This window comes from Gymnogyps californianus, chromosome 1 (assembly GCF_018139145.2).
Source record: "Gymnogyps californianus isolate 813 chromosome 1, ASM1813914v2, whole genome shotgun sequence".
Taxonomy (NCBI): domain Eukaryota; kingdom Metazoa; phylum Chordata; class Aves; order Accipitriformes; family Cathartidae; genus Gymnogyps; species Gymnogyps californianus.
In genome coordinates, this window is record NC_059471.1 from 23927072 (window position 1) to 23997706 (window position 70635).

Below are 70635 nucleotides of genomic sequence, written 5' to 3' on the forward strand. Positions count from 1 at the left end.
AATGCAACACCATGATGCCACAGGAATATAACCTAACTATTAGAAGAATCCTAAGGACACAAGTGCACAACACAGCGACCATGATCATACCAAACATCACCCATCTTTACACAGGTTTCTGAAGCAACATTTTATCATTGATACTTTCCCACCAGAAATATTCCTGAAAATAATTCATTTCTGAAAACACAAAAGCTACTGAGTTTTGGCTATTGTTCCCTACTGGAACGGAGTCAGAAGCCTACAGGCTGTAGGACAGGGAGGTAAAATAACTGAAAGAATAGAATGAAAATTAAGAAAAAGTATTTGAAGGCCAGCTGCAATTCCCAAATGGAAATCTTTGCCGTGATTTCTGAGAACACTGCATCAGGCCTAAAGTGTTCAGTTTCTCTCTTTGCTACAGAGCAAAGAACATGCTCCTGCTAAGGATGACAAAATAAGAACCACTCTTCAGAACCATGAAAAAAAAAGTCTACCTTTAACTCAGAGTAGTGAACTGCTCTGGCAAGGCTACAGACACCATAGTAGGGAAACAATGTAGCATTTGTTTTCAAAAGTATGGGGGGGGGGGAGAAGTCATAAACGTATCTTGTAAGTGGTTTTTACTCCAGAAAAAAGGGTTTAAACAGGTAGTGGTTGACAAAAAACAACCTGGCCTCATGTTTTAGCTACTGATTTTATAACTTCTGTCTCAAAAAAGATCTCCCTTTCGTTAAAATACTACGATGCAATAGCCAAAGGATACTACATGTACACATTAAAATCAGTAATGTTAGTAGACTGTGGACTTAAAAATAATTATGAAATGCAAGAAAGTATACAATCACAGTAATCTTGACTTTATATACACAAAATTATCAAAGTTGAGATTATTGTGACTAAGCTTTCTTGTGGTATATATTTAACAACAGAACATTAATAACGTATTTAAGCATTAAGCAGAGAAAAATAGGTATACATATAACTAATTAGTTACTTTATTCTTCTTACATTTCCCAAATGGCACTTTGCAAGTTTGAATTTTAATGTTCTTGTGTTAGTTTTTGGAAAAAGAAGAAGGAAAGCCAAGCACACATAAAACCTGAGAAACAAAACCTTCAGAGCAAAAGTTTTCAGTTGGTACCTCCCACTCCATATTCAGTTTCTCAGGGACCATCATGCAGCGACAATCTGGTTAGAAGTAAGCAGCCAACGGGTGTGTAATTTGCATGTGAAAATATTTTTAGAAGACACACATGAATAGCATATGTTCTCAGCCTGAGTACAATCTTCTAAATATATGCCTTGAATATTATTTCCCCAACATTTGTAACTATTTTCTAGATAATGATGCCTGGTACAGATATGTTACTCTTTGAAAACAACATATATATCAAGCCTTAAACAACACTCATTTTAGAGTTCACCTTGGGGGCTGGGGGGAGCCTCTTTATGATTAATTTTTCTCCTTCGTATCTGAACATACTAACAGAAAAAGAGTTCTTTTTTCCTATTACACTACATGCTCAAAGTACATGCCAAGAGGCTTCAGTCATGGACAGTGCCCATTCCAGATACGCCTTTTAGAAATATTATAATAAATTAAAATTAATACTTAAACTGTTTTAAAGTCTTTACTGCCAATGCAATCACAAAGTTGGCAAATTATGCTTGAAAACAGAGTGAAACAAGAGGATACTCTGATTCAGAAAGTTAAATCAGATATGTATGTTCACTTGGCTGAACCAAAGCAGCTTTAAAAATTGTATCAGAAAACCCTTCTACTCTTCCTATGTTAAGAAAAAACAGTTTAAAAAGGTAAAGACAGAAGTCAATAAAACCAGAAATAAGCCGTGTGCTCATACATTGTTAGTTAAATCTAAACCAAATCTAGTAAAACTGACACAACATGCTGGAGAAAACAAAGTTTGAGCAAATAGCAGTCTAACTAGATCCCAAAGTCATTACCAGTCCACATCTGGAACACCCAAACCAATTCCTGGTGACTCTGGAGTTCGCATCATGTAGTAATTATTACTTTAGGACTGTTTTGTTCAGGCCAAACAAAGTTCTATTGTATTGTGAGATGAAAAACCTCCGTTTCTTTTCTTTGCCAACATGCAAACTCTCTTCCTCAAGCACATGGAAAAACTCAGGTCTGGATTCTTTCTTTGGCCCAAGCTTTCCTTTATTCAACTTGAATGTCAGGGAGGAAAAAAGGAGGGATACCAGTAAATTATACTGTGATACTTAACAGTATATAAAAAATACCTGAAATCATAGAATGGTTTGGGTTGGAAGGGACCTTTAAAGGTCATGTAGTCCAAGCGCCCTGCAATGAGCAGGGACATCTTCCACTAGATCAGGTTGCTCAGAGCCTCGTCCAACCTGACCTTGAATGTTTCCAGGGACGGGTCATCTACCACCTCTCTGGGCAACCTGTTCCAGTGTTTCACCACCCCCATTGTAAAAAATTTCTTCCTTACATCTATCTGAATCTACCCTCTTTTAGTTTAAAACCATTACCCCTTGTCCTATCGCTACAGGCCCTATTAAAAAGTCTGTCCCCAAATATAAATTAACTTACCGAAAAAGATGGAAGGAGAGGGGGAAGGGGGGAGACAAAAAAAAATGGAGGCATTAGGTAGCTTTAAAAATCTTAACAGCAGCAAGTCATGAATTCTAACTGATCAGAGAACTGCAATCTATACTGGAGCTTTTTCAAAGTCAGACCATGCTAACAAGCAGGAAAAATACCTGCTTAATCATTCTAGAGCACAAACACACACATACAAGCAAACACCTTTTACCACATCATCTGTTAGGCAGTATACACTTGAAACGAAAGCTTATGCTTGGTGGAAGCCCGAATCAAAACAGTGGACCCTAGTCACCCCTCAGAAAAGTAAAAACTTAAACTACAATGAAAACAAGCTAAAAATTTATTATTGAAATTAATAAGCAGAACATATATTAATTTTCATACATCCAAACACTGTATTTTAACCATAAGTAAGTATTACTAGGGCTAAAAACACAATACGCAGAGAGTCGTAAAATGCCATGAGAAAAATCATTGCATACATACAACTACCTAATGAAACTACTTAACAACATTATTCAGTGGATTGCATTATTCGACCAGTTTTAACAGTCAAATAGAGCAACCGAAAAAGAGATGAAATACACACACTGCATTTGATGTGTATGCAGAAACACCAGTCTCAATGGCTGTAGAGCCAATCAGTTCCTTCTCCTACTCAACATACCCAAAAGCGCCTTACACTCCTGATGAAAGTACACAGAAAAAATACATTCTCCACAATGAAAGCACTTATGAATCAAAACGCAAGATCAGTCTAAAAAAAGTACTCCTCACAAAATTATTACCAAGTTTCATTACAATCTTTCTCCAATCAGGCAAACAACTTCCTCCAAAGAGCAAAATCCCCTCAAACATTAATTCAAACTTCAAACATTGCTGTACAAATTAAAGGAATAACTACAGCACAAAGCTAGATTACGGATGTTACAATGGAGCCATCATACTAACAGATTATTTCATGATGTAAATCATACAATGCTAAACGCTTTTTAAAAATGCAACCAAGAGTCAGGCGTCAGCAAAGCAGAGGCAGGCAATAAGAGAGACAGCATTTTTTTGTATTATCACTAGAACAATTTCCTGACTCATTCCATCCTCAAGCCCCGGGGACCAGGCTGGCTCGGTCCACACTGACAGCCTTCTTGACGTAACTGAAGCAGAGCACTGACCTAAATGCCATTGCTGTTGAGCTCCTTGCAGCTCATGCTCGAGGAAAAGGGGCCAATATGGATTCAAAAGCTAGCATCAAATACTCGAGCTATTTCAGCCTGAGACTGCTAGTGCAGAAACGCTCGTTGAGATCGAGAGCCCCACATCACCTCAACCTCTTGAGACTGAAACCTCCAAAAAAGACTGCAAGACAAACTCTAGGCTGCCTAAGAGGAGAGATTTTCAAAAGGGAGCCTGCACATCACCGCAGCACTTCGGTAGAAGCAGAACTGGCAGAACCAGCGTCTCAGTGCTAGGAGAGAAAGGCAAGACCCGAGGTACCGAACCTCGGACAAGGTTAAACCACACCCTGGACGTGATTTTAAGCAGGTGTTCAACGAACTGCAGATTAATCCTCAACTCCCTGCCCCGAGCAACGCGCAAAGGCATTGCCAGGAGCGACGCGGCTGTGAGGCGGCAGCACGGTCCCTCCCGTTACCGGGGCGGGCACTGCGGGGCGCGGAGGCCGCAGGCCTACGGCAGGCAGGGCTGCCGCCTCCCATCAGTGAGCTGCAACGGGCTCGGCCCCCGCGCTTCGCCCCTCCGGCGGGCGGGGGGAGCAGGTGCGGGCCCCCTCCTTGCTCGGGCGCCCGGGGAGGCGGCGGAGGGGAGCGGCGCGCCGCTCGCTCCTCGCAGGGCCGGCCCCCACGGAGGCGGGCGGCCCGCGGCCCGGATCGTCCCCTCCCACCGCTTCGCGTGAGGGAGCGAGGAGGAAGGGCAGGGGGGAGGGGAGAATACCTCAGGCGCTGCTCGCACCGCCGCCGCGCAGCCCCGCTCCCGCCCGCGGCTCCGCCTCCGCTGCCTGCCGGGAGCGGGGCGGGCTGGCATGGCGGCAGGGACGCGCCGGAAACTGCGCAGCAGCCGGGCGGGCGGCGGTGCGGGCCGCGCTTGACGCCGCCGGCCGCCGCTCCGCGGCAACGGCCGGCGAGTAACGGCGGGTGAGTAACGGCCGGCACCCGACGGCCGCGCGGCGCGGGCCGCGCCTGCGCCTGCGCCCGCCGAGCGCACGTGCGGCGGGGGCGGGCCGCGCGGGAAGGCCGCTGAGGGGAGGCGGGCGGCCCCGCCGCCGCGGGAGCTCGGGTCTAGGGCTGCGTGTGCTCCGCAGGGCGCCGGGCAGCGCGACGCCGAGGGCCGGGAGCGGCGGCGCGGGGAGCCGAGGCGCGGCGGCGGCAGCCAGCAGGTGAGAGCGGGGCCGGGGCCGTGCTGCCTGCCCCCGCCGCGGGGCCCGGTAGGCCGGCTGGCTGCCGCCGGGAGGGGCGGTCCCGGCGTGCGCGGCGCTGTGCGGGCGACGCCGAGCCCTTTGGCAGGCTGCGGGGGTGCCCGTTCCGTGGGCTGTGGTGGAGCGGTTGTCTCACGGGTTTCTAAATGCCGACTGAGTATTTCATGTCAGTAGCTGTGCGGTTGAGGTGTGCGTTCCCTCTGGTCGGGTTACGCTGGCTGAAAGCACTCTTCAATAAAAGATGCACTTGGTGAGGTACTAGTGCATGTGTGTATATACATATATTCTCCTTGCACAGTTTTCTTATCTTCTAACAATTAACTCTATAAACACTTTTCTTCTACAGTCTTTCCATAGCATATGGATCAGTCTGGATGTGGATTAAGAACCAAGGAGGCTGTTTAACCATAGGTTTATCTGAAACAGTTGAGCACCTTTTGGTGTTGAAGGAAGGGCAGCAACCAGCACACTGGGCCAGCACAGCCCTGGCAGCTGGTTAGCTGGCATCCCACCCCTGTGCCACTCGTTTCCACAGCCTTGGGTCAGAGACTGAGGCTCTGCCTACGCTAAGTCCCTTCCTGAAATCTTGCACCCCTTAGCTGAAGCTAATAAACTGCACTAGTTTAGGCTGTATGTTTCCCACGCTAACATTTTTTTCAGGACTGAATGATTTGTCAACAAAACATGTAGTCACTGTCCCTTGTCATATACCCATAAAAGCATTTAATATGAGGAGGTTTAAGAGAAGTCTGACTGTAGAAGAAACTTTTAGAACAGTGGAGTAATAACATTGCACACTTCATCAGTTTTATTTGCCTTAGTCTGAGTTAGGCTTCTTGCAGGAAAGAAATCTGTGTTTGCTTCCACATAAGGGAGATTTACAATTCTGCCCAGCATTTAAGGACTGTGCTGTAGAGAGTGTTCCTTTGTGACAGCAATGATGTCTTGTTACTGTTGCACTTAATGGAATACATTTTGTGGCCAAAATTGTAATTTTTTTTTTTCTCTGCTGGGCTGTGATTTGAATATTTATAGTTCTTACCTCAGATAAAGAAAAAACTTAATACTCTGATTTCTTCTTGTATAAAGAATGGATAGGTAACTAATCACACAATGGAAATTTTTCTTTTTTTCTCAGACTTTTGTTTTTTTTCGTCTTTTCAATATCCCCTTGATGAAGGAAAGAAGACTTGTAAGGTGATTTACAAGAAGGTCATTTTTAAGGTCCCTTTAGCCTTTAAAGAAAGAGGTGTTCTCTTCGCTGTAATGTAATCAGTGTTCTGTCACCTGCTTACTGCAGTTTGGAACTGATTTTTATTTATAAGGTACTGTTTCACAAGGTACAGCTCGCTCTTATCAAAAGGTTCAGGTCCCGGTCCCTTTTACCATAGAATCATGCAATGGTTTGGGTTGGAAGGGACCTTTAAAGATCATCTGGTCTAACATCCCTGCTGTGGGCAGGGACATCTTCCACTAGACCAGGTTGCTCAAAGTCCCGTCCAACCTGACCTTGAACGTTTCCAATGATGGAGCATCCGTAACTTCTCTGGGCAACCTGTCCCAGTGTCTCACCACCCTCATTGTAAAGAATTTCTTCCTCATGTCCAATCTAAATCTATCCTCTTTAAATTTAAAACTGTTGCACCTTGTCCTATCACTACAGGCCCTTGTAAAAGGTCTCTCCATCTTTCTTATAAGCCCTCTTTAAGTACTGAAAGGCTGCAATAAGGTCTCCCCGGAGCTTTCTCTTCTCCAGGCTGAACAGCCCCAACTCTCTCAGCCTTTCCTCATGGGAGAGGTGTTCCATCCCGCTGATCATTTTTGTCGCCCTCCTCTGGACTTGCTCCAACAGATCCATGTCTTTCCTGTGCTGAGGACTCCAGAGCTGGATGCAGTACTCCAGGTGGGGTCCCACCAGAGCAGAGTAGAGGGGCAGAATCACCTCCCTTGACCTGCTGGCCATGCTTCTTTTGATGCAGCCCAGGATATGGTTGGCTTTCTGGGCTGCGAGCACACATTGCCAGCTCATGTCCAGCTTTTCACCCACCAACACCCCCAAGTCCTTCTCCGCAGGGCTGCTCTCAATCCCTTCATCCCCCAGCCTGTATTGATACTGGGGGTTGCCCTGACCCAGGTGCAGGACCTTGCACTTGGCCTTGTTGAACCTCATGAGGTTTGCACGGGCCGACCTTTGTAGCCTGTCCAGGTCCCTCTGGATGGCATCTCTTCCCTCTAGTGTATCAACTGCACCACTCAGCTTCGTGTTGTCTGCAAACTTGCCGAGGGTACACTCGATCCCACTCTCTATGTCATTGATGAAGATACTAAACAGTACTGGTCCCAATATGGACCCGCAAGGGACACCACTCATTACTGGTTTCTGCTTGGGACATTGAGCTGTTGACTGCAATTCTTTGGATGCAGCCATCCAGCCAATTCCTTAGTCACCTAACAGTCCATCCATCAAACCCATATCTCTCCAATCCTTCACCTTTTCCTTGTTTTCTGTATTCTGCCCTGTCACCTCTGTAGCGCATCGGATCTTTTCATAGGCCAATTTAACTCACTAGAGTAGCAGAAAAACTTGTGCTTTATTGAGTTTTCTGCTGTTTTGTGAGTTCAGTTAGCTTGTGGAAAGTCTGACGAGGATGTGAGATGTCAGGGAAGGTGGGGGAGAGAAAGAAGAGAAAAGAGAAGAGAGACCTCCCTATTCTGCAGCAGCGAGCCGTTAGATCAACGCATCTACTCAAGGAAGCATAACCATAGCCTTAATAGTTATACCAGGCCCACAGCATATTTTGCATTGCATTTTTCAAGTATCCAGGATAAAAGAAGGAAAGTAGGATAAATGGTTTAAAACATGACCCAGTAAGCTTGAAAGCATGTTCCTGTGTACTTTCTCATCTGTAATGCAGATATTGCATGTTGCTACAATGGGTTGTTTCAGTACTTGATACAGCAGTCTTTTAATTGGCTATTTTTCTTGGCAACGTTGATCTGATACACAATTTTTGTACATCGTGCAAAGATCACTAATAACTTGCTGTAATGTTACAAATACTGAAATGTACAGGCAGGCCACTTGGTACCACTCTGCGTATCTAGTACTGGCAGACGCATTTTATTTGCTTGTGGTGTGTATGTCTTTGAAATAAAAGGACAATTAATACTTTTTTTTTAATGTTTATTATATTCATAAGTGCAATAGAAGTCTTGGACTCCAGTACTATAGTACTATTGCTGGGGGTTTATAGTTGGGGGAGGTATTGTACATCTCAGAACAGTACTTAAGCTTTAAAAAGAAGAGCAGAAGTAACAGAGAATGTAACTGAAAAAAATACTTGCTTTCCTCTTGAGAGGGATAACAGGGAAAACAGGGACTTGCAAAGAAATAGATATGTTTTATAAAACCAAGGCATGTTTGAAAAGGAATAACCTGCAGGTTGTTAGTGTTACTAACCTTTTTGAGTGTGTGTTGTATTTATGTGATGAGAAATTGCCTAGAGTTCCAGTCATGTGATCTATGTATTTTATTTACTCTGGAGAGCTGAGACTGCTTCAGGCCAAGGAGTTGACTAAAAGTCCCCTGAACAAGTTAGAGACATTTTCTTACTAGCTATAGCATGGAGAGTAAAAGTTATGTGTTTTAGTGTGGTTGATATCTGCACAACTTGTAATTGTATTAAAAAAAAATCAAGTTCTTGGCTAGACTAAATATATGATAACAGAGTTGAGTCACAGTGTGATAGTGCTATTGCCACTGTGTGAAAAATTGGAGAGCTTGCCTTTCCTTTGTAGTCCAACAAGCTTGTATACTTTGAGCTAATTCATTAATTTTTACCTTGAGTGAGCTCGAGACCATGCTGTTTCTTGTACACCTTCCAACTCTACTTTGAAAACTAAACACGTGCTCTAAGGCACGTGGCTTGATATTTTTATGTTCTTACCTTCCATTACAACCATTAGTTTTATAAGTCAGGGTATACTGTCTTTGCATGCTGCAGCCCGGTAATTCTGAAAAGTGCTGCTGAACACATTGAAAGTGTCAATAGGACACACCGTCATCTCATTTTGACCCTCTCTTAAGTTGCCATTGGGGACTGATTTGAAATGAGTTGTTACATTTTCCTACTGCACTTTTTTTATTCATGCTTTGTTGGTTTTTAGCATTCTGTCCAGTTCTGTAGGGTCTCTCCTTGCCCAGTATTATGAATGGTTTTTGGTTGAACTGGTATTTACACAGGTCTCCAAGAATGCCTTGGGAAATCTCTTTTTTCGAAAGGATCTATAATTTGAGTTAGTGCTGTAGTGTAAGAAAGGGTTGAAAGGACATCATGATCTGGGAGAGGATGTTATTCAGTGGAAGTAATGAAAAGAGAACAATCATGGCTGAAGGAAAGATATTACAGTGATGACTTTGCAATTCAACTTACCTTAACTTCCTCCTGTATCTTAAAGAGATATGTATTTATTCTAGTTAGTTCCATTTGAAGTCAGCAGGAACAGAATTGAGTCTCTGTAGTTCTAAACCTCTGTGTTTTTCTGGCTGATTCAAGGTGTAGTTAGCCTCAGTGCCAGTGAAGGAACGGACTTAAGCAGCTGCCTTCTGATGTGTACCTGGTTCATACTGAAGTTGTCCTCCACACATGTGTCTGTGTGTGTGTGTGTGATATGTGAGAAAGGCAAAAAAATTGGCCCTGAATTTGAGAAATCATTTGAAATAGAATATTCAGTGTCACTTGTAAAATATGCAATAGAGTTATATAGCAATGATACTGTGCAAGAGCTTTACTTTGCTAGGAAGTCTGTAACATTGTTAAAATAACATTAGGAGAAGTTTCCAAAAAGTGGCACTAACAGCAGGATGCCCTTCTGTAGTTAAAAATTGTTAGTTTGCAGGATAAACTTTTAATAGTTTATTATGCAATAAATTCACTGTTTTGAAAGATGCAACAGTGGGGTTTTTTTGGTTGGTTGTTTTTTTTAATGTTCCTCAGCAGCCATCTCTAATTGTATGGGATCTTATTGTAGCCATTTTTAAAGAAGTTCGTTCTTTTTGAGGGTTAGATGCAGTAAGCTGAGATGCCCAGGCAAGACATCTACATTTCTGCAAAGTATAGTGCACTTGGAAAATATGTGAGACCTTGTAGAGTGCAAAGAATAGATAAGCTTGCAAATTCAGGGCCTAAAGCTGTTAAATCTATTATGTGACTTAATTTAAAGTTTTGAGTTCATAATCTGCACTAGAATATAAGTATTTTCAGTTTAGAAAATACTCTTCTGAATTCATTTCCACAGAATATACAGGCTGTGTTATTGTTGGTATATTTTTTTTTCCCCAACTTTAATCTAATTTTTCTTTAATTGTTTTATTCACTTCTTATTTTTCAGGAGTCTTTGAAAAATCCTTAGTGGTCATGACATTGTTACAAGTGACATAAATTAGCCAGTGGCTCAGAATGATGGATACCCAGAAGACTACAAATGGTTTGCAAGTGATTGGAGAAGGGACTGGTATAGGGAAATCGACACTCCACATGGTGGGGTATTTGGGAAAAGTCAGTTGAAACTTGTTTTACATGTGTGCAAAGTTCATATTTTTCTCTGCTTTGAGAGATTTTTAATTGGTCTTAATTTTACAAAAAAAATTCTCAAAATTATTTTCCACGGAAATCTATAACAATGGCGAAAGATTATTCTAAGTAAATCTGTGCCTATGATTTTTTTACTGGCACTATTTTTACAGCTGTTTGCATTCCTGTGAAAATTGATTTGTCTTTCAAAGATCTGAGCTTGTGTTCCCTGGCAATAAGTGTCCTGTGGTTTAGTTCAAGTAGAATGAAATGTTGCATAATTGTGTTGTTAAAGATACTTTATTAAATATTGAGGATTTAAATCAAAAGATAAATTTATTTAGAATACTTTACCTTATGAATATATATCTTATAAATATTAAAAAAAATCTAGTTTACTTTTTTATATTGTATTAGGTATTATATTTGGAAGTTGCACGTTGGTTTTCTATCTTGGTATGTATGTATGTCTTACTTTGGGATAATATACGAAATACATAAATTTATGCTGCTTTTTCTTTCTTTCTTTCTTTCCTTTTTTTTTTTTTTTTTAGAACTGTAATCCTGTGGAAACAACTGCACATGAGTATTGTCCAGTCTGCAAAGAGAAGGGCCAGATCCAAGTTTTACGGACTTACCGCATTAATTTTCAAGAGTCCATTTTTCTTTGTGAAAATCCTCAGGTACTACACTAATTAACCGTTTTGTTTGGTTGTGCAGAGGCCTTTACCTTCAGCAGTTACACCACTTGAACTTAAAGATTTTGTTGGTGGTAAGCAGGCTGTTGAAATAGGACCCCTTTGAGTCCATATGCTGGATGATGTTTGCCTGTATATAGACAAAAACATAACTAACCCGTGTACATGCAGTGTTTAGGCATAGCTAGCTACCCTAAAGTATTAAAAACAGTAGATTAAAATGAATAAAGGAGAGTTTTGCTTATGTAACAAGGGAACACAAGTGTTACTAAATAAATCGTTGTACGAATCAGAATACAAGGTGAAAATTTGGTGATCCATGTAACTAATACATGACTCTTGCAGATGTGAGTCTCCTGTTTTCCCTTCCTTAAGTCTGGGTAGTGCAAATAGGTTTGTAATTATAATTGCAGGTTTTTTTTTTTTCCTTCTCCTTTTAAGTTTAACCTTAGCTGGATTTCTGTGCTGCCTCTTGAGTCGTGATTTTGCTGCCTCTCCCTTCTCCACTGCTCTGTGTATGTGGAGAGGGTATAGCAATCCCATATAGACTGGTGCTTTTAAATTAGTAGAGACTAGGCTAGATATGGGTCTCTGAGTTGCTTTTCCCATCCCTCCCTGCTTTTAAATAATCATAGTATCATTCTGGAGATTGGTAATAGGGATTTGACTATATTCTGGTTGCAGAATAGCTGTATATGTAAGACCCTACCAACACCTGGTCTAATGCATCAGGCTAGCCTGAAAGATACCCTGCCAGTTTTGGCACCAGTAGTCTCTCAGGCACGAGATAATAATGCCAAATCTGTACCCTAAAGGAAAGGATTTAGCAGAATAAGAGAAGAGGACCCTTCTTGGCAAAATTAGGTTGTTTTCAGGGGTTGGAAGCATTTACTGGAAAAGTAGTGTTGATTGTCACTACTGATATACTTACTTCACAATGGCTTATAAGACAGTGGTTGGATAAAACACCCTTCCTGTCGTACATGTGTTGAATTTATGTATTGATTTCATTAAAATATCACTTTACAGAAGTCCTACATTCCATTTTAAGTGTATGGTTTATACTTTTTTTAGCTCTCGTTCACCTGAAATTGCTTTGTAGATTTCACTGTAACTTTCTTTCTTTCCTTTAGTGTATTTACCCACTTGGTTATAAACCATTAAACAGCATAATTACTTCTGCTGATTCAGAAAATCATCAAGTTCCATCTACTCATAAGAAAAGGAAATTGTGTGATATCAGTGACTTTTCTCCTGTTGAATCACATCCAAAAAAAGCAAGAACCAATAACGTGGTAAATGTTGATCACACTACTAATACAGACCCTATGGTCAAATGCTATCAGAATAGCTTATGTATTCCCAAGTCAAGCCTACATGATGTGTTACAAAATGACCAGCAAAAACCTAGTAACAACGTGGAGTCCTGCATGCAGAAGGTGGATTTTGAAACAACCACCAACACCAAAAACTATCAAGAAAGTCCACCTAAGACTGCTAGTCCCAGAACACAACTCTTGCCAAATTCTGAACTTTGCTCAACAACATCTGAAATTTTGCTCAAAGATGATAAAGGTTCCACTAATAACACAGATTTATGTCTCCAGTGGAGAAACATGCATAATCTTTGTTGGTTAGATTGTATTTTGTCAGCACTGGTACACTTAGAAACATTAAAATTTGCTCTAGCAGAAGAATATAATGATGGAAAGTGTTTACTCCAGAAACTCTTAACAAAATATAATCAAGCAACGGCGCTTCTGAATACCTGTAAAAGGAGTAAAGTAAAAGGTGAGTAAATTTAGCTGCTGTTTCTTCATATTCAGACTGATCTAATCTGCTACAAATATGTGGAATTTAGTACAGTGCACTTAAATATGCCTCTGTTCTATTTCAAGATCACAAAAGAATGAGTTACAACTCATTCCCATGAATTTGCAGAGTAGTGTGCTTTATCTAGCAGAATCCCGGTAACCTCTGAAGCTGTTTTTCTTGGGGCAAACATGCACACTTTGAAAGCATCAGACACTAAGCATCTCTTGAATTTTTTTGTCATATCCCAGATAGAGAATTTGTGAATTGTTTATGTAATTGAGCCTTACTTTGTTTCCTTCCCCTCTGTTGGTTAACATATTAGGATGCTGTTCTAATCTTAATCTTCAAAATAATTTCTGTTGTGGTTTATACCTTGTATAAACAGGCAGTTGCCTTGTCACAGCAAAAATAGTAAAGCTGGGAACATATGTTCTCTTCTGGCTCCAGCTGTGCTCACTGAAGGAATGCTTCCCCTGAGGTCTGTAAGCCGTGCTGTGGATGATAGTGCTTCCTAACCTGTTTCAGTCAAAATTAGTCAAACATGTTAACCTAGTTCATATTGTCTGGAAGGGGTTAGTGAGTACTCACATGTGCAGCTTAACAGGTTCGAGGACTGTAACCTCCAAGCACAGGCGCAGTGATGGGCAGCTGGGGGCAACCTTCCAGGCAGCACAGCTGGAGTCAAAGGAGGATGTGTCACTGTAATCTACTAGTATGGCCTTTGATCATTTTCTGTACTGTGGATTCAGTTTAAGACTCTCAAACTAAGATCTGTTTTGCCTGCGGAGAAGGACTTCGGGGTGTTGGTTGACGAGAAGCTCAACATGACCCAGCAATGTGCGTTTGCAGCCCAGAAAGCCAACCGTATCCTGGGCTGCATCAAAATAAACGTGGCCAGCAGGTTGAGGGAGGTGATTCTGCCCCTCTACTCTGCTCTGGTGAGACCCCACCTGGAGTACTGCATCCAGCTGTGGGGCCCCCAACATACGAAGGACATGGACCTGTTGGAGCGAGTCCAGAGGAGGGCCATGAAGATGATCAGAGGGCTGGAGCGCCTCTCCTATGAAGACAGGCTGAGAGAGTTGGGGTTGTTCAGCCTGGAGACAAGAAGGCTCTGGGGAGACCTTATAGCAGCCTTCCAGTACCTAAAGGGGGCCTACAAGAAAGCTGGAGAGGGACTTTTTACAAGGGCCTGTAGGACAAGGGGCAATGGCTTTAAACTGAAAGAGGGTAGATTTAGATTAGATGTAAGGAAGAAATTCTTCACTGTGAGGGTAGTGAGGCACTGGAACAGGTTGCCCAGAGAGGTTGTGGATGCCCCCTCCCTGGAAGTGTTCAAGGCCAGGTTGGATGGGGCTTTGAGCAACCTGGTCTAGTGGAAGGTGTCCCTGCCTATGGCAGGGGGGGTTGGAACTAGATGATCTTTAAGGTCCCTTCCAACCCAAACCATTCTATGATTCTATGATTAGTCCTCTTGAACTGACCCATTGGTGTCATAAGTCTGAAATTCTAAGAGATCATCTGTTAGAGAATTAATACAGATCTCTGGTCCAGTACTTTTCATGAATTTTTTTTTTCAATAGACACTCCAGGAAAAGTGTGTGTTTGAATATATAGACTATAGTCCCAGAACAGCATTAGATAACTTGAAGAATGTCATATCTTTCTTGGGAAAAATAATAGGTGTATCAAAAATGGTTTAATCCACCTTGTGGCAGAGAAAACATACTATTTTACACAGGGGGAAAAAAAAAATCCAAAAAGATTCTGAAGAAGTTCATATACTCTGCTTGCCAGAAAGTCAGGCTGCTTGATTTTAGGTTTTCAGCTATTACCTGGACACCCTCTACCATCACAGAACCTGTCTGAGATGTTTTTCTTTCCCCTCTGTTGTGCTGTGTTTGCAAAGTAGGTCTGGTGTGCGAGAACCCTTAAATGGGGATGTTAGGTGTTGGAATATAGTGTCGTTTGAGATAACTTAAACCTTTTCATTTCCAGGAATTGCTGCAAAACAAATTAGTTTATTTGGGCAACAGTGAAGAGGGGATTGGATGAAGAGTATTGTTGTGGAGAATAGGTGTAGTATTTATTCTGCCCTTCTGTGTAATTTTTCAGCATCTTTTACATACGGTTGGTTTTAAAAACAATCAAAAGCAATAGAGCTGCAAGAAACTTCTTTTTACCTTTTTTATATACATAGATTTTATAAGTAATAGTTTCAACAGCTGTTCTAAATCCATCCTTTAATTTGTGCAGTTTATGATCATGATTGTGTAGTAGAAGTTATGTTCTTGCTTGTGCTTAAAGAATGTGTTTGTGTAGAAACAACGTAACTTGCAAATTTAAAATAGGTACTAAGATATATAAAGTACACTTTTAAAAAATTATTTTTACTCTTTTAAAGGCTGACTTAGGAAATTAGTATTTAATCTGGAACAACACATTTAAATGTTTTATTACGAATTGTATAACATCATTAGAAAGCACGTAAGCAAATTTTTGCACTTTTGATCTTAAAGTTTAGGTTTTAAAATCTACTCTTAGTCTCTGAATCTCCAGGGTTTGTAATGTCTGGTTACACTATCCTTAGATGTTGTTACTATCTAGCTGTTGGTACACACTCTTAGCCATAATTTAAGTCAGGTCAAGTAATTTCTGATTAGCAGACTGCAGTTAAATGTGTATAACTTGTGTAAATTCTTCTCTAATTTTCAAATCAATTAATACCAAGCATTGGCTATTTTACTAACAGTTTTAGGCAAGTATGGGTCAATATGAAAGGCATCAGTTTGCAGAGAATGAGTGCATGTTAGGGGTACATATGTGTGTGAAACTGTGGGAGTGTTACACATAAATACATGAAGACATATGTATTTTTTTCTTTAGATGTTCTTCCAAAAGCAGAATGTCATCTCAATGAAATCAGAAACAGGATGTTTACACAGCTTCAGCCTCAGCTTAAGTGTGAATTGGGTAAGTAATTAGGGCAGAATCTCAGTATTTACTTTCAGGAAACTCTACATGTAAAGCCTTGTATGTCAGTACCTAAAAATACGTATGTACGTATGCATACAAGACAGTTTGCAAATACATTTGGTTTTTTTGGTGACATACACATACTTTACAGTGTGATCAGCTGGTTTTTCCCTTGACTGTTTTTGACTTTCTAGAGAGCATATTCTTGTCTTTGTAACTACGCTGTAGTCATGAAATTGTCATTGATAACAACCTAATAACATGGATCAATCCCTTTGCTGTGAGGATTAGAAATATAGCCTTGAAGGGATAACTGGAATTAAAATCATAGCAATAAGCTTATCTTCTTCCTTTTTGAAGTACTGAAAGCTGATTTCAAATATTCACTGACTGTTTTTTCTGCCCCATCTTTGAAGGTAAGAAGGAGAGTCCAGTGTTTGCGCTCCCTCTACTCTTACAACTGGATCAACAAGCTGAGAAACTATTCTTGCATTCATTTTCATGGAAGTTTGAATGTGTATGTTGTGGCTACAAATACCGGGACCGGTGAGGTTTCTATTTAAGTAGCTTCTATGTAACTGTTCTACCTTACCTTTTTAAATGTGCATATAATAGTTGATTTTCTTCGTATCCCCAGGTTTTGTACAGCTTAAGCTTGTTGGTGAACTTTTACGTAATCCACTTTTTTAGGCTAGCATTTGCAAATTGTTTACTGCTATGTCATGTCTTAGGAAACCATGTTATCACTTAATTAAGAAATAAATAACAGGTAACTCTGTGAGTCCCTGGCCATGCTCACTCTGATATTTTGCTGAGAGTATACAAATTGTTGTGGTTCTAAAGAATATATGCCTGGTACACTTTTGCTATTGAAGAATATCTGTAATATTCATTTGGATTACAAAGAATCAGAGATTCTCTCACATAATTTATCTATTTTGAAATAGCGTTACAGGGAATTAATTTCTTGAGAATTGATTTAGTTCTGTGTAGCTGCAGGTACAAGCTAGTAATTTAGGCTCCTTTTAAAGTCAGCAGAAAAAGAGAGACACCTTTTTCTCACTTTCAAGTAAAGTGAGACAGCTCACTTGAAAAATACCTGTTTCTCTTCACTATCTTAGGTTTATTCAATAAAATTCTAGATCCCCAAGTGAGATGAGATTAATGCTATCTGTTACACTGCCAGCTAATGTGTAGTCCTGGTTAATAGGATGTGTTCAAGAGCCTTTGTTACATGCTGTGGTTTTTTTAAAAGTTGAAAAATCTAGGTTAGGTTGAATATAAAGGAAGTCTTTCTGTGGCTAATGAATAAATAAACTACGTTATTTCACTTTAATATCCCGTACATTGTATTTTCATACAATATAACCTCTGTGTAATCTCTGTTCTGAATGTACTGTTTTTTGAAAACAAGACCTTGTATAACATGGATTCTGAGGTAATTTGTTACCGCTTCCTTCTCTCCTTGAGATTCTGTGTTAGCTAGTAAATTATGCGGATCCTGGTACAAGCTCTGTCTTACGTTGGAAAGGAAACAGAGATAACATGCTAAGGGAGAAAGAGCAAATAATGTGAAACTGAAGGCCACAGAGCTGCTGAAAACAAATGGTGACTGATACTGTTTGGCAGAACTGAATTCAGTGCTGACTTGGATGTGATGCAGTCACAGTGGAATTCACACAAATGGCATGAATATGAATAGAATTTGGCTTTGTCAAACATTTTTATAGCTCTTTTCCTCCTGGTAAAGTGTGTATGTATATTATTTTCTGATCAGCAACTCTTTTTTTTTTTTTTTTTTGTGTGTGTGTCCAGATTTAGGAAAACACTAACAACATTCACAAATATAATCCCTGATTGGCATCCACTTAACGCTATTCATGTTGGACCATGTAATAACTGTAGCGATAGATCTCAAAGAAGACAGATGATTTTGGAAAAGTAAGTTTGAATATGTGAACTTGAAAATAAAATCCATAAAATTCTGAGACTTCATTTATTGAACGTATCACTTTCAAAACCAAACTATTATCTTGGGTTACAGAGATTCTAAACTTTAAACTCTGATAAATACTCATTTTTTAGGATTTTAGGTCATTCTTAAATGCTGAAATGGCAAATAGTGTTTAATAAACATGAAACATAGAGCAGTGTTTAACGTCCTGACCAGCACATGTGTTTGAGCCAGGTCATAAATACTTACTACCAAGTAGTAAATATAGACAACTGATATCCAGTGTCAGCCTTTTCACAACCCCTGCCGTTGGTGGATAAAACTGTTGTTTGACCATCTCTTTACTAGTTTGACTTGGGAACAATGTCCTTTTCTACTGTGGTTCTGGCACAGTTGTCTCCTGTTTTTTTCACCTTTTCCCCACTCCCAAAATCCCTTATGTGCTGTTGTTTTTTTCCCCTCATCTATAACAAAATGGAATATCCAGTTGGGGTATTCTTATCCCTTGACTACTGTGCTATCTGAAGAGTCCTTTGTGGAAGTAGAATAGTAAGGGCAGAACTACATACTCTTTGAGATGCCTTGCTTTTTCATTAGGAACTTTTGCCGCTATTTTGTTGTAATAAACTGGTTCTTTATTGTTTCTTTATTAGAGTACCTTCAATATTAATGTTACATTTTGTAGAAGGCTTGCCACATAACAACCTGAAGAACTATTCATTTCAGTTTGAAGAAGACACCTACCAAATAACATCTATTGTTCAGTATCAAACAGATAAGAAGCACTTCATAACCTGGTCTTTGAATCCTGATGGTAAGAACCATAAATTCTGTTATAATACTTCATGAGTCTACATCAAATACTGTTTTATGGGTTGCTGCAATAGTCTCAACAGTCCATATATAACAACAAGGATTTATTTTGTCTGTATTCTAAACTTCATAGTAAAATTTTGTGAATAATTGTGGGAACTTTGTTACTCAGGGTGAAGGTTTCAGTTTGGTTTAACTGATAGGTTCAGCAGTGTTCTGTCGTACACTGTACTCACTGGCAAAAGTTATTTAGGTAGAGTTGTTTCCCTTCATAACTTTGTAAAAGTTAAAAAATACAGTCTGAGCATGGCTGTGGGACAAATGGTATTGGTTATTTTGAAGCCAGTTATTAATCCATTCTTGGCTGGAAGCAAGGGAACCTATGGAACTACCAGCATTAATGAAGTTTCTTTTCATTTCTGAACTTTACTGCACCTGAGGGTAGGAGGCACAAATCCATGTTAGAAACATTACTAATGGTATGATGGTTGTACCGTTGATGGGAACTCCATAATCAGAGAAGGTGAAAATATTTTGATTCTCATGCTTCTGTAGAGAGAATGGAGTGCAGTCTTATCAAGTGTTGTGACAACATGAAAATTGTCTAAATCGTACTGCCAGAGTTTAAGAAGAAATAGGAAGAGGAAGCAGCTGGGAAGTGCCTAGTTAGGGACATCCTATATATCATATAAATCTATTTTTAAATTCCTAAAGCTGTAAAATATTTGCTCATGATCTATGAACAATTTGCAGATGATGAGGCAGGTTATTAAAATGAGCAGTTTCTCTTAAACCCCCATGCCTCCCACCCAGGCAATGTAAAGGTCTGCAGGAAAACTTAACTTGAGAGGTGGTTCTTCCCTCAGACCTGTACGGGTATTTTCAGACAAGATGTCAGCATCATAAGCTCAGACAAAAAAAAAACCTTAGCTTTGTTTTTTGGTTGACCTACTCTGACCTGTAATAATATTGCTGCAAATTCTGCTTGTGTTTGACCTTTTTACAGTGGAAATCTCCCAGTTTTCTCTGATGTAATAAAGAATGGTGAAAAAAAAACCTTTATTTTCTGCTTGTCAGGGGAATGGGTTAATAAAAATATTTGACAAGTATCTGAGGATAGTGACTTTAATTTTAAAAGTCTCTGAGTCTCTACACTGGTTGCTATTTATTTTTCAGGAAGTTGGCTTGAATGTGATGATTTAAAGGGGCCATATTGCAAGAGACATAGAAGATTTGAAGTTCCTCCTTCAGAGATTCATATTGTTATCTGGGAAAAGAAAACTTCTGATGTGCCAGAAGAACGGAATTCACAGTTCCATAGTAAAAATATTGAAGATTTTCCTCTTAATAATGTACAGTCAAATTCCACAGTGTTGCACTGTGGTTTTGATAACACCGTAGACAAAATACCTGCAGAACATTGCAAACAGGATTCTCTGAGAACTCCAGATAAAAAACAGCAGCGGGTAGCTGAGGATGAAAGTATTGTTCATCATGGTTTAGAAAATCTGGCACATGATGATCTTGTAACACTGATGCTTGAAGAAATTCAAGTTGACTCAGAAGGTAAATCGCTGCTGAACGGACAGATGGTGGGAAATAACCTTGTTGTTGAAATGGGCACACCGCAACAGCAGGAATCAGCTTTTTCACCTAACACTCCATATACAGGAGAGTTTGCTAGAACTAGTCTAACTATGAACAATAAATGCATGTTATATGAAAATTCCAGCATTTGCTTACCTCTAGAAGAGTTGAACCCAGCAAATATTACTCCTCCTGTGCCCAAAAAACATGACCCTGACCCATCTGACTCATCGCTTGCTCAAAGAACAGATGACAGAACTAATTTACCTAACAGAGAACATGGATTAAATTCAGAACTACAGCTGAACAAGAAGTTGTCACCTGTAGAGAATATTATACAAAAATCACCTGACTTGAAAGATGCAAGCAAAATTGTAGTTAATTCTCAGGTTGCCAATTCTTCTGCTGCCAGTAATTCTTTTCAGCCTTCACACAAAGACCAAAAAAGAGGATTTGTAGGAAGCTGGGTAAAGAAATTATTAAGCAAGAATACTTCTTTTATGCCTTCAAGTGCCTCAGCTCTCAAGAATGAGAGAAGTTGCAAAACTCCCTCGATGCAAAAAATAAGTGAAGTGCGGTTGCCAGTTAAGGGAGCAAGTAACTTTGGTGGATTTCAAAGCAGAGGTACAAATAAAACAACTGAGACCCTGAAGTCAGTGGTTCCTCAGAGTAATAATATTCATCCTTTATCAAATTTCAAAGGATTTTCTCAAAGCACTCGTCTTCCAACACCAAGTCATACCACTATTGAAGGTCCAACTTGGAATAAGTCAGGAAGTACGTTGGGTACCTCAGGTAAAGTGACTCAGTTCCATTCACCTAGCTATAACTCTGGGAAGGCAGAAGAGTCAGATAGTGACAAAACAAAAAAACTTCGCCTAAAACTGTTAAAAAAACTTAATGCTAAAAAGAAGAAGTTGGCTTCACTGGATAGGCTAGCAGTGGAACAGATGAAACATGAAAAACCAGTGAGTGGAGATGTAAGCACCCCATCACAGACTGAATCTCACAATGACAGTGAATTATTGCAGAGCTTTTTAAGGGAACTGCAGTATCAGATTGATGTCGCAGATCATGAATCTGAATTTAACGCAAACTCTGTATCAGGGTGCACTGCCCATAACAACAATGATGAAATACTGGCGGAATTACTGTCCCCTACTTCAACTGTTGCTTCCTTAGAGGCTCCAAAAAGTGAAGATGAATGTATGTATATGGAAATGGTGGATAGCAGTGTTGCAACGACAGCGTCTGATGAGAAGACCAATGTGCCACATGCAGCAATGACAAGCGAGGACCACAATTATTACAGTCCTGTAAAGGACAGTAATTCGGAACTTCATACAATAAGCAAACCCAGTGTGAAAAAACTTGCTTTTGAAAGTCCTACAAGGGAAGATATCCTTGAAGACCTGTTCTGCATTTCAGCACCAAGCTCAATGGCAGGTGACATAGATTTACCTCATTTTGATGAAACTCTGTTTGAAACTTGGTAAATATTCGGTTTCTTGATTTTAAGTATTTTTCAATATTATGTATATTTTGAAACAAAGCACTATTAAATTATATTTTTTAACTAGTTTAATTGCACACTGGCTCTACTTGAACAATTTACATTTAAGGTATTTTTTTCCTTAAAATTTTATTGTAGCAGACAAATAAGGTTTTAATGCATTTTATTTTTTTGAGAAGCAGTTATTTTAGCTGTCAGATATGATGATGATTTTTAATTAAAAGCTCCTATGAGTCTTAATTTTTGCTGCTTTTAATATGGAAAACTTATCCATATTCTACTGAGTTTGAGAAAATATAAACTTCAGTAGTCTTGATGATGTAATTGTGTAAGAAATATTATTTAGTAGTGATTTATTTTACAGGATCACCCAACTCCTGAAGTTATTTTGTCCGACATTTAAAAAACCAAAAAGTACCTTCTGTAATCAGGGATGTTTGCATCCTTTGATGCAAAGATCATTTGCAACACTAAACTCGAGGCTGGTATTCTGTTAGGAACTGTACTCTTTCCAGAATTACCGTTCTACAAGCTCACCCTGATGTATGCACCCCTTGGATCCAAGGAAGGAGGGATCCATGGTAGAAATTTTCCTATGTAGAGTTACAGCACGTACTGAGTTTTCATCCTGGGTAACTGAAAATATAATTTGGCAGAATATTCTTCTGAGCCAGGTTATTTTTTAAGTAAAATTACTAAGATTTGGGCCAGAGTTTGCAGCACTAAGAAGGAATATCAGATGTAACTTTTAGTTATTCATAGCTGCAAATTCACTGATAAAAGAAAGGTTTCTAAGAATTAAAGTTAACTGTAAGTTAGCACCCATTACTGTTCTCACTAGGAGTTTTTCATGGCTACAGCAGTGCACCCTTGTCCGTATGTGAGTGCCAAGGGGAGGCAAGGTCAATAGGAAGAAAGCAATGGAAAATGTGGCCAGACAGCAGTGAGGAAGCAGAGGGATTCACATCTTGGTGTCTCTGGATTTGTATAGCTTTCATTTTGCTAGATGGGAGTCTTTTAAATTCATAGACACAGAGCTGAGGGTATTATATGCTAAATTAGATTAGCTGTACGTTTTTCTTGTACTTGGAAATAACAAGGATTTTATCAGCAAGTCTTTGTTTCAGCCATTTTTAGAGGTATTCTGCATTTTTTCATTGTTTTAGATCCCAAGTTCAAAACATTAAGTCCTGAGTCTTACTCTTCCAATAGGTGCAGTTGAACATAATTGTTATTACAAGGCACGGCTACAGATTTAAATGGTCTTGGATTGCTTGAACCAGGTTCAAAAAGTGTTTGAAAAACTGTCAGTGCCACTGAACTCACCTTGCCAAGCTATTTCTGTTGCAATTACGTACATGTTTATCAAACTGGCACTTCAGACAATGAATGGTTTCATTCTTGAAATATAAGTCTTTGTAAAGAACTTGAGCTCCTTCTTTGTTTTAAATGTTGTAATTGGTAACGTTACAATAGAAAACAAATCAATGGATTCTGAATGTAAAGTGCCGGTGTACTGCTGGTGAAATGTTTGCCTGTTTGTGAATTCCCTTATTAAAAAAAAAAAAAAAAAAAAAAGCTGACCAAAATTGGAGTTTGATTTATCAGTGAATAAAATAGGTGCCTCTGCAAGACTTGAGGGGGGGTGATAGGATTTTCCTGCGGAGTTTTCCAACCAGTGGTTTCTATATATGCAAACCACTAAAAAGCGGTGTGTCTCCCAACCCCGACTGCTTGTTGCAGAGGTTTCCCCAAGCAGTGGGGAGCTGCCTTCAAGTGCAGATACCATCTGTGGCCCACTGGATTGCAGCTACCTGCAGCTGTGCCGTGGGAGCTCCTTCACCACTGGCTCGGGACATGACACAGACCCAGGCGAAGCAGCGAGCCTGGGGTTGGCGTGATGCGGGGTGCGTAGGGCAACATGAGGAAGAGACCCCACTAGAAGATGAGAAAGTCCCGGTGGTAAGGATTATAGTAAGGTTAATAGCAGAGAAGGGTATGGGGGCACATCTGCTGCGCATATATACCTACACAGAAGCCAGAATCTCTGATCACCACTGGCGGCACCTCCGCAAACTCATGTTAGGAGTCCTCGGTCTGCAGCTGCGTGGGATACAGTGCGGGTACACACAGGTATAGAAGCTCCAAAAGCAAATAAATAGCGCTTGAGATTAAAGTTAGTATGAAACTACATCTGTTAGTGCTGCAAGTTCTTTGCTGCCTTTTTTCTGAAATAGTTAACTAAAGATGACGCTGTGCAGATTTGCCTGTTTCTATTTGTCTGTTTTACTGCCTCTGATCTTGTGCAAGTGAGAATTCAGCTGAGATTGAATGAAAACCCCATGACCAAAGAAAATGGAATTTGGTGGCTATTGGACTTCCTGTTTTGAGACTAGTTTTAAAATGCAGCTTTTTATTTGCCATAAAGAGAATACCAAGTATTGTATTAGTTTTCTGTCGATTAGAAATACACTAGGTGGGCGTATAGCAAATACGATTAGTGAGCAGAAGTTAGTCACTGTATTTTGGAGGTTTTTATCAGTGTTATAGGGTAAATTTCCAAAAGTCTAACGGCTTTGAGCACTTGAAGGGATTATATTTTACATGTTTCTTCACCTCTTGCATCACATAATCTTGTCAGTCTGTGTCTTCTGATTTGGAAAAGGCACAACTGTGGCACTTACAGATTTACAACTTTTAGTTCAGAATCAGCTCTACGGTGGAGGTAGCACTCTGATTCAGACCTCACTACATGATATATTCAAGCACTTTTTATCAGAGAGTACACGGGGGGGAAAAAAAGGGCTGCCTTCTCACATCCTGCCTACAGTAAACCAGCCCATCTGCAAAGGAGCTGCCTGGATGGATTTTTGGCTGTATACCTGCGAGAGCGCTGTTCTAGAAATTCATTGTGGTGCTGATGACAAATCTGATTTTGACCTTGATGTTTTTCATGGCTGGCTATTGCCATTTATTCTTCTTCCAGCATTGTTTTTTGCTTTAAATAATTATTCCTTTCCTGGCAATGTATCAATGAGAGCGATTGTGTCTTGTCTGCGTTCCTTTTGCAAAGCTAAACAGCTGCTCTTCTCCATGTGAGCCCCTTCATGCTCAGAGCAAAGCATGTTACCTTCCGAGCAGATTATGCAGCTCTAAGTGTGCTGTGCTTTAAAGTCCGCCAGCATTCAGTCTCGGAGTGGTGGAGCTTACAGTCTAAGTATAGATCTAAGACAGCGTGTGGACAGAGCAAGAGAGAGAATAAGGTTAACAGGATTATAAGGCTGATGAAGCTTGCAGCATGCTTAGTTTTGCACTGCTATGCACAAACACAGTGTGGTTGTTTACGAGGGAGATGCTGAAGCTGCACAGCGCAGGAGAACACGGTGGAGCCATGGGGCTCATGAAGGAGAGCGAATGCTGGGAGAGGAGTGTAAAGAAGTAGGCCTGGTCTTTTTTAATGTAGGGACTGGAAGAGTAGCCTGTTGGGGCTCGGGTGCCTCCAGCTTGCGTCTTCTGGAGAGAGGCTGAAGAAACCCTCAGGAGATGTTTCTCCCTGGACATGGGTCTATGTTACTCTTTTATGGAAATGACTGTCTAAAGGGGCTTCTGTAATGCCCAAGGCAGGGTTTGGGCTAGCTGCAATCTTGTCCCCAAATTTCCAGTTTAGACATAGGGCAAGTAGGCAGGATGTTAAAATAACCCATTGCATATGCTGGGAAACCCACCATGGAAGTACCTGGCGAGGAGGTATCTCCCCTTTCCTCTTTAGAAAAGTGAGCTTTGGTCCTGGTGACTGGTCCTGCTGCAGAACCTTTCAAAGCAAACGCCAGAGATGGAGAGCTGAAGAGTAGGAGAGCCCCGAATTATTTTATATCCCTCTGTTAGTGGACTGTGTGTTCAACCTCTTTGGCTTAGAGAGAGGATGGCCCATAGTTTTTATGTATGAAATATGCATTTGAGCCTTTAAACAGTGTTTTACAGTTCTTCCATACTGTAACTTTACCTTTTGTGTAGGTATTTTTCTGCGTCTATCTTCGCTGGCTTGCTCTTTCTATTGGTGCAGCAGAGCAAGAGATTTAAGTAATGGGGAAAGCTGTGAGAAAGAAGTTGTGCATTTGAATTTTCTGAGATAGCATTTTAAACTATTTCAGTGAGTATCCACCTCTTTTTTTTCTTCCCTCTGCCTTCAAGCCTTGCTTTGCCATGGGAAGATGAGATTTTTAAACGCTTTGTGCCGCAGCACCATAACTGTTACCATTAACCGGCATTATCTCCAGCCAAACCTGTAGCGGTTCCTGGGCTACCTAACCAAACATCTTCTCAGGGGCGAGCAGTGAAAATGCTATCATTTGGTGGTGGAATCATACTATTTTCGAAGTTTTTGTCCAAAGTTTTTCTGATGATGTTCAGACCATTTCAGCTGAGACTCATTTCTCCTCCCCTAGGGCATCCTTCCAAGCAGATGGGGGAAATGTCTGTTTGCAGAGGGGAAGCTCGTGCAGGGGAATGAACCAAATCTTCAAAATAAAACACCCAGCCCGGCCCTTGCACCTCCCCTCCCGCCCCCGCCGCAGCGCAAATCCCAAGCCTAGTGGGCGGATCGCCTTCTCCCACTCCCGAGCGAGAACGCGGGTGGGGCTCACCGTGGGCGATGCCCCCCACGCCGTGCGGTGCTGTACCGCCCGGTACCGCCTCATGAACGCAGGCGGGTTTTAAGGGAGGAATCGGGAAAACTGACGCTCCGCCTTGACACAGGAAGGGGGGGGAAGGGGAAAAAAATAAGCGTATTGTGTTTCCGCCCGGTTTCGAACCGGGGACCTTTCGCGTGTTAGGCGAACGTGATAACCACTACACTACGGAAACCCCCACTGAACAAAACACTCCTACAGCCCCTCTTGACCGGGCACAAGGAGCATTGCGGCGCCGAACGACGCCGCAGCCCCGTGACCGGCGGTAGCAGTCGGGGGGGGGGGCTCCTGTCGGCGGAGGGCGAGCCGCTGGGCCTGAAGGCGGGTCTCAGGCAGCTCCAAGCGGCAAAATGGCGGCGTAGGCCGGATCCAGCCGCCGCGAAACCGGCCCCGCAGGGGAGGAAAAAGGCCCCGGCACCGCAAAAGATTGCGCCCCGTCCCTGGGTGGGCTCGAACCACCAACCTTTCGGTTAACAGCCGAACGCGCTAACCGATTGCGCCACAGAGACGCGCTGAAACTCCTGTCTGCCGCGGCCACTGCTGATCCCCGCGGCGGCCGGGGGCGGCCCGGGTGGGGAGGCCGCGGCTGCGCGTCCCCGCGGGAAGCGGCGGGTTCTGCCCACGCACCCGCGGAGGTCCCTGTGCGACCCGCGCTGCGAAACGGCTCCGCGCTGAGAGAGTGTCCCGGCAGTTTCGCTTTGTATTCCTGCTGCTTCTCCTACCGCGCCTTGAGGGGGGGGGGGGGGGGGGGGGGGGTGCGTTGGAGTTTTTAATCGCCAGCTTTGGTGTCTATTTGCTTATTTTATCTGAAGAAGATTCCTTTGCTTTTTTCCCCTGTTGTTTCTGTGGCCTTTCCCATAGGAGCAAGGGAGAGGGAAACAGTAGACAAGCAGAAAAAAACAGGTTTTAAAGTTATGTCTATTGGCAGGACAACGGCGGGTGGAAGGAAGCCTGACAGCTTCTTTCGGAGACAGACCAGCTGGCCAGCAAAAGCTCTGTGAGTGTATGTCAAGGATAAGGAAGACAAAAATGAGCATTGGCCTACTACTTAGTACATGGCCAAAGTATCCAACGTCTTTTCTTCCTGTAATTGCAATACTAAAAGGACTAGTTATGACCAGAGGCTCGAGGAACAGAAGACAAAATTCATGCCACACCATTTAAAGACCTGGGATAATTATTTGCAGGAGTTAATGGAAAGTGGAAGCACTGACAGAAATGAGTCAGGGCAAAAGAAACATCTCAAAGGGGAGCGGAAGGGAAATTGCTGCCCAGGCAGCCTCGCTTCAGCTCTAAAAAATCTATAAAATGAATTATTACACAATCAATTTGCAGCCACCTAAAAGGTAGTAAGGTGATAACGACAGCAAACGTCGTCGTGAAAACCAAATCATGCTAAAGTAGTGTAATTTGCCTTCAGGAATCCCAGGTCCCAGAGACTGAGGGGAAGGCTGGAGCAAGGAAGACATTCCCTTGGTGGATGAGGATCAGGTCAGGGAATACTTAAGCAACCTGCACATACGTAAGTCCTTGGGCCCTGATAGGATGTACCCACAAGTGCTGAGGGAGCTGGCAGATGTCATTGCAAGGCCACTCTCCATCATCTTTGATCGATCATGGCAACTGGGAGAAGTGCCCAAGGACTGGAGGAAAGCACGTGTCACCCCCATCTTCAAGAAGGGCAAGAAGAATGACCTAGGGAACTATAGGCTGGTCAGCCTCACCTCAATCCTTGGGAAGGTGGTGGAGCAGCTAATGCTGGAAACCGTCTCCAGACACATCAAGGACAAAGAAATCATCAGGAGTCGTCAGCATGGCTTCACCAAGGGGAAGACATGCTTGACCAACTCAATAAACTTCCATGATGAAGTGATAGGCCTGGTAGATGAGGGGAAAGCAGTGGATATTGTCTACCTGGACTTCAGTAAGGCTTGTGACACTGTGTCCCGTAAGATCCTCACAGAGAAGCTGTTCATGTACGGGCTGGATGAGCAAACAGGTGGATTGAAAACTGGCTGAATGGCCAGGACCAGAGGGTGACGATCAGTGACACAAAGTCTAGTTTGAGGCCAGTAACTAGTGGTGTACCCCAGGGATCAGTACTGGGGCCAGTCCTGTTCAACATCTTCATTAACGATCTGGATGATGGGGCAGAGCGTACCCTCAGCAAGTTTGCAGACACCACCGAACTCAGAGGAGTAGCTCATATGCCAGAGGGTCGTGCTGCCATCCAGAGAGACTTCAACAGGCTGGAGAAATGGGCTGACAGGAACCTCATGAAGTTCAACAAGGAGAAGTGCAAAGTCCTGCACCTGGGGAGGAACAGCCCCATGCACCGATATATGCTGGGAGCTGCCTAGCTGGAAAGCAGCTTGGCCGAAAAGGACCTGGGGTCCTGATGGACAACATGTTGAACATGAGCCAGCAATGTGCCTTTGCAGCAAAGGCGGCAAATGGTATCCTGGGCTGCGTTAGAAGTGTTGCCAGCAGGTCAAGGGAGGTGATCCTTCTCCTCTACTCAGCAACTGGTCAGGCCATACCTGGAGTACTGGTCCAGTTCTGGGGTCCCCATCACAAGAGAGACAGGGACATACTGGAGGAAGTCCAATGAAGGGCCACAAAGATGATGAAGGGACTGGAGCATCTCTCCTATGAGGAAAGGCTGAGAGAGCTGGGACTGTTCAGCCTGGAGAAGAGAAGGCTCAGGGGGAACTCATCAATGTGTATAAATACCTGGAGGGAGGGTGCAAAGAGGATGGAGTCAGGCTCTCTTCAGTGGTGCCCAGTGACAGGACCAGAGGCAATGGGCACAAACTGAAACACAGGAGGTTTGCCCTGAACATCAGGAGACACTTTTTCGCTGTGAGGGTGACCGAGCACTGACACGGGTTGCCCAGGGAAGTGGTGGAGTCTCCATCTTTGGGTAAGTTCAAAAGCCGTCTGGACATGGTCCTAGGCAACCGGCTGTAGGTGGCCCTGCTTGAGCAGGGGAGTTGGACCAGATGACCTCCAGAGGTGCCTTCGAACCTGTGCCCTTCTGTGATTCTGTGAATTTCCTCCTGTGACAGGGTGGCTGGTTGCTGGGGCTGTCGGGAGGCCACCACGGTGACACCACGTGGTATCACAGTGGCTGCTGAGAAGCGGCTTCTTGGGAGCAGGGGAGGGAGAGACGACAGAGAGGAAATCCCCATGAGGTGGCTCTGCCACTCATTGGGCACTGCTCAAACCCTAGTAATCAATAGCTTTCTGGGAAATCTGGGGGGCTTTTCCAAAAAGGCCTCGGAAGGGGCTGTCCTGGGCCCTGCTCCATTCTCAGGTCTCCCAATGGCAGAGAAAATACCAAATCTGCAGATGTGCCCAGGCTGGAGGCGGGTTTCCAGCATCCCAGTGGAGGGGCTCGGATTCGAACTGGTCTGGCTACATTGCAGCAACGCGCCGGGCTCAACCCACTGAAATTTCATAAAGATAAACCCAAACAACCGCTCTGGGGAAGGCGAGCCTTGGTGCACAAACTCCATTACACGGGGCTCACTGGCGAGGCAGGAGTGCTGCAGAAATGGACCCGAGGGTGAAGTGCAGCCGCAGGGGTGTCAGCGGTGCGACGCTCGTACAAAAAGGCAAATTTTACTCGGGAGAGCAGTGGGTGAGCCGCGGAGGGTGAGGAGGAGGCTGCGCCGGGGGCCCAGAGGGACTATGGGCTCTGTCTTCAAGTGCTGTGTTTTAGGCTGAATTTGGACAAATGGAGTATGGAGACAGTAATGAAAAGGATGAAGTTTGGGAAATGTGGAGAAGGAGGGGTTTTCGAGGCGGCACTCTGACTGCTCCCACGGTTTAATTCTCTTGGCCGTGCAAAAAGAAGACGGCATTTAAAAAACTGCAGCTTTGCCCTTTTCTTTGTGTTGCACTTCATGTTTCCAGCTCTGTTCATGCTCTCCTTTGGGGTTTTGTCAAGCTTCAGAAAGGATGCAATGCTGAAGAAGACTGACGTGACGGCAGGTAGTCACACACACGTATGTATATGTACTATATATTTGGTGGTTCTGTGGTGCTTTAAGTTTGTAAAGCACAGTGCTAATATTAACCAACCAGTCCAAGGGGCTTGTGTCCCATTGCATTTATGATAAAGCATAACGGCTGTGTGTCACCTGACATTTACGTATAGGAACTTCACAGAAGCAGCTTTTATTTTATTAGGATACACACTTTCATTGGAGTCCTTGCAGCCGAGTGCTGAGCAGAGTGCATGAGAGGAGAGGAGGAATGAACATCCCAAAAGATATTTATAGATCTGTGTTCCCAGTCCTTTCCTCTTCAGTATGAAAGCAATTCTACGAAAGGATTATTTTGACTGGCTGTTCAAGATTTCCAGAGGAGGAGATTAATGTGCGGGAAGCCTCGCAGAGCAACTGGCTTTGCACGTTTTCATGAGCTTCATGGCTGACTGTGTCAAGGTTGTCTTCCTCAGACAGGAAGATGTGGATGTCAAATAGCAATGCGGCAAGCGGAAGGGCTGGGGTCTGACGGCAGCTGCTGAAGCGCAGGATCACCTGTGCCTGGAGAGCACCGACCACAACTGGGGGTTACAGCGGATGCAGGCACTGTTCCCCAAGGTGTCCACCCCTCCCCCCTTTCTTTTTTTTTTGCCTACTTGAGAATATCCCCTGTTTCAAATGGCCAAGTGGGATATGATGGAGGTGTTTTGCACCAATCTTTCTACCAGGTGGACAGTGTTTTCAGGTGGTGCCAACTTTGCCTGACCCAGACAGTGATCCTGTGTGTATTCCACAAAAGAAGAGGAGGCGAGAGCTGCCCAGATGTTTAGGTCTCAGGGAGAGGGAACAATTTAAAGTGTAGATATGACAGAAGCTGTTTGCAGAGTCATTTTGGCTCCACCTTAGCCCTCCCTTGCCAAGGCAATTCCCCAAATTGCAATAAAATTGCCAGAGCCTCCTTTCATCCTGCAGCTATTCCAGCACCAAGGGGTATGAAAAGATAATATTCCCTCCCCAAGCGGTTTCTGCTCTGTCCAACTATATTTACAACAGTGTTGCTCTGCCGCAGTAAAGGGACAGTACTTCTTCTTCAGTGTCTCTCATACCCTCTTGATTTCCTCTGCTTTGCCTTAAACAGAGCCCTCCGAGTAATGCTGCACTTTAAAAAAGCCAAAACCCCTGCAGTTCTTAATTTAAGGCAGCCATACCAAACAGATTCTCAATGGCAAAGCTTTTTTCTCCCTGCACACCCAGAAATGAGCTTAGCAAGCCCTGGAGTTGATGTCATGGGGTTTTTTTTTGGAGGGAGGAGGGTGAAGCCCTGTTTTGCTCCACGCGTATGTGAGGGATGACTTTGAAGCGAGCCTCAGCAAGAGGAAGTAACAGGCTGAGTTTCCAGTGAAGCGCCCATGCCGCTGGCAGGTCCTGCGGTGCCGAGCGGTGCCAGGGGACAGGCGGCAATCGGAAGAGGCAGAGCGGAAGAGCAAAGTGGGTATGAGGATGCGGTGAGAGGCGCTGAGCGGCAGGAAAGCAAAGAGGTGGGAAACAAAGAACGGGACGAGGAGAAAGCGAAGGCATCGGCAGCCCAGCCCTCGCAACCTGGCCTGCACATGGGGGTATTTTTAATTTTTTTTGGCATTATGGCAACTTCAGACCTTAGCAGCCTGATTCCTACCCCCTTTAATATGAGACTCCTGCCAAACTGAAGCCACCTTTGGGAAGTCTTTGAAAGCAGGGAAGTGTGTGCATTTTCATGGCAAGATGGAGGAGACCTCAGAGCAGGTTCATCTGCTTTTACTGCCCCTTGTAAAAGCAAGCCTCAAGCTGCCTGGTAGGTTTACACCACTGTAGAACAGGCAGAAGAAAGAGAAGGATCAGTGCCTGCTGTGGGAGGACAGCTGGGAGTCGTCCTGCTGTGGATGCCCCGAGGACCTGTGCTGTCTCCTTCGCCCTCTCCTGTCAGCAGCTCCCTCCTGCCTGCCCGTGTCCATGCCCAGGTCCTTTCTTCTTGGTCACAGCACTGGTCTCCACCTGGACAATATTCCTCTTTTGACTTAATTCTGTAACCACTTTTAGGTGATGGCTTTTCCTCTGCAGCAGATTAGTAGAAGCTTAGCATTAAATACCATCCTTAAATACCAGCTATGATCCTGTGCTCAGCAGACCACAAAACATAAACTTTGATGCTTAAGTAAGAAAAGGCCATTTTGAGGGGAAAAAGAGAACTTCAGTCCTAATAAAAGCATTTGGCCTGATAAAAGGCCAAATCTTGACCTAGATACTATTTAAGGCCTTGCTGCTCACACAGTTGTGTCTGCGTGGACTATAGGGAAAGTATCCTAGAAAGACAGCCGCCTTCTATTAAGTTAACAGAACATCACAACTCACAATGTTAATCACCTACCTCTCAGCCAGCGTGTTTCTATATATTTGCTTGTACCCAAAGTACCTGAGAGTTTTCCATATCTAATAGTACAGATGATAATAATTTGCATGATAGAGAGAATGGATAAAAACACCGTTGTAGGTAAATGTGTCCCCATTGAACAAGATGGATTTCACAGCTTGGCACCTGCTGGGAAGTCCTACGAGGCTGTGTCCCATCCATAGAGAGGTAAACAGTTATCCAACCATGGTTTGGATGCTGGACGGCACTCAGACCTTCTGGATAGCATGTGGTGGAGTACAGACAGACAGACAGATGGGGCAAAAGTTGTCCAGGGCTCAGTCCAGTGAAAATGTTACTTTTATTACTGTTAAATCCCTACTAAAGGTAAGGATTTTTTCATAAGGCTTTTCCCCATCAGAATATGGGCAAAAGGGAGCAGAGCAGTTACAGTCGGCAAGTGATGTGTGCTTTGGATGAGGATGCTTTCCAGTGATCTAACAGAAGCTGTGGGACTTTCTGCAGCCATCCAACATGGCAGCCCGTGCTTCCCTGCCATCTCCGTCACGGGGATGAAGCTGAGGCGTGAACATGGTGCAGCAATTATGTTCAGCCATATCAGGCTTCGACTGCTAAAATTGGGGGGCAACTGTGAGGTCCAAGCCTGTAAAATGCTGAATGCTGGCAGCTGTCACTGTCTTCCAGGGATTTATTTGTAGGGGGAAGGATGCAGGATCCATCCCTGGTAATGAAAGACATATTTCTGTGCCCACCCACGATGCCCACAGCATTTGTGCACTGCCCGTTCAAATATGCCAGATGGATCAGGAGCTTTTACTTGTGACCTGGAGACCTGGGGTCTCCTCACTGGCGAGGCTGATGGAGATGTGACCAGGGATGGCACATGTCTGAGAGCAGCAGTGTTGTTGAGACCCGCCAACATTATTTCTCCTCCTAGCTACTTGTGGGGTGGTTGGGCACTTGCAACACTGGCTGGTCTCTTCCAGCCTTTCTGCTGTTCCACACAGCTAGCCAAATGCTCAGATATACTTTAGATATCAAGGTTGCTATTTTGGTCCTGTGCAGGAAGGGCAATAGATGTCTTTCCACATTGTATATCCTCTTAGATCACAGACATATCATCTCCTGTTTCTCTGGGCTTCATCTGTATATGATGAGTGAGTGGGTGAGCCTGCGGCTGTGTTGCTCTGACAGGCACCCGAGTGCAGGGTGCTGCCACTCTCCTGTGAAGCCATAGGAAGTGTTTCATGATTCAAGATAAGAAAGAACTTCATTTCCTCCTTCTGTGCTTGCAGGGCTGAGCTGCCGCCGAGGCTGCACCGTCCATCCTGACAGCTCGCTCACAAAATGGACCAGGAGACTCTGGGAAGCATTGTCCTGCTCGCCATTGTCACCTTGATAAGTGTTGTCCAGAACGGTAAGATAAAAATAAGCATTTATTTAAGGGCTAAAAGGGAGCTGAGAAAAGTTCAGGATGATGTATGCTGATCTGATCTTTGGATAGATAATCTCTGGTTATAAGTGCGTGTGTGCTTAGGCATGGCTTTGGCTTTAGAAATGATCTTCTAAGTATATAATTTTGCATGCTGTTTTTGCATCTTGGCAGTCACATGGTCCTACTCTTGTGATATTCTAGAGGGATTTTGTCACACATATGTCAGCTAATAAAAGGAATAATATGCTGGGGTTTCCTGTGACAATATGCATTTAGATTTGATGACTGGGACCTCCTTTCCTGGCTAAAGTTTCTAATGTGGGCAGCTCTTCAGCCAGAGCCCTGCCACCATGGGCAGGGGCCGGGGCCCCGGGGGGCTGCGATGGGTCAGACCTTGCACGGAGCTGGGCAAAGGGGGCAAAACTGCACTGACTCATCGGAGGAATCTGTTCGGGTTGTTGGTGGGCAGGCAGCTCTCCTGCTTTCCTGCATCTCCAGGTCCTACAGTTCAACTAATCTCAATTAACTGCGGTCCCAAGAATACTGCGCATTTCCTGCAATGGAGAAGTTTCCTTTTTTAGCTCTTATTCAGACCTCTGTAGTCCCTACTATTCTTCAGAATTTTTAAAATAAAACAACAAGTTTCTCTATTGTGCAAATCTGGTTTTAACTTCATCATTGTCTCTTACAAACACTTAATCATTTTAGCAGGAAATTCTGCCCAGAATACAGAGAAGGGAGTGAGCTTTGCCCCAGCTGCACTGAGATTGCCCAGGTTCAAGGAGAGTCAGCAGTGGGATGGGGGGCTGACGCAAGTGCCAGAAATCTTCTGTGAAGGCTTCTTGGGACGAATGGGAGATTCCCACTGAGCGCAAACCCCATGTTCGGTCCTAGGAAATGGACTATTCTTGGGCTGTTGCAGAGAGGGGAAGTGGTGGGAGCCTCAGCATAAGCCTGGCTGCCGGAGAGTGAAAAAAAGAGATGCAGACTGGTTTAGTTTTGACATAGGCCCTAAATGCCACATTGTTTAACCCAATGCTGTTTTCTGGTAAATGCAGAGTGTGATGTCACCAGGATACGGCACATTGAGATCAGAGCACATACCGCACTTAGAAAAATGTGTCAAATATACATTTCTTGCTATTTAACCAGATGTCTTTATATACAGTTTTTTCCTCTCACTCTGAAACTCGGGCATTTGCCTTCCAGCCTGACACGCACTTTCACCTCATGGAAATCTGTCTCCGAGATTATTGACCCAACTGCTGCAAACGGGCAGTGCGGTGCTTGGCAGAGGACTTAGCGTGCGAAGCACGAGTGGCACACAGCCCTAAACCATGATTTCAGACCTTGCGTCATCTGATTTCCTCCTCCCAAGCTTTCTGTCTAGAAAGACCCGACTGATTTGCAGTCCTGCAACGAATGCAATACTTAAGGCAGTAGATATGCTTGTCAAGGGATATCAGTTGTACTGAACTCTTGCTATGGTTCTGGTTCAGCAAAGCACTTGAGCATCTGCTTGACTGTCTTTAAGTATGTGAAGTCAGTATCATGTCAATTCAGGTTTATATGCTTTTCTGTATCTGGTGCAGGATTAGAAAACAGCTTAGGTGAATGCTGTTATTCCCGAAGCTGGAGATGGGCTGTGGTGCTGCCCCAGTCTCACATCTGTTTGCTGTCACCTTGTTCGTGTTGGGAATCTCCATATCCCACAGAACGATTCATGTGGCCGGATGCTGCTGAGTCATACAGGTAGCTTTAGGTTTTGTTCTTGCATCAGAGAGATGTTGCAATTTAGCAGCTTTCAGGGCAAATCAGTGGTCATCGCTGAGCAGATCAGGACAGAGGAAGCAAAGTGAAGTCAACGGAAAGAACGGGCAACCTGCACGTTTACCAGCACTCGCTAGGTTGGAGCTTCAGAGCGCAGTTTCTGTTGACATGAACTTGTGAAACAACCAGGCTTGGATTGGACCCTTGTACGTTAACTTGACCAGAGTGGGACTGCAGTGGTTCAGGCTCAGGGCAGCCTGTGCAGCCCTGGAGCCTCAGGGCATCATCTCCTGGTGCAGCTGAGCTGAATTAAACCTCTCAGCTCCAGCCCTGCTCTGCTCACTCGTCTCATGCTGGCTTGTAAAACCACCCTCTTGCCTTGGGTTTCAGAGTAAAGAGCAGGAAATATAACCACGGTGTTGCAAGCTGCTTCATGCTGTAGTTTCCCATTTCCCTGATGCCAGGTTAACAGGAGCCCAATGTTGCTGAGATGTGAGCGCAGACCCGTGGCGAGGTCCACCCCTGGATGTGATCTGTCAGCTCTGCTTCGGTCCTTTGCAGAGCTTCAGCCCAGCTGAGCCTCAGGCAGCCGTGACCCACCTCTTGGGCTGCCTTCTGGGGAGATTCTGGGAGCCTGCAGGGTGTGTGAGGTTGACAGGGCTAAGGAGCCACAGAACTGGGGAGCCATTTCCAGGGTGAAAATCTCACTGGAAGCAGGAGGCTCTACCTCTCCATATGACGGTGAGATGCTGGGTTCCCTTCCGATTCACTGCCCTCACCTTGGGGGTCCACGTGGTCCTGAGGAAATATAGCCGCTGCAGTGGCTTGGAGATGATCAACCCAGGCGTTTTCTCTAGTGAAGAGGTGGACATCTCATGTGAGGTGGTTGTCTAAGCTCTTTCTTGAGTCAATGGCGAAAGATCAGCACTTCAGTGGGGTGGTTTCTCTCATGCCAGTAGCTCTCTGAGGGATGGATTGACCTCTGGAGGTGCCTTTCCTCTGTTTCCCTCTGTCACCTGTTTACAGAAGGAAAACATCCATCTGCCCAACACTTCTCCATGTCTCTGAAGTGAGGTGAGACAAAGCCTGCTCCTCATCCATGGTGCAGGTGTACCTGATAACCCTACCTCTGTCCTTTGCCGTAAAGCTCAGTCCGTTGACCAAGGATCCATACACCACGTCGGAGATGGCAAGAGCTTCCAGGACAGATGCCTGGACCTCCACAGCCAGATCCTTCCCAGGAGACCCAGCACCCCCATGCCTGCCCAGCCCTGATCCCAGACACTGTGCACCAGGAGTGTCACCACCTGCACCTCCAAGTTCTTGTCCTCAGAGACCACCATCACATTGGACATGTCTGTGTTCAGCCTGATGGCTCTTGGCATCGTGGAGCCTCTCTGCAGTGGCACACTGGCGTTTGGGAAGTGGCAGCACCTGCGGCAGCAGAGAGGGAGATATATATAGCTTACTCTTGGCTTTCTCTGAAGCTGTGGCATCTTCTAGTGATTTCACGTACATGCTAAAAGGAAGGGAGGAGGTATGTTACATATCCCAGTGTGCCCATGCAGTCCCAGGCCTGCAGGAAGTGGTTTCCCATCACAGCAGCTTTGCACTGTACAAAAAATTGCCGTCCAACCTAGTCCTCTTCAACTAGGTCCTCTTACACCCCAGAGGCAGGTTAATAACCCCATGCCAAAGGCTGGGGTGGCGTGCAGATGGAGGTGCTGGGAGATCCTGGTGGCTGTGCTGTCTGCTCTGGGTCCCCCAGGGCCAGGTCCTCCAGGAGCCGGCCAGTGCACCGCACTGGTGGCAGTGGGAGAGTCTGCAGCCTGGCTCAGAGTGGGGACACTGGCTTAAAGCACTGCAGGTTTTTCTGGAGAAAGGCTGTATGTACCCAGGGACTCACTCAGTATTGGAAGGCAAAAAACTCGGTAGCTTTTAGTGAAGGCAATGGAAGTACAAAAGACCTACTTACAGCATCAGTGAGGGAAAAAAAGAGGTAACTTCAGATTCTAGGGATGAAATCCTGCAGCTTATCAAGTTACACTTCTATTGTTATAATAATGTCTTTCGTGATGGGTTATCTTTTATATATATATCTTTGGCTAATATTCTAAACCATAGCGTGATTTGGGTACACTGAGATGGGATGCACGACAATACAAAGCTTGCAGCTTGTAGCCTGTCAGGGCTCTGTCTGGTGTATTGAGACACATGATTGATGGTCTCTGGTTTAGTGTCATCAGATAAAACGTGTTTGTCAAGCGCATGATACATTAGCTTGAGGTGCTGCATTCTTGCAGCAGCTAACACCCTGACACAACACTGTTGCTTAAAAGGAGGATACACGCAAGATGGACACATGGAGATCAGCCATCAGGACCAGGTTTTCAATGGGCCTTTCTGGAAGATGAACCGGCCCTGCAGGATGTCGCTGGTTTGGCAAAAGGGTATAACTAAAAGAGAAGAGACTCCCTTGTCTCCCTGCTCTGTTAGAGAGCGAGATTTGGGGTTGGCAGCTCTGACTGGAAAGCTTTTTTCTGACTGGAGGCTCAAAGGACCGAGTCAGGGCTGTACTTCTGCAGCAGGCAGAGGTGCAGGCTGCCGGAAGTGCAGTGCGGGGATGAAGCAGGGCTCAGAGGTGACAGCTGCTGTCACATATGAACACATGGGGATGTCTGAGGTCACATCGCACTGCGCCCTTGCACAGAGGGTTTGGTTATGCCTCGATGACAGAGCGAGCACACTGGCCACATCCTGCACTTCCACGCACCCACGTCCTCTCCTGCCGTCCAGCCTGGATGCTTGCGAGAACAGAGCTGAGCCCACAAAACCTAGCTCCTGCAATATCTCCAAATTACATCTCAGATCAAACACTTTGTGGTTTTTTAACAGCTTTTTTTGCTAGCAAACTGGAGCATGAAAGCAAACACTGCAACGGCAAGGGGTTCCAGCGGCCAGGATCCTCCGCCTTTGACCGTGTCTACACTGCCAAGTAAGTAAGCAAGCCCTGAGGAGCCAGTGGGGGCAGAGCGGGGCTCGCCTCTCTCTTCGTTAGGGTTTAATCCAAACTCTTTTACGGTCCAGACTTTGCTCTGCAGTCCCATTGCTGTGTGCATTGCAGCGGCATTTAGACCCGCGGTTCTTCAGTATGTTTGCTGGTGAACCCAGCTCCTTTCTGGACACCGGGTGTCGTATTTATATTAGACTTGCAGCCCTTATGTGTATTATGTCCCTTCATTTGGGACCCCATTCACTCAGCAGTAGCTAGTGCTGGAAGTGTGATACATGCACAGCCGGTGTCCCGAGGGCACTGTGGCTCAAAAGGAAAGAGCCAGCGGAGAGACGCCGACTTGCTGAGGAGCAGGTCAGTGGCAGAGCTCGTACAAACCCCTGTGCCTCTGTCCCCAGGCAGCTCCCTCGGCACACGGCTCTCTGCTTCTTTGCCACGTCGGTACCTCTTGTCTTTGACATCCCTTCAGAGAGAGCAGAGGGAAAATTAATTCCAACCCAGAAGAGAAAAGAACATAAAATATTTTTTATTACCCATGAAGTACTGCTTGAAACTGGATGGGACATCCAAGTGCTGCCCTTCACAGGTGTGCAACCTGTGCCCCGGGCAGAGTGCTTCCCTCTTGGAAAGCATTCCCGGCCAAAGGAGGCAGCTGGAAATCATTCCTGTTCCCCTGCAAGGAGAGATGTTAACTGTCAGACTCTCCTATTTGCTGTGGGATTTTCCTTTTGTTGGTTTCATGCAGCTTTCAATGCCACTAACTTGATTAATGTGACTTACTTAATTACAATGATTTTCCAAGCCAATAAAGCGCACAGTGTCTATTATACACGTGCCTTGATCAAACAGGTTAGAGGAGGAAAGCAGCTTTCACAGGTGCAGGCATGTGCGCAGGGTGGTTTGTTTTCCTCACCAGGCAGGACAAAGGCATCCTTTATCCGAGTGAGGAAACAGGGAAGCAGACCTGCGGGCGAGGCAGCCGCTGTGTTCGGGCACGGAGACGCCAGCCAGCCCCCAGCAGCTGCCTGCTGCAGGCGGGTTGGGGGCCTCCCACCGCTCTGGGGTAAAAGCCCACCCGCAGTGGCATTAGTGCAGCCCAAATTCACACCCCACCATCCTTTCCTGGTGAAACATGTTGATTTTGTTTCTATTTCCCCGTGTTCTGATTTGTCTCGTATAAATTCCTTTCTAGCCAGAACTGCGGACACACGTACCCTACGTTTCTCGCTGTGCTTTGGTGCGCTGGCCTTCTCTGCAGCCAAGGTAACACTCATTTATTTTGTTTCCCTTCAACCTTACGCCACTTCCATCAAGGGATCACAAGTGCTTTGGGGTTACACTTCCAGGGACCAAATCCTCCTGCGGCAGGGGAACCTGTCTCACCTGGCTGACCTGCAGCTACGCATGCTATTTAAGTAGCAGCACACTCCTGGCACAGTTTATGCCAACAGACATGTTCCCAGACATGATTCAGGACAGTCTGGGCCAGGGGCATTTCCCATACAGGCATTACAGACAAGATCCCTCTGTTTTGGGTAGAGGGTTTAGTACTTGAATGCTGGATGCCACATTATTCACCCTTGGGACTGGAAATGGGCTCATTTGACTAAATTGCCAGAGCTGCCAGCCCTTCCCAGCACTGAGGGCAGCCCAGGAGTATTTATCTGCATTTCTAAATATGATCCCCTTCAATGCAATTTGAGTTTACCTAAAGTTGAGTACTTTCCTGGGGTCCGTGGCTATTCTTTCTGGAAAAGAGGAGTTTCCTGACCAGGAGAAGAGGGGCTTTTGCCTGCAGGTGTGGGGAAAGCTAGAATTAGGGGGAAAAGCCCCTTTTTATGTGCTCAGAAATGAGTATTGGACCGTAGTATAGTCCTCCACCTGCTCCTAGAGAAGTGCATCTATTGGCTGCCTTTTATTTCTGGCGAAGACAGTGCCTGAGCTGACACCCTCCTTCCTGAGCCCGGCATGACCCACACTGGGTTTCCCATGGGGACGAGTGTGTGCTCTGCAGTGGGCACAGCTGTGGGCAGGATTATACCCACAAAGCCTTCAGAAAAGCTGGAGCGAGGGCAAGATAAGAAGTGCTCTGTTTCCCGTGCAAAGGTCTCTGTCCCAGTTCCAACGCTCATCCCATAACCCAAGGCTGCACGTTCCCGTTTCCCGGTCCAGCGCAGGCAGCAGATGGGGACAGTAGGTACAGTGAGACCCGGACTGGTGTTTGTAACGCCTTGTTTTACCCTTTACCCAGCTCCTGCCGCCTTTGCCGGCCTGATGTACTTGTTTGTGAGGCAGAAGTACTTTGTGGGCTACCTCGGGGAAAGGACTCAGAGGTAAGGACTTGCAGAGCCTCTTTACAAAATCTGGGATGTGGCAGCAGCCCAGCCGGACGCTGCCACTTCCACAGGCACAGCCGCCGGCTCATGGTGCTGCCTATGACAGCTGCTTGCATGGGGTAGCGCAGGAAAGCCCCCCTCTTCTGGGTGCACGGGAGGAGCTGTGGGAGACGCGGGAGGTGCAGCGGCACTGGGGTCAAGGGAGCTGCAGGAACAGAGCAGCTGCTTCAGCAGCTCCTGCTCACAGCCTCTGCAAACGCACACGTTTGCGTGTTTGTGCCGCTATTTGCACAAGATCATCCTTTTATATTAATAAAGCTCATTACACACATGTGGAACGAGGTAGTCCCACAGCCTGTGACGGCTGAGAAGACATACAAGTCCCTCTGAACAGCCACTTTTGTAAGCAGCAGCCTACGCTGAGCACAGGAGGCCAAATCCAGACCCAAATAGATACTGAAAATGGCATTTAAGAGCTCGCAGCTGCCTTGCAATACAAGACAGAGCAGAAATTTGCCCCCTCAATCTCAGCCCCCGAGGTCTTTCAGCTGGTCTCAACAGCAGAGTCTGAAGTCTGAGGACTTCTCGCGTGAGGTGACGTACGTTACTGAATTGCTTTCCTCCCTTTCTGTCTCCTCAGCACTCCCGGTTACTTGTTTGGAAAGCGCATCATTTTGTTCCTGTTCCTCATGTCCGTGGCTGGAATACTCAACTACTATCTCATCTTCTTTTTCGGAAGTGACTTTGAAATGCACATAAAAACGATTACCAGCGCAATCTCTCCGCTGCTGCTCATCCCCTAGCTCCCTGCAGCACTGAGGGGGTCAGTATGCTTAATATATCGATACCCAGAAGGAGCCATAATTCAACTGTTTAAGAAATGAACCCGTAACCCTTTTAGATTGCTGTAAATTTCATGCTTGATGGTCTTTGTAGTTTGATTTAACCTTGCTTTTTCCTTCAGGAAAAAGATTTATCGTGAGCACTCAGCATGCCCAAGGAATGGTAACAACTTCCAGTTAATTCTTTAGAGATTTTTCCCTAAACTGCAGCTTGCAAGCTGAGTGCATGACTGGAAGGGACACTGTACGCTTGCTTCATAACTGCACTGTACTTAGCTTTTGTCCCCAAACCCAGGAGCCTCTCAGTGTTGTTCCTGACCAATGGCTCCCGCAGTTATCCTCACACACAGGCACAGCCTTTCGCCAGCATCCCGCATGCCCCTGCCCATGCAAAGGCATGGACCAGCCCCTTCACCTACCCTTTCCCTCCCACTTGTTGATGACCGAGCTCCTGCTGCTGCAGGAGGGTGGCAAATTGGCCCCTGTCTGGTCTTCCTTGATAAACATTCATGTATGTAACACTCCTGACACTGATCCCATTTACACTATAGTCTTTTTGTTCTCCCAGAGCTGTGGAAAGGGGTCTTGTGTAAATGAGGAGCTGGTGTATTGACGGTGGGGTTAGTTTTGTTTTGCTTGGCTTTGTTTAATAAAACAGCCTAAAAGGATGAAATCTGTTTGCTCCCATCTTCTTTGCCTGGTGCGTGATCCCAATGCTCCACAGCTCGGCAGCTGGCTGGTGAGTGGAGCAAGGGGAGCTGCACCGGGCTCTTTGTGCAAGCTGCTAATCGCCCTGGGCACGGCCTCGCAAGGACGTGAGTTTAACAACTCCCTCTCTATTAACAACAAGTTCAATTTTCTGCCTCTGTCACTAACGATGTGCCCCAAGTCCATGCCGAGGAGCGGTTTGATTAGAGAAGCAGACTGAGGTAGGCAAACAGGCCGGTGCAATCTTTTTAAACATTGCTACCCTATGAGTGCTTAAGCTCTTAAGCCTGTCTGATTACTGCATGCAGGACGGATAAAGCTGTATTTTATGACTTCTTTGGGAGAGACAGAGACTCCTTGCTATGTGAGAAGAGGGTTTGCAGAGCTGTTCGCAAAAGCAGGCGCAGAAAGCCACCTGCCTTTGTACCACACCAAGGTTGGTGGGTTTTGTTGCTGCCCGATGGGGCAGAGGCGCTTGTGCACGGTCGCTCTCCTCTGCACCTGACCATTTGTGCTGCCAAAATAACATACATCTTTCTTTTTCTTACCTTCTACAGGAATTTTAGACGTGAAAGATTAGTAATAAACATATTTATTGCATGATGATTAGCTAATAAATGTTCTCACTGGTTAGAATAGGTAATTAAAAAAATATAATCTAACGTCCTCACCTAAAGTTGCTGAGACACCTTATTCCCAGGTACAGCACTTACATTCCTTCCCTCCCCTCCTTCTCAAACAACCGTAACACACTCCAAACCCTGCTTCACACCATGCTTCTCTGCCACCCTCTCTCTCCATAATTCATCGGCAGTCGCTCATCCTTGGTGGTAACCCACCATCCCTCTGCCCCGTGGGGCCAGCCCACCAAGGGATGGCAGCACCTCAGGAGGAGAGGGGTAGCCCCTGCGGCCTGGAGTTACAGAGCTCTTCTGCATTGCTGGTATCAGCAAAGGCTCACGCTGCCACCACCATTACCCGGTTCAGAGGAGGAGATGCTTCACCAGCACCACAGTCCCTGCTCTGCAGCCAGTCTGGTCTCCCTGAGGTCTGACACTTCTTTATGGAGACCATCACTTGTGCGAAGTGGCTCTCCCAACCCTATGTGTCCACCTTGCAGGTCTCCCCAGCTGGATGAGTCTCCCCTTGTGCCCTTTTGTCCTCTATAGCAAGGAGCAGCTCACTTGATCTCCTTCTGATGTCTCCTGCTAGCATGAGAAGAGGCTCTCCACCATCCAGCTATAAATGGCAGAGGATTCAAATGTCTATTTTGGGTCAGATAATCTATCCCAGCACTCTCAGGCCTCTCTGTTGACTTGATGGTTGGTTGCTACACAGCTGTATTTGGGTAAGATCAGGTCATCTTCCGAGGGAACTAAGGCCCATCTTTTGCTGTAATCATTTATTTTGCAATAATATCTCCTACTTACTTCCTCAAAGCCTTTCTGATAACAAAAGAGATGAAAATGTAGGCAAAGTCTGTTTTCCATTTATCTATAAATGGAAATAGTGACAGTATCAGACAAACAGGTGGTACATAAATCGATCACTACGTAAATTCTCTGTGAATGTCACGCTGTGTTTTCCATGTTACAGGCAAGCCTTGTGGTTGCATTTGCCTTCCCACTCTTTCTACGAAAGGAAGGCAATGTCAGTGCTATTTGGGCTTCCCCCACTGTGTTAGACAACTCCAGTTTTTGTTTTCAGTAGTAAAACCACCCTGATCTGGGCAGTATAGTTGCCAGCATTTGCACACCAGCTACTCAGAAAGCCACAAACATAGGCTCATTCCAGGGGGGTTGGACTAGATGACCTTTAAAGGTCTCTTCTGATCCAAATCCTTCTGTGATTCTATGATTCTGTAGATCCACATGCAAAAATACATACGCTACTGTAAAAGATGTACGGGCGCATACTGGGGTCACATACACATGAACTCACTAAGACCTACTGAGCAGCATTGGATGTGGGGACATGACTGGTTGCAGAAGTGGCAGTCCCCTCTGATGGCTCCTGTTCAAGGCTGGCTTGCAAGCTCCAGGGGCCAGCACCCGTGTTTGGTGCCGCGCATGGCATGGCAGCTCCTGGCCTGGAGCCGGGGCTGTATGCAAACAGCTATTGCTTTCCCATCCTGCTGATTGCACCGGTGCTGCTAATTGTCCTGTTCGCCAAGTTGCCGGGCTGTGGGCTTTGCTCCACCAGCGGTGCCCTGGCTCCTTGTGACGGCATGCCACCACCATGCCGCGTGGCTCTTTGTGCATCGAAATCCCAGGTACACAGATTAGCATATTTTCTGTGTGTATATACGCATAGACACAGTATGTTTACTTACTATATCTGTGTGTATATATATATGTCTAGTAGGTGCTGAGTCATGTGAATGGTAGAGGCTTTTCAGGGAAGGCAGGGAAGCAGGTTGCTCAGGCACCAGCCCTCTCACAGCTTGCAGGCTGTGTACGCCAGAGACTGCAGAGACTGCTGGAAGCCAGGCTATCGCAGGATGCTTTTGATCTGCTGACAAAGGCCTGGAGTACATACAATATTCCTGCCACAGTAACTGCATCTGCTTCCGCACAGCACTACAACCCTCTAGTGGAAACTCGGCCCTATCGGCACGCCGGTGCTTCTGGCCGCAGGATGAGCCGTTCCTTTGAGGTTTGAAGCCTGACGGTGATGCAACGGCATCCGCATTTCTGAACAGATGTGTTGTTGCTATTGAATGCTATTTTTTATTATTCTGGCAGGTAGGAGCCCCGGTCCTGAAGCAGGAGCCCCATCCTACCCATCACAAAGCAAGCAGTCCTGCTTAGCACAGGGTCCAAGCAAGCAGGTAACATCTGAGTGGGATAAGAAATCTGTGCACACCACCCACAAGGGTTTCCTGCAGTATTTCCCAGATTTCCAGTTTCCCAGAACTTGCAAAATCACCCTGTGGAGTATCAGCTTAGTCTGAGTCACGTCTACGCCAAGTGAAGTTTCTAAATGAGTCTCTGAGGATCGGGAGAGCAGTTCTGTTGGCATGGAGCAAAGACTGGCCCTGGGCAGCTTCTTCAGCTCTCACCTGCTCTGAGATTACTTTCTTCTAGCAGAGCAGCTGGTTTAACATTCACAGAAACCTTTCAAATGCCCTGTCAGGGTGGGATGCTGCAAAGTATTGAGCACTGGCCCAAGTCAGTGATGTGCCTTTTGCAAACCGTGGTGGGAGCAGGATTAGGCCATGTGGGGAATGCTTGGAAATAGTCCACCCTTGATAAGTGAAAGGGCAGTACAGAATGAGAATAGTGGTAAAACCATTCCCTGGGTGATTTTAAATTGGTCTCATGTCCCAGCTGGAGTGAGCAGGGTGAGCATTCCCATGGAAAAACCCCTCAGTGAGCTGCAGAGCCCAGCAGCGCCTGCCTAGCATCCTTGCAGAGAACATGCTGACACCCGGGACCTTGGAGGCTGTGACGTCCCTTTGAGGCACCTGGGGGAGATGTACGAGCTTCACCATCCCTTTGGGTAATGAGGACTACTGTCCCCAGGGCTGTTGGGGAGGGTGCAGGACACCTCAGCTATGGCTCCTCTCAAGGCCGTTCAGTGCCTCGAGAGATTAGGATCGAGAAGCATCCTCTGCACCACTAACTGGCTGCAGCAGAGAAAGCTGCTTTTAGCAGCGCTGCCGTGAACGCCAGGAAAACACGTCCCATGGAGAGGAACAGCTCGAGCCGGTGCCCGAGCTCTGCCCCTCGGTGTACCTACCCCGGCAGAGGGAGGGCATCAGCACTGCTCCATCCATCCTGCCTGCCTGCCAGAGCGTCTCACTGCTCCCAGCCAGCACACAGAGACATGAAAGCTGGCAAAAGTGAGATTCCTGCCCCAAAGGACAAACAGCCTCCACAGCGAGCTGTTTTTCCCCTTTAGAGGAGAAATAAATAACTTTTCAATTTCAGCTGCGAGGATCTTCACACTGCGAGATGATTTCATCAGACAGACGAGCTTCCGGGGCTTCGTGCTGGCTGCCTACTGAGCTGCTTGGATGCCGTCCGCTGGGCGCTTCCCGCTCGTCCCCTGGGGAAGGGGACCAGACGCTAAAGGGCCAGCCGTGATGTGGGGGACGGGGAGCAAACAGGGTGTGTTTTTCACCTAAAAAAATAAAGGTGTGATGGCGTTGCAGTGGAGTTAAACTTGCAGTTACGGCAGTGCCGTTTCTGCCATGTGGGAACTGGCAGGGACTGCTTGCGTGCTGTGACCTCTTGCAAGGCCAGGGGATGCTTTGGAAGGCTTAGAAGAGGGGCTGCTGCCTGCTGCGCTGCTATTTGCCACCGCGTGTACAAGCATACAGCTGATTTATTGTTTCTGTGTTTTCCCAAGAGAGTGCCACCACTGCCTTCATCCCCAAACAATGTTTTCTGTGCTTTTGGCACAGCATTTCAGAGGGGGACAGTCTGACCCAGCAAGAGCCCCCTCAGTGCTCTGGGATTAAGCAGAGCAGCACGATGTCTCCTGGCCAGCTGCTTCATGCTTTTCGTTTGTACTGCAGCAAAGGAATTTCTTTTCAAAAGGCAGCACCAGCCTGCCCACTGTCCTCAGCAGACGGGAGGGGACGGTGCACATCCCTGCCAGCAGCTGTGGGGCCACAGTCTTGCTGGCTGCCGTGTCCCTGTACTCTCCCATCTCCATGGGGACCACGTACCTTTGCTGGTGGACAGATGCTGGTGGACAGATTTACTGCCTTCTCTCAGACTAGACAGCTTCAGCCATAAACCAAAGCAAGCAGTCATTTATCAGAGTTTAAGTTACAGCTCAGTCCTGAGCTATGTTTAACAATACTGTGGTTTTTTGGAGCGTATCTTGCTCCATGTGCCTTCAGCAGAGGCAGTGCTGAAGAGCAGAAAATAATGGTTTTCATGGCATAACCCCAGTGCTCAGCCCAGCTCTGACCTCATTCCCCAAATCCCATGTGCCCCCTCTCCCTGCTCCCATCAGGCATCCCAAGCATCCCTGTCAGTGCCAGCCCCACTCATTCATCCCTCTCTATGTTTGTTGTCCCCTCCACATCCCTCTGTCCGGTCAATATGCCTGTTGGTGGAGCTGCCTGGTGAGCCAGTGCAGGGATCTGATCTGGCTGAAAACAACCTTTTTTTTCCCCTTTATTGGCTTGTTTTTAACCCATCTCAGCTCCCTGATCCCCATTGCCGCAGGTGGGGACCCCAATAGAAATACTTGTGGAGCTTGCGGGGTTTCCCCTCTGCGCGGTGTAAATGCTGTGCTGATGTATTAGTCTTGAGGCACTCCTACGTGGGTGAGGTTTCCTTCCACTAATTCACACCGAGTTATCACAGAGTCACCCAGAGGCCAACCCCCCCCTTCTCTCACCTCACACTGTCCGTAGGATTGACACGGCATGCAGTGCAGAAAACATGACTGTACCCGGATTCTGCCAAGCTTGCAACCTCTGCTGCAGATCTCTGACAGCACAGACCCTGTCCATGACATACTAGTGACACAGCTCACAAATGGAAAATAGCAGCAGGAAACTCTGTGCAGGCGTGTTATGGGGACCAAAAACCCTGCCAGTCATTGCTTCTCTCACCCACTGTGGGTTTAATGGCTCCTGGGCTGCTGTATTTCAGAAAAGTACTTTCATTTCCCAAACAGGGCCTTAAGTTTGTAATTTTTTTTTTTTTTTTTGACTGAAGTAGGAGAATGTAACCCTTCTGACAAGGCTTTACTGGTGGCAGCACAGTCTCAGTTCAAATTTAAACAGGTTGCTAATAAAACATCAGCTCCAGCTCCCTGGCAAAAATCAGCTGAACTTTTCCTGTTCACACACAAGCCACACTGCCTTGGAAACTGTCTTTTATGAAAAGGTGTCCTGGTTTCGGCTGGGACAGAGTTAACTCTCTTCTTAGTAGCTGGTACAGTGCTGTGTTTTGGATTTAGTGTGAGAATGATGTTGATAACACTCTGATGTTTTAGTTGTTGCTAAGTAGCGCTTATCCTAAGTTAAGGACTTTTCAGTTTCCCATGCTCTGCCAGCAAGCAGGTGTGCAAGAAGCTGGGAGGGAGCATAGCCGGGGCAGCTGACCTGAACTAGCCAAAGGGGTATTCCATACCATGGAACGTCATGCCCAGTATATAAACAGGGGGGAGTTGGCTGGGAGGCGCGGATCGCAGCTCTGGCATCAGTCAGAGGGTGGTGAGCCATTGCATTGTGCATCACTGTTTTCTTCCCTTTTTTTTTCTCTCTTCTTTTTTTTGTTATATTCTTTTTCATTACTATTATTATTATTATATTTCACTATTATTATTGTTAGTATTATATTTTACTTTCATTATTAAACTGTTCTTATCTCAACCCATGAGTTCTACCTTCTTTCCCAATTCTCCTCCCCATCCCAGTGGGAGCGGGGGAGGAGGGGGGGGGGAGTGAGGGAGCTGCTGCATGGTGCTTGGCTGCTGCCTGGGGTTAAACCACGACAAAAGGGAGAAATGAAAAGCAGAAAGGTAGATAAACAGTGATACACCCCTACACTTTCACAGCCCAGTCTCCCCAGCGAGGTCTCCTGGGCCACTGGGCTGTTTGCTCCCATGAGGTGCCAGCAAGTCCCGGTCCCGCCAGAGCCACTGCTTCCCTGTGGGACTGCACACACCTCCCTGAGCCCGGCATTTCTCAGATGCTGCAAGCCCGGAGCTCAAGGCTTACCATGTTTGCACCTCAGCGGCACCTAGCTCCAGTATTTCGCTGTAAAACATGCTTGCAAAAGGCTGCCCTGGCCTCTGAGGTGTTGAGTGTCCTGCATCACCTCTCGCCCTGCGGTGGGCTGCTCCAACGGGCTATATCACCCCTCACCTCCCTTCCCTCTGCACCCCCAGATCCCTTGGGACACATTCTGGTTTTCCCCCCGCGCTGTGTGGTCTGAGGAGCTGCCAGCTGGCAGCGTGTTCAACATCCTAATTTGAAACAGCGGGACCCCACCAGAGCTGCGTTCCCGGCACTCATCAAGCGCAGGGCACAACGTGCTGGGTGTTTGCTCACTGTGGGATGTGGAGATGCTCATCCGAGTGGCCGTGGGCAGTCCAGACCCACTGACAGCTGTGTGACACGCAGGGCTGCCCCAGGTTAACCTTTTGCACCGCTGAGTGAGTGTGAGGGGATCTGGTCGGGTCTCCCGTGTGCTGCCGCCATGCAAATAATGAGCGGCAAGTGAAGGCTGAGACATGAAGTTGCACATCACACGGCAAGGCTGCAGCTTCACACACCGCTGAGCACATTTGATAGCTTGCAGGCACCGGAAGGAGATGGTTCATAACTCCCTGTGCTTTTCCCAACCCTTGCTTTCCCAGTCCTGGTCCTGGTGTCTCATCCCCACCTTTGCTTCAGCTACAGCACCCAGCAGATCTTTCCCTGAGCCACTCCACCCCCTCAAATGGCAGAAGAAGTGTAACCCATTTCTGTGGGTTACAGTGGTCTGCAGAAAGAGTCTGAGAGGCCAGAGATGCTGCAAGATTAATTGCAGCAGGGTGGGAAGCAAAGGGTGCAGCCTCTGCCTGTAGCTGTGAGTTGTATTTGGCTTGGTGTAGCTAAGTTTGCACTTGGATGATGCCTGGGTAGCTATGGTGTTGGACTTGAGATCAGTGGTGTCATCCTGTGCAGGTTCAAATGCTGCTTTTAAATGCAGCCAGAAATCATAGGAGGCTTGGGGAGTATTGCTGTTTGCCCTGTGCTTACACCCATTCACAGGGATCTGCTCTCAGCCACCATCAGAAGCAGGATCATGTCGACAAGAATTTTTGGTTTGACTCAGTACAGCTGATCTTATGTTTTGATGAATTTCGGCTCCCAGCTGATTTTGCAAAGCACACCATGGCTCTCCACCAAGGCGAGGGGAACAGAGCGGTGATGCATGCTGCAAATCAATTAAGAGACACCCTGCCAAATCTGTTCCTTTGTCAAACGATTCAGTAAATGACTACGGGATGGTACAAGTGGGTTTTATTCGTATAGCATGAAAAATTCAGCACTGTAAATGAAAGAAAGATTAGTCCACAGGCCCTCAAGACCGTGGCTGAGCAGGGCTTTTTCTCGCCCTCCACCAACAGATGACCATCAGTCACACACAAACCGCAAGCCTGGATGGCATCAACCTGCTCCAGGGCTTGCAGTGGAGAAGTAGCCTCCTCCTAACATTTCCCGGGGGAGCAGACCTCCCTGCTGGCCCGGGGCACGGCGCGGTCCTTGTGCAGGAGCTCCGCACAGCCGCAGCTCCAAGGGCAGTATCAGCATTGAGGCGGGTGTGAACTGTCTCCTTGTGGCTTGGGTGAGGAGACACGTCCTGGGGCCCTTAGTGACACCAAGCAGCACCCCACCGAGTGAGCATCCCACTGGCATCCCCAATCCACTTGGGGAAGCTCACACAAGCAAAACCTGCCCAGACGTCCTGTATTGCTATCACTTGAAAGCAACTTGAGGCAAAACCTCTGGGATGCAGCTTGCCATGTCCTGAGTCACCCTGCTGGCTGTGGGCAGAGGTTGCCATCTCCCAGCGACTGTCCTCTCATCACTCCATCCTCCATGCCACAGAAAGCTGATCCCATGCAGGCAAACACTACCACTCCCATCCTGAGGTCCCTCCACTGCTGCTGCACGTCACTGCTGGTGCTCAGCACCCTTTTCCTGGACCTAGACCCCACGAGACATGGTGCTGCCCCTCCAAATCTTTGTTACCAATGAGAAATTTGGCAATGCAACCAGTGGCAGCAGCTCTGCTCTGAGTCTGTTGTGTTACACGGGGGCTGGAGTGAGTAGGAAGCCAAGTTGTGTCTGACCTGCCGCTTGCAGGACTGGTGGCACACGACAGCCCACACTGCTGGACCCACTGCAGCTTGCACAAGACACTCAGCAGGTAGTGGGGGCGGCAGGCTGGAGCCCTCATTTATGGAAGAATTGGCATCCTGGGACTGATGTGCTACCTTCACCCAGGGTTTTTTCATACAAGTATGGCAGGAGCAGCCCTGGAGGGAGCCGTGCAGAAGACATGAAAGACAGGGTGCATACACCCTGCAGTGCCACCCAAAGCATCCGAAGCCTGCACCATTGCACCCACTGCATCCCATGCTCGGCCTCCTTCAGCAAAAATGCCACCAAATGCGGGCTCAGGGCAGACCTAGATCAGGTGTATGCCTCCATAAGAGCCAGCACAAATACAGTGCCAGAATCTGTGAAGTGTGGCTCAGGGTAACACTTGGCAGGATCCTTAATGCTTCCCTCCCTCCCTTCTGGGCTGAGAAAACACAGAGGGTGATGCAGCAATTGTTCCTTCAGCGCAGCCTGTGTTGCGGCTCTTCATTTTATAGTGGAGGTGTAGCAAGCCTAGGAAGGCTACGCATCCCAGGAAGCATCTATGTGTGGACAGCTTCTGAAACCTAGTTTAAACCAGTCTGTGATGGGCCTTGGCAAGTGTCAGTTGGACAAGGTTTCATAAAAGTTTCATTCCCAACATGGCAGTGTTCTTTACTGTTGCTGTCTGGGGTTTTCTGACCCAGCTGGCAAATGCTAATTGGCTTTTTGCTATGCTTGACTACTGTAATATGTTTTACACTAACAAGGGATCTAAAGTTCATTACTGGTCCAGTTCCTTGGTCTTTCATTATAAACTGCAGTAGAAATTTGTGGGAGGTATGCTTAAGATATCCCTACCATAAGTGTACAATCGTGGTATAGCCCTGTGGAAACTATACAAGGGTACATAACTCATTCTTTATATTCACCTTCTATGTGGGTAAAGCTAAAATTATGACACATATCCAAAGTTCTTGCACTGGTACCCTGCTCATTATGCCAGGAGACCCTACTGATTACATTATGGAGTTTATTACTTTATCATTGGCAAATTTCTAGTGACATTGAGATTTTGAGTACAGGAGCCTTCCAGGATTAGGTGTGCCTTGGATGGAAGGTGCAGAGAGCACTGAAACAGAGCCAGTGCCAGCTTCTAGCAAAGGACCCCTCTGCACAGTGGCTGGGAGGGAAGCAGAGCTGTGTCCCCTGCTCCTGAGGACCTATCGCCCTCCTGTGTCTCAAACACTGTAGCCTTGGGGCCGGGATAGGATAAGCTGAGCCTGGCTAACTCACACACTCCTCTTCTGCCTCAGCACATATTATATCACTTAGGCCGATGCTCTTCCAACAGGTCTCAGGATTTAGTGCAGTTCATATTTGATCAGGCAGATCCCCAAGGAACCATTTGAATAGCAGAGGATATGAGTACAGAATATGAAGGGACCACCTGGGTCATTAAACCCAGTCCCCTGTTGTCCCTGGCAACCATATAATAGACATTTAATCCAGAAAGGCCTAACTACCTCCATTCCTCCTCCCCTGTGTGGCCAGAGCCTGTAATATGATATTAAAGCTGTTACTGAAAGCACATTTCTTGCTGCAAAAGGGCAGAGCTCCCAGAAAATGGAAAGCCTCTGGTGTCTTTGGCCATAATATATCAATAGGAATAACATAGTTCCTAGCAATAGCATTTCACCCAGAGCCAGACTTGGCATTTCCCCAAACACTTTCTCAGCCATTTTAGAGATTTATAACTAATAATTGCATAGCTGGATAAATAATTAGACTCTGAGGTTTTGTCTTAGCTTTTTTCTTATAAATAAATCCCTTATTCACAAGCTATATTAAAACACCTGTCAGTAGTGTAATGTGCATTTCATATGGGTGACTCGCTTATTTCCTGCCTGGGTACATTGATTTTATTTCCATTATCTGTACTCTTTTATTTATGCAATTGTCAGACCTGTCTTTCATCAGAAATAATTCTATTCTATGTGTATAGGTGTATATCACTATACTGGAGATGATTCACGTACACAAACACACATGCACAAAGGGTTACAGAGAAGGGGGTCAGCACAAGGCAGAAACGCATCATGAAATGATGGAGACGTCCTAAATTGCATCTGATTGCCCTGAGTGAATGCTGAGATATGGCAGAGCTATGGCAGACCACGTTGTCCCACTGAAGGAGCACTCTGAAGGAAGAGCAGGGACTCCCAACACCACACTCGAACCCTGCAGAGGAACTGTTGGTTAATGTCTAGAAATACCTTCAGAAGGTCCTTCTAGGAAGGCGAAGATTAAGAAAGCAGAGAGCTATTGCAGCGTTGAGCTCTCACGGGACCTGGTGTTAGCAGGTATGTATTAAGCATCCAAGAAAGTGAGGGATAAAGAAAACAGAAAGAGCAGCATTAGCAATATATTCGCCTCTCAGAAATGTGCACTGCTCCCATTTCATTCTTGGTGTGCCCAAAAGTTGCACAACTCCTTAGAGTCAAGGACAGGAAAACAGATATCAGGTTAGATTTATAAAAGGACGGGCACCCTCAGCACTTGGAATAGATGAGCACATCGCCTTTTGTCAGCTGGAGGCAGATTTATGGGAGGGAGGACGTGGGAGGCTAACGGGGCTGTTGCTCTCCCCCACCCCGTTACTGCTGCCTGGTGTGGCACGTGCTGTGCATCATGTCAGCGGGGCTCTGCTGCCCCTTAGCACCACCGCAGCCGTATCTGGCCCTGTTTTAATTTCCCCCACTGTCAGTCCCTTGTGCAGCTTTGTCCCGTCTCCCTGTCTTCACTCTTCTGAGTTAGATGAAATCTCTCTTCCAATTTAGGGAATGCAGCCCACAGGAATTAGCATCTCCTTGGGGGATGTGGTGGAGGGGAGCAAGCAAGGCAAAAGCTGTCCAGAAGCAGACTGACTCTTATGTAAACAGAAATGTAAACTCAGAAGACCCAGAAGATCCAAAAGCCTGTGTTTTCTCTGTACTTGATTCTCTTCCCGTTTTATGCCAGCTGGGTGCTGTTGTGAGCTAAAGCCGATGGAGCTGCAGCAAGTGGGGCAGGAAAGACCTGCTACCATTACTGAATCCCACAGCAAAGACTGGTTATAGCCCGCATGGACCTGAGTCCACCTGACCTCGTTAGTGAGAACCGGACTCACTTTTGTGTCAATCATCAACTTGATTTCATGGCTGCGCTGGGACACAAGAACAAGTAAAGACGCTGGCTTCGGGCCCATCGTCTCGTGCCTCAGCTCTGACCCTGGGCAAGGGTGACAGATTATGTGCAAGGGATATTTCTTAGTGACACTGATTTCTTTTTGTCCACCTGAAGACCTTTGGCACAACACCAGCAAGTACCAATAGTAAAGCAGATAGATAAACATTGCTTGTTCTGTGTTTATTCTAAGGATGGGCATATTTTGCATCACACAATTGTAAAACCCAAACTCTAATGGGTTGAGTCAAACAAAAACAATCTGTAAGAACTCATTACTGTTTCCTCATAACCACATTTTTCTTTTCTCCGTTGGGTCCAAGCCTTGCAGCAAGGGCCGTAGGAACAATTCTACAGATGCACAGGATGCAATTCTGCTAGAATTCCACCCAAAGCGGAGGGGCTGTGGAGCCAGTCAGCCGGCCTTGGCTGCACATCTGCCCCTTCCCAGTGCCCCAACCACACACTGTGCTTTATCTCCAGATCTCGGGAGACCTCCTCAGCTTGGGCTGGCACAGGCACGCTTGCCGGGGTCCAGGCCAGCTGCTTCCTGTGCATGTTTCGCTCATGCCCCATGTAGGGGTTGGTCTGAGCGGAGCCCCGAGGACTCTGCAAAAATTTAACGTTTTGATTTTGCTGGCTGGCAGGAGGTTCACTTGCCCCTGGCTTTCGCTGAGGGGTGTTGGGGAGCAGCTGCTCCCCCACAGCCACAGCAGGGCTGTCAAGTGGTGACAGTAGGTGGCCGGCTGCTGGAAGGGAGCCAGGAGTTTCAGGAAAGACATTAGTCATGCTATTTACCAGAAAAGTCTTCGATAAACACCAAGTGCTCTCCTGGCCCTAGGAGGTGGTTTCTTTTTTTTTTTTTTTTTTTTCCATTTCTTTGGCCTGTTGGGTTTTATTTTTGCTATTATCTTGTGAAATGCCCTGGAGAACCTCTGCCCTTAGCAGCCAAACCTGTCCTCTGCCTCACGAACCGGGTGGCTGTCCCCACTGCCCTGTGGCCCCAGCATGGCTGCTCCACTGCTGCACAACCCTTAGTGAAGCCTCCTGGGCAGCATCCCTCAAAGAGCACCCAGACACAGCAGCCACTGCCCTGTGCTCATCTGTCCTGTTAGAAGGGCAGTGGCATCGTAAAAAAGTCAATCTATTCTTTACACCGTTAGGTGCCTTTGTGGGTCACTTCACTCTGTACGTAGAAGGGAATGAGGGGGATCAACTCACCTATGTTTATCATAAATTTTCACATAATTAGGACTTTCTGTCTCGGGTCCATGCTGGCCCATGGAGACCTGCGCAGTAAGATGTAGTCAGGGCAGCGAGGTGAGAACAGCCAAGCTCTTCTCTGATGAGGTGACCTGTGGGACTGAGAGACTGGAGCACACTTCATACGGGGCTACTGTGTCTGGAGTTAGGGAATTGCACTGCATAATCCACACGGAAGATGTTCCCACTGACGCTAAGCTATGTCCTCTCCAGGATGTGATGGAGTTGATGGACAACTGAAACAATCAAGGTAATGAATCAACTTGTAAGGAGAGACTAAAAAGGCTTTGGAGAGGAGGAGGCTGGAGGTTATGACTGACATTTGCAAATGCAGTGGATGAGGTGAATGCAGAACGGTTATTCACCATGTCCCACACACTGGAACTAGGGGGAGCACGATCAAACTAGTAGTAGATTAGTTTAAGATGATAGATAAAAGTGCTTCTTCACATAATGGGTAGTGAGCCCTCCTCAGAGCCCTACCTGGGCTTTGTCTTGGAAAGAGCTAGGTGAACCACATGTAAAACTGAATGAAGGAATGAGCCAGGAACTGAGCAGTAGATCAGTCAAGGATGATCGGGGTCCAATATCTCCTCTTTTATTTATCACTGTTGTCATAACCATTGTGTACATGTCTCTAGCCTATATTCATCGACAATTTTGAGATAAGCCTTGTAGGTACTCATCTGTTTGGCTTATTACAAGAACATATGCTCAGCCTGTACTTCTTGCACAAAAAGCAAAATAAGAATTAAGTATTAAGAGTTATGATTTACAAGAATGAGTAAGCCAGTGTTTAAGCTAGCCAGCTAATTCTCCTTTAAATCTCTGCTGAAAGCCACAGGCAGGCTTCCAGCATGTCTTTCTTCAGTGTTTCCTACAATTTGAACAAGAGTTCAGCTGGAGCTCTAAATTACTGGGGGAAATTGGCTCTTCTCCATTTGGCTTCCACCAGTTCTGTAAAGATCACACAAAAATCAAAATGAACTTCCTAAAATTTCAAAATATGCTGCAGTCATTGGGAGTTAGTGGGAAACGCTAGTGCAATAACCTACCAGCAAGGTCGCACTGCAGAAGAAACTTGACCCCTGGCTGCAGTGTGACTTGAGCAGTCAGGAGCAACAACTGCTAGATCATGTATGAGAAAGAATTCCTCATCCACCCAAGTCAGTTGGAGCCATGAGGAGAAGTTTGGGGACTTCACTTTCCATTCAATCCACATGGAAAGAAATCTGGAAACTGCCAACCCCCCTCCAGTCTCCAGGTCAAACCCAAACTTTGGCAACCGTATGGGAGACATGTTTTTTAGCTAGAAATTTTGATGCTTCTGCCCATGCACATTTCCAATGAAAGGGCCCAGAAACATCCCGAAGTATGTATCATGCCTTTTCAATACGCTCAGTAGCTATTTCTGAACCTTGTAACAAATTTTGTTGGGAGTGAGCTACCAGGCAGGCTGCATGTAGCTGCAAGTGGAGCCTGGCAGAGCACAGAGAGGAGAAGGCGAGCATGGAGAGAGCCCGGTGGACACAGCAAGGTACTGCTGTACAGCTGGGGATGTTTAATGCGAGTGTTAACAGCTAATACCCAGATCATTTGTGACACAGGAGACTGCAGGTTCAATTTTACTTACTGTGGAAACCCTTCACTCTGGAAATGTTTGGTGCATGTAGATTTGCTTAGCAGACCTGCGGAGAAAGCTGAAGAGTGAACATTTATCATCTCTCAGGGCTGCTCAATCTATAGGATTTACTTTTAACAGTTAGTTTGGCGCTGTGACTCTCAGCCAGAGAATAGGGCAGAGCTTCGGGCAGTGAATGTGAATTCTGAGCTGCTCTGGGCTTGGGAGGAAGAAAGGCAGAAATCTGGATAGTTAGGGCCTTTGGAGAGACCTATGGAACAGCCATTTTATAGGCTAGTCCCAAACTTTTACAAATTTGGGTAGTGGCTACAGATTTCTGTTCCACTGAAAGCCCTGATGACACAGGCAGGAATTTCTCACAGCAGCAGGGCAGCTTTCAGCAGCTCCTGTGGGTACCCTCCTCCCTCAGCTGTGCTGTGTTTGTGGGAGGACATACAGACGGGTCCTGGAAACTTACACAGCTTTCGAATAATCTTGAAAAAAAAGAGGAGAGGGGTTATCCCTAGTCCGTATCAGTTTGCTTGTTTGGTCTATGGTGCTGTCCCAGAAATGGTAGTTAATAAATGTTCAGCTGTGGAGTGGCGATGAGCAGTTAGCAGCACAAGCCACTGAAGCTGGCACTGCTGCAAAGAGAAATGTTTGTAGACCCACAGCTTGAAAAGTTAAAACTTTGGCCAGTACTCCAGCAAAGGACTTAAACATACAGGGCAGCAAGTATGTAATATAATAATGCAGAGAAATCATTTTGTCCCCCCATTCCAATTTCTAGAACATGATCACATCACACTTGTCATTAAAAACAAAATATCCTTCCTCAGTAGATCTACATCTTAGATGGCATCATCAATTCAAGGATTCTTCCAGCTCCCCACGAGATTTCAACCAACAGATGGCAGCAACCCTATTCCTAATGGCACTACCGCTACGATTTTTGTTCTCATCAAGGCACGCGGTTGCCAGGTTCCCTGGGATGCGTCGGACCTCACTGACGAGCCTATGGTCAGAAGGGCACCAGAAACATCCCTGTGACAGAGCAAGCGGCTGTGAAACACAAAGGACCTCCACTGGCTGCACTCTCCATTGCGTTCTTGGGGACAGGATGGCTTAAATGAGACTACAGATGCCCCGGAAAGCATGGCTGAGTCCTACCAGAGACATCAAACAGCACAGCCCCACTGGCTGCGTGGCAGCTAACATTCAGCATCACAGGTTTTTCACAGATGAACTCTGCGTGTTTTATGTAACTCATTTATTTATGCACTGCCTCCACCCTGTTTGCGAAACAGCACTTGGCACAAAGCGCACGTAGGCGGTCCTTTTGGTCAAACACCGCAGGCACTTCTCACTTCTCCTGACTCTTTGCCACTTGTCCTGTAAAGGCATTTGGCCATTCACAGACAGCCACAGGCTTTTCCCTCCGACAAACCACTTGAAACTCAATCTCCTGAAGTAAAAGTTTTCTTTCTCAGCCAGCACTTACATTTTACATCCACTCTTTATTTTAAATGTACAGTTAAGTTGGCCATGCACCTCAATAGTATCAAATTCTTTTTTGTGTGGACATCCAACAGGCTCCCCATGTATCTCATACACATTTTGCTGTCTGTGCAATGTATGGCCCCAGGGCTAGACAGGGCTTGCCAAAAAATTTCCTTGGCCTACCACACCGCATTGGAGAAGGGATTTGGTGGATTTGAGAAGCAGGAGGGAGTTGGGTGCTGCAGGGCTGGCCCTGCCTTGCTGAATTCTCTTTCTTCTTCCAAATGCCACCGTGATGGTCATCTACCTCTCCTGGGCACTGGTCATTGCTTAGCAGGTGCTGCACATCTCATGGTGCAAGGGGAAGCATGGGGATGAATAGGAAAAACGTAGCTGGGAGGTACTGAGGAGGAGAAGACAGGACACATGGGAGAGCGAGGGCAGGAACAGACGTCAAGTTAGGCTGCAGTTACCTCCCCACTCATCAGTGCACTCCTAATTTGAACCAAGGCTTCAAGCAAACGAGCAGCAATTCCAGCAAGCAGAGGAAGGGAAAACCTTGAGAGAGACAGCAGGTTTACTGGCCGTGTCCTAAGCTCTCCATCCATCACCCATACAGTACAGGCCTCCTTAATCTGAAGGGTGCTGCAAGAAAAGCCTGTACAAAATAAGGACGGTGGCTGGCTGATGGGCACACAACTGGGCAGTGCTGAATCCGTCTCTTACTGGAGTACTGAAAGATGCATCTTTTCTGGGTGTTGCATTTCTTTGCCAAATTTCAGCTGCCTCTACTTTCTGCTGTGAGATGGCTCAGGGAAAGGTTCAAATAAACTTATGTGGTGGGGGAGGTGTGTGCTTTCCATTCTCAAGCATGAATAACCCAATTTTACTCAAATTTTCCAAACCCCTTCCTTTCTGGAGAACTTCAGCACTGAAGATGAAAGATCTGGAAAATTGCATTAAATGACTGAAAGCAAAGCAGAATGGATATAAGTAATTCCTTAATACAACACTTTTGCTTAAATAGTTGCTACTCTACCAAAATAGCAAAAAAAAAAAAAAGTAATTTCTTCAGGCAACTGGAAGAAGCTGCAGATTCACAGGCCCTAGTCCTCATGGGAGATTTCACCCACCCCATTGTCTGCTGGACGGGCAACACAGCAGGGCGCAAGCAGGAGGTCTCTGGAGTACACTGACGATAACCTCCTGACACACGTGACTGAAGAAGCAACAAGGGGAGATGACCTGCTGCACCTCAGAATCACAAACAAGGAAGAAATGGTCAGGGATGTGAAGGCTGGGGCAGCCTTGGCTGCAGTGACCATGAGATGGCAGAGTTCAGGATCCTGAGAGGAGTGAGCAGGGAAAAGAGCAGGACCATAACCCTGGACTTCAGAAGAGCAGACTTTAACCTTTTCAGATTGCTGCTTGGAAGAATCCCATGGGTTATGGTCCTGGAAAGAAGAGGGGTCCAGAGGAGCTGGTTGATTTTCAAGGATCACCTCCTGCAAGCTCAAGAATAGTCCATCCTCACGTGCAAGGATGTCAAGCAAAGGCAGCAGGAGGCCTGCATGGATGAACAAGGAGGTCCTGACAAAACCCAAACACAAAAAAGAAGCACACAAGAGGTGGAAGCAGGGGCAGGTCACCCATGAGGAATACAGAGACACTGTTGGAGTGAGCAGGGATAGGGTTAGGAAAGTCAAAGCCCACCTGGAGTTGAATCTGGCAAGGGATGTGAAGGACAACAAGAAGGACTTCTATGGATATATCAGCAGCAAAAGGGAAACTGTGGGCGTGCTGCTGAAGGGAGGAGGGGATGTGGTGACAAAGGACGTGGAAGAGGCTGATGTACTCAATGCCTTCTTAGTCTTGGTCATTCTGGTAAGGCCTTCAGCAATCCCAGGCCCCTGCAACTCATGGGAACGTCTGGAGCAAGGAAGACTTACTCTCACTGGAGGAGGACCAGTTTAGGGAACATTTAAACCAACTAGACATATAGAAGTCCATGGGACCTGATGGGAGACACCCACGAATGCTAAGGGAGCTGGCCAACGTAGTTACAAGGCCACTCTCAAATATGTTTGAAAGGTTGTGTTGATCAGGGGAAGTTCCTAAGGACAGGGAGAAAGCAAATGTCACTCCTATCTTCAAGAGCAAGAAGAAGGATCTTGGGAACTACAGGCTGGTCAGCCTCACCTTAATCCCTGGGAAGATGATGGAGCAAGTAATCCTGAAAACCATTTCCAAATATATGAAGAACAAGGTGACTGGAAGAAGTCAGCATGGATTTATGAGGGTTATGAAGGTGAAATCATGTTTGGCCAGCCCAGTAGCCGTTTAAGATGAGATGACTGGTGGATGAGGAGAGAGCTGTGGCCTTTGGTTACCCTGATTTTAGTCGAGTCTATTTTCAGAGACAAACTGATGAAGTACAGGCTAGATATGTGAATGGTAAGGTGGACTTAAAACTAACTGAACTGCTGAGTTCAGAGGACTGTGGTCAGTGGCGCAAAGTCCTGCTTGAGGCCAGGCACTAGTGGAGTACCCCAGGGTTCATACTGGGTCCAATACTGTTTAACAACTTCATTAATGAACTTGGTGATGGGACAGAGTGCATCCTCAGAAAGTTTGCAGAGGATACAAAATAGGGAGGAGGGTTAGATGTACCAGCTGGTTGTACTGTCATTCAGGAGCACCTCGATAGCTGAAGAAATGGGATGACAGGGATCTCATCAAGTTCAACAAAGAGGAGTGCCAAGCTTTGCCCCTTGGGAGGAATAACTGTATGCACCAGTACACAATGGGGACCAACCGGCTGGAAGGAGCTTTGCAGAGAAGGACTTGGGGGGTCCTGGGGGACATGAAGCTGACCATGAGCCAGCAGTGTACCCTTGCAGCAAAGATGACCAGCCACCTCCTGGGCTGCATTAGGAAGAGTGTTGTCAGCAGGTCAAGGGAGGTGATCCTTCCTATCCGCTCAGCCCTGGTGAGACATAGCTGGGGTGCTGTGTTCAGGTCTGGGATCCCCAGTACAAGAGAGACATGGACATACTGGAAAGAGTCCCTTGAAGGACCATGAAGATAATTAAGGGATTGGAGCACCTGATGTATGAAGAAAGGCTGAGGGAGCTGCGACTGTTCAGCCCAGAGAAGGGAAGGCTCAGGGAGATCTTACCAATGTATATTAATACCTGATGTTGGGAGACAGTAAGGAAGACAGAGCCAGACTCCTCTTTTTGGTGCCTAGTGGAAGGTCAGGAGGCAATGGGCACAAATGGAAATACAGGAAATTCCATTTAAACATAAGAAATACATTTTTTTACTCTACAAGTGATCAAACACTGGAACAGGTTGCTCAGAGAAGTTGTGGAGTCTCCACCCCTGGAGATATTTGAAACCCAGCTGGACATGGTCCTGGGCAACCAGCCTTAGGTGGCCTTGCTTGAGCAGGGGTTTGGACTAGATAATCTCCAGGTGTCTTCCAACCTCAACCATTCTGTGATTGCTGTATTCTTTAAATAACCTTGTTTTCAATATAAGTCAAATGAATATTTTTCCTAAAGTGAGAGCTGAGGCCAAGAAATGACACAGAAAGATGAATCAGTGGAATCTTACGATTTTAGAAAATGTTTTTAGTGATTTGACTGTTCCTTAAAGTAATTGTGTGATTAAGCCTTGTTGGTAACTCTATTCCTCGGAAACTGAAAGCCTGCTGAATTCCAATCCACATAAAAATTAGCCCTGCCAATACCCCAGACACCAGACCAATAACCTTCCTCCTCCATCACCATTTGGGCTAAACAAAAGACATTAGGCATCTTAATTAGGTATATGCAGTCATCTTGGACGGCACGTAGAAAATGACCTAATCCACAATTAGCTCACGGAGTCCGGATTCTGTGGGGATTTTCTTACGCTCTTGATTATGCTGCATACATTAGTGTACCTCTGCAAAACACCTCCGAGGCTGACAAGAGTACCCAAACACACACTACTGCACTGTCCTTGTCCCTCTGGTCTTACCGCCGGTCTGTTTTGTCCCTGTGGTACCCCCACAACAGGAGCTCTCTCTCTGGAGCTCTGCTTCGGCGTAACCCAGGCACAATGGGGCCCTCTTGACTCTGCTGTGCATAAATACATCAAATTGCTGCTCTCCATCTTATTTATGCAATCCCCAGGGGAGCGTTAGTGGTGCTTGCCTCAGAAGAAGATGGATAAGAGAAAGCTTACCTTATCAGCCCTCACTCAAGGGTCAGGTACAGCTGTGATCTCTGCACTGAGGGGAGGACAATGCTCAATACCCGTTGCAGAGCCTCTCTACACATGGAAGGAGGGAGATAGGGACATGCATGGCTGTGATGTTCACAGAGAGAAAGGAGGTGAGAGCAGGGGTCGCAGTCACAGTACTCAAAGAGAAATGGGTACACATGTGCAGCCCTAGAAGATGTCTCATTTGGTTTTGCTTTTTTGAGCAAAAACAAAGCAAAAATAAATCAAAATAAACATTCCAGCTTCTACAGGTTCACTGAAAAACAGCCCAGCTGTAATAACAACAAATCATACAGGGTGCATAGCTCATTTTTCCTTCTGTAGGTTAACCAGAGAAGGTCACAGCAATCATGTTTAATAAAAGAAGGTTTCCCTTATTTTCTGGCACTGGCTCTGAGCAATTGGCCTTTAAGAGCTGCTTTCAAAATCACTCCCCGGTTATTCTGTCTCTTTTCTGCTCAACATTCCTTGAGGCACTTGCAGCCAAGTAGATTATTTCTCTTTTTTTAAAAAAATGAAATGATTATATTAATTTAGCTCAGATTTCAACCAACACACATTATAAGTCTCTGCAGATTGTATATTAGCATGGGAATTTTGAATACACAGTAATTGAAATATATTACATTCAAATAAAGTCTCAAGAGGGCAGCTTCAAATGCTGGTTTAATTCTACTGCTTTTTTTAAAGTCTGTGCATGGTATGAAAACAAGTCACCGGGAGAGACTCCCCCTACACTGACAAACTAGTTCACTGCTTTCTCCTAATGGTACCTTGTATTTTTTCTTTGACAGCTACCCCCGAGCGTTTGGTTTGATTATCAGCAGATCTTTAAGACTCTGTAATCCTGGCTGTAAGCGGTCTGCATGGTGAAGATGGTCCATATTTTATGCCTTGCCCATCACCTAGCACACAGGCGCTTCTTGGTACCTGTTGAGCTACATTACCTGTGGCTACATCCATCCTACCTGACAGCAACCACGCTGACCACGCACCCAGCCCAGCCACAGGCTCTCCTGCAGCTCTGCTTGCAGGATGCCTCCACCAGCCCCTTCTCAGGACGGCAGCAGGCTCTGCAGACACCTTTACTTCTTGTCTGGAAGCCCCACCCTTTGGGTCTTCTTCACCAGGACCGCTGCTCTGCCAGGGCTAGCGAGTGCCACCAGGCCTGCCGAGTCTTGTTAATGCCCACAGAGAGTGACTCAGGCTGGCACAGCTGTCACTACCGCCTACCCAAGGAACGGAGAGCCGAGGGAATGGAAAGCGAGCCTGCAGCTTGTCCTAAAAGCAGTGCTCACAGAGAGTGGGTGGTCATGCCTGTGATGTGCCACCGCCATGGGCTCCTTGGGAGACTGGCCACGCATGAGCCTGAGCCATAAGTGACACTACACTTGGGGCAGTCTGGTCGTCGCTGAGTTGAGATCCTGGACACAGAGATGGCATCTGGAAAAGGAAGAGAACCAGGCAGGCATTTCCCAAGCCCGTGCTGTCCTGCTCACAGATGCCCTGCTGGGAAACACCCAGCTCAGGCTCCCCAGCAGCTGAAGGGCAGAAACTTAGGGCCTTACACCTTCCTGTTACCCCAGACCCACCTACCAGCTCCGGTCATGCAAACAGCCAGGGGTCTCCTAACTGTCAGTGCCCTGGCCTCCCTGGCACTTCTCCAGCCTAAAGCAACCCACGGACTGAGGGGACTTCTGCTTCCCCTCCCTCAGCTCCATTTGCCTGTCTAGTAATAGAAAAAAACCCCAAACTGTTAGTCTGTCTTTCAAGTCAGCTGGGTGCAGCTGAGCTGTGGGAGCTGGGTGCTCCCTTGGAGGCTCTGAGGGCATGGTGTCAGAAGAGGAAGACAACCCCTAATGTGTCTGTGCCTGCATTTCCCCATCCTAAGGCTGTCTAGATCCCATGGACACTCTCCTTGCTTAGAAGGTTTTAGTGGGAACTGCGATCCAGCAGCCTCAGTCCACAGAAATCAACCTTCCTCTACTGCTGATCTGCATTTCTCACCCCTGCTGCTTCTACCCCAGCAGCTACTTTCCACCCCAGCCTGCCCACGTGTGGACCTCACTGCTTCTGACCCCAAGCCAGTTGCCCTCCTGCCTGCGCTCTGGTTACTCACCCCTGCTCGTACACCAAGCTCCCGCTCCAGCTCCTGTGGTTCACATGCTCTAGCTTGCAAATGAATGTCATCTGCATCAGGAGTGTTAACAGAAATTAGCCAGCAGAAGAGATTGAAGGATGCTTCAAACTCTCCAGGCCCTAAGGAACTCCACAGAAATGAAATATTTCAGGGATGAATTAAATGCTTGTACATTGTTCTTATCCCTAACATCAGGTTCAGCAGCCAAGATTGATCACCAAGCTGTGCCCTTCTATTGGTAAGCCCCAGCCAGAGGTGGGAAATTGGGAAATGGCATAGCAACAGCACAAGGAAAGTGCTGGGGAACATAGCTCCCTACGAGCAGGAAGGCAGGTAGGGAAAAGCCAGCAGGAGAAACACTCCCCTTACTAAAGTCAGCTAGAAGCAGCTCCCAGACACCATTAGGATGTTTCCAAGAAGGAAGTATGGTTTACCAGAAAAGGCCAGGAATGCCAGCATGGATTACCCAGAGAAGGATGGTTATGGTTACTTAGAGAGCTGGTGAAGAAAGCTTGCTCTTATGAAAACAAAAGTACCAAACTCATCTCTGCAGAAAGCGTGGAGGGAGCTGGGGGACTGCCATGATCAGGCAGACACAGCAGCATTGACAGCCATGGTGTGGGGATGCTGGCAGCCGTGGTAACATGTGCAGACAACACTGTGCAGAATACAAAACTGATGAGCTACAGACTGCAAAGACCTGGCAGAGCCCATGTGTCTGAAGGCCGTGGAGAGGGCAAACCACAGCCTCAGAACAGACCCTCGCTTTGTAGGGTCATTTCTGACTGGCCTGAGATGGGCATCCATGCAAACAAGTCAATAGATGTCATTTGCAATGCCTTCAATCTCAACTGGAAGAGCGGCAGCATGACAACAAGTCATTTTACGTACATATCCCTCTGAAATCCCAGCACCCTCTGCAAGATGCTAAGCAAAGTGATAGACCCCAAACTGCTTAAGGTTTCTGAGAAAGAATTTAAATATTCATGCAGACAATAACACCAGGGTTTAGAAGGGAATAGGATATTACAGCTAATTAATTTTTGATGCTACAAAGCACTGTTATTCTACTCCAAGCCACAACAGGACAGCTGAAATCACTGTCTCCTACAACTCTAAGTTTTTAGTGATAGTCTGGAGCAAAAATGCTAACAATGCTCAGGTATATATGTTCCAAGATGTACTAGTCAACAGATTTTTTTCTACCAGACAGAGGTTTTGGAAAGTAGGAGGGACTTTTCAGGATAGCTGGGCAGAGAAAATAACTTTGAACTGATCAATCTGAATTTTTTTGGATGTATGAACACAAGTAGGTTCATGGAATAGAAGTTTTGCTGATTCCAGAAGGGTAAGTTTTGATAAAATGAGGGGAGTTACTTAATGCTTTTGAGAACTAAAGGGCTTGACTACGAAAAAGGCTGAGAGTATCTTTACTGTAAAGATATAAAAACTATATACATTAACTATGCTAAGTTTGTGTTCTAACCAAAAGGGGAAGGTTTCCATGGTCAACTGGATGAACAATTATCATTTAAAAGAATATCAGGAACAAGGAAAGAGCCTACTGAGAGTGAAAGGAAGACATGAGCAACAAAGCAGGCCATTTCTTGTTGGTTAAGAAGTACCGGGAAGAAGTAAGCATTGCCAAATATCAAGCTGAGTTAGAAACTGAACAACAAAATAAGAAAAACATGGCAAAAGACTTAGAGCAGAGGGGGCTGCTTGCAGTCAGTACAGGGTAAAGATTAGAGATTACCCAGGTATAGCCCCCCAAACTAACACCCTTTTATAGGCCTCTGCTGAGAATTTATCTGGGATACAGTGTACAATTCCCATAGATCAACTTCAGGGAACATCTGAAGTGGAACAAGTACAGAGTGTAAATACGAAAGAGAGAGAAGAGCTCTTCTAAATGGGAAACTGGCTGCAGATAAGTCCTGGCTGGAAATCAGAGGACAGCTTCCAGCTCATAGAGGAGAGAGGTTCTGTAATAGTTTTTCAGGAAAGGTAGTAAGAACAATTAGGTTAAGTCATTTAGAGCCTAGCTCCTACAAATCTTTTCAAAATACTCCTGAACGTGACATCGCTATAGACAGCATATTTCTGGTGTCTGAAAATGCAGAGCACTGGCTGCAGCAGACCAAATGTTATCATCAATGCAAATAAACTTACACAAACAAATTGTAAGAAGGTTCAGCTCCAGTAAAAGAAACATTATATTCTCTCTTAAACTTTTTCACTACATGTCAAATAGAACTGTCGTGTTGATAATCTTTTTATTCAAGTATTTCAATCCAGGGCATAGAACACAAAAAAATCTTGGACTCATGAAAGAGATGTAAGTGGCATCACTCACCATGCCCCGTACAACCTGATTACTGACTGTCATAAAGATGACCTCTTGAAACTACAGAAAGCATTGCTTTAATTTGATGAATTTCATAGTGCAACTCTTAACTGCAGTGATTTTTTAGTTCCTATTTTTCCAAGATCCACGTATGCTAAGTACAAAAGTTGCTAAGTTTTCAGCTCAAGTTTCCTGCATTGTCCTCAATAGAGTATTTGCAACACTGTGAAGTTGAAGTCATTTAGTTTCTCCAAATAGTTATTTTGTTTACTGATAATGGAAATACCTTGGACCTTTCCTTTGCATTACTTATTATCAGAATAACTGAGGAAGGAAGAAGGAAAAAATACAGGCAGTGCCCCATCTCAGAACCTAGACTGCGTCCTGGATATTCCTAGGGTAAAGGCCTTGCAGAAAAGCCTGTCCCACTTGAATGATTCCCTACACTTTCCTGTTCTCCATGAGGCTGCCTAGCTCCACGGACCATGGACTTGCCCAGGCTTCTCCTGGGCCTGGGCCAGTAGCTCTTGCTGCCACCCTTGCCAAATGCAGCTCCACACTGATTAATACCACATGGTCCAGCAGGACAAATCTGATCCTGATTAAGAGTAAATTCCCAACTTCCCTTCTATTAGATTAGGCTGAGAGCATCAGGATATTTATTCTGACTTTATGCTTCATCCGATCTTCTGACGTGTTGTGGAAGGACAAGCGATGCCTTTTCTGGCGTGCAATTACAATGGCAGACAGCAAACCCCATCGGGTGTGAAGTGTGTATGTTTGCAAGGGTGGGTGGGCACTGCTTCTATACCTTGTGTCATATGGCTGCAGGAGTTTTGATTCATTACTGGGCCATCTAAAACCCAATTTACATCTCTTAGAGCTGCACTGCTGCTCTAATTAACACAGTGTGGGGCCATATTTTCTCTCCCTCTCCACCATCACACAGTGGTGTTTGACAGGAAGGATGTTCCTCCCTCTCAGAAGTCTGATTAAAGAATAATGGTTCTGACCTGGGAGGCATAGCAGGCTCTTTTCTGCCCTGAATTGTGCAGCACTTTCCCTGCACTCGCCTCATTGCCCTGTGGTGCTACTGGCAGTAACAGAGCCGAGCCCCAGGTTGACATCGCAGCAATACTCGAGGGGGGAAACAACAAAAGGGAGGGCTCAGGTCTACCTTGGCCGCAGACCAGAAAGTCAGGTGGGCGGCATAGCAGAAAGGCAGGCCTGGGAGAAAGTCTGTCATGCATTTTCAGACGAATTTGGTTTGGTCTCCTTGGTTGTCATTGCAATGCCTTCCACGCTCATTTAAAAATACATAGTTATGCAGGCTGAGCAGTGACTAAAGTGGAGCGAGCAGTCTGATATACCATATGAGGTATGACAATAGCAGCATGCCCAAGCTTTCTTCTTTCCCACAGGTGCTCCTGAAGTCACAGTTTTGCTGTTGGCCGTCAGGACACGACTCCAGAGGTGTGGGCGCTTCCGAGCTGAGCACACTCCAGCTTCCCCGTGCTTGGTGCCTCCAGCCGCCGTGTGGGCAGCCGGGGGCTTGCTGACAAACCACCTTGTCCTGCTCTTGGCTCCGTCTCATGCACGATTTGATTGTCTTCAGTTAAAAATCGTACTTACATAATTAATACTAAAAACAAGATTTTCAGGGTGTTTTAGCTTCATTATGTCCTTAAAACTTAGGTACATTGGCTCTTAAAAAGAGTACTTCATTGTATAAAACCACAACATAATAGTGAATAGACCGGCCTTCACTCTCATGTATCACAAGTTCCTTAAAATCCAGCTAGCTTTAGAAATAAAACCTTCAGTTATTTTACATTAGAAAGAAAAAAGCTTAAGGAAAAAAGTGGAAGCATATTTTTGCTGCATGAACAGTCTGTGGACATTGGTTGGTGCTCAAAAACCTCTTTCTGAAATGTTTAATGTGAATTCTTGCTGATATTGTTTTGCTTCTATCACATATGCTCTATCTGTAAGATTTGAGTCATTCTCGAAGAAAACAGGAGGGTCTCCATGGTGACAAACTCCTGTGGTCTGAAAAAAATGTGACAACAGTTTCTTCATATCCTAACATTTTTATTTTGCAATTTTTTCCCCCCCAAAGCTGAGTTTGCAATGATAAACACATAAAAGCATGGTTTTTAATATTCAGTATAAACAAAATCTTCCTGAATGTGCAAAGAAACTGTCCTCTCCTATGTACACCTGCAAAAAGTTATCAGCATGCTCCTATGTAGTGAAAACTCTCCAGGAGGGATATGTTAACACAAACTGCTGCAGACTCACCCACACGAGAGCT

At 45.8% G+C, this 70635-nt stretch overlaps 2 protein-coding genes and 2 non-coding genes across 6 annotated transcripts; 2 read left to right on the plus strand and 2 right to left on the minus strand.

The window, feature by feature from the left end:
- The first annotated feature begins 4931 nt into the window (after positions 1–4931).
- USPL1 (ubiquitin specific peptidase like 1) lies at positions 4932–23495 on the plus strand. Of its 3 annotated transcripts, XM_050904962.1 has the most exons (9): positions 4951–4973; positions 10404–10570; positions 11140–11268; positions 12417–13074; positions 15985–16071; positions 16491–16620; positions 17890–18015; positions 18682–18842; positions 20018–23495. In XM_050904962.1, the coding sequence occupies exons 2-9, from the start codon at positions 10472–10474 to the stop codon at positions 21922–21924; spliced, it is 3297 nt and encodes a 1098-aa protein (XP_050760919.1). In that variant the 5' UTR covers positions 4951–4973; positions 10404–10471; the 3' UTR covers positions 21925–23495. The 3 variants fall into 3 exon arrangements, with proteins under 3 accessions (XP_050760939.1, XP_050760919.1, XP_050760930.1); XM_050904982.1 differs by lacking the exon at positions 10404–10570 and having other exon boundaries at positions 4932–4973; XM_050904973.1 differs by lacking the exon at positions 4951–4973 and having other exon boundaries at positions 10251–10499.
- Positions 23496–26731: 3236 nt separating this feature from the next.
- Positions 26732–26804, minus strand: TRNAV-AAC (transfer RNA valine (anticodon AAC)). Its single transcript has one exon. It is a non-coding gene; the product is annotated as a tRNA-Val (tRNA).
- Positions 26805–27064: 260 nt separating this feature from the next.
- Positions 27065–27138, minus strand: TRNAN-GUU (transfer RNA asparagine (anticodon GUU)). Its single transcript has one exon. It is a non-coding gene; the product is annotated as a tRNA-Asn (tRNA).
- Positions 27139–27595: 457 nt separating this feature from the next.
- On the plus strand, positions 27596–43091 carry ALOX5AP (arachidonate 5-lipoxygenase activating protein). Its single transcript, XM_050912050.1, has 6 exons — positions 27596–27626; positions 34324–34445; positions 39129–39228; positions 40439–40509; positions 41498–41579; positions 42223–43091. Exons 2-6 carry the CDS (start codon positions 34376–34378, stop codon positions 42383–42385), a joined length of 486 nt encoding a protein of 161 aa, XP_050768007.1. The 5' UTR covers positions 27596–27626; positions 34324–34375; the 3' UTR covers positions 42386–43091.
- The last annotated feature ends 27544 nt before the right edge of the window (positions 43092–70635 follow it).

What these genes read in the sequence shown, in the direction of transcription:
- USPL1 (XM_050904962.1), top strand. Translation starts at nt 10,472, where the DNA reads ATGATGGATACCCAGAAGACTACAAATGGTTTGCAAGTGATTGGAGAA. An exon ending in TAAAAGGAGTAAAGTAAAAG is followed by an intron (nt 13,075 to 15,984) that starts GTGAGTAAATTT and finishes TTTTTTCTTTAG; the next exon opens with ATGTTCTTCCAAAAGCAGAA. An exon ending in AGACAGATGATTTTGGAAAA is followed by an intron (nt 18,016 to 18,681) that starts GTAAGTTTGAAT and finishes TTTCTTTATTAG; the next exon opens with AGTACCTTCAATATTAATGT.
- ALOX5AP (XM_050912050.1), top strand. Translation starts at nt 34,376, where the DNA reads ATGGACCAGGAGACTCTGGGAAGCATTGTCCTGCTCGCCATTGTCACC. An exon ending in GATAAGTGTTGTCCAGAACG is followed by an intron (nt 34,446 to 39,128) that starts GTAAGATAAAAA and finishes GTTTTTTAACAG; the next exon opens with CTTTTTTTGCTAGCAAACTG. An exon ending in TGGCCTTCTCTGCAGCCAAG is followed by an intron (nt 40,510 to 41,497) that starts GTAACACTCATT and finishes CCCTTTACCCAG; the next exon opens with CTCCTGCCGCCTTTGCCGGC.